At 35.3% G+C, this 72,089-nt stretch overlaps 1 long non-coding RNA gene across 1 annotated transcript; it reads right to left on the bottom strand.

Moving 5' to 3' along the window:
• Positions 1-11,894: 11,894 nt before the first annotated feature.
• LOC116421928 lies at positions 11,895-55,286 on the bottom strand. The gene is made up of 4 exons (XR_004232522.1): positions 55,146-55,286; positions 47,479-47,527; positions 31,127-31,162; positions 11,895-12,205 (listed from the first exon to the last, which is right to left on the bottom strand). It is a non-coding gene; the product is annotated as an uncharacterized LOC116421928 (long non-coding RNA).
• Between the last annotated feature and the right edge of the window lie 16,803 nt (positions 55,287-72,089).

Raw genomic sequence — 72,089 nt, 5'->3', positions numbered from 1 at the left:
CTTTTCAACAATGAGATGATTCAGGCCAGTACCAATGGGCTTGTGATGAAGAGAGCCATCTATCCCCAGAGAGAGGACTGTGAGAACTGTGTGTGGATCACAACATAGCATTTTGACTTTTTATTTTTGTTTGCTTGTATTTTATTCTCTTTCAAGGGTAGAGAGCAAGCTTCATCATCTGTCCTCTAAAATCATGCTTGGGCATTGTGTTGATTTTAGTTCTCAAGTCTTTCAAATATTTTAATGATGTGGCTATTGTATAAATTGTTCTTCTAATCATCATTTCACTACCCATCAATTCATAAAGATTTGCTCAGATTTTTCTGAAACTATTTTATCATTTTTATGGCACAATAATATTCCATGATGTTTATATAGCATAATTACTTTAGTCATTCCCTGATAGATGGGCACCACTTAGTGTTCAGTTCTTTGTTATCATTAAAAGAGCTTATTATTAGTATTTTTGTATATATAATGTCTATCTCCATTTTTTGATCTTTTTGGATGATAAGTATTATAGTTAACTATATGAAAGGATATATACATAGTTTAGTGACTTTTTTTGGACATAGTTCAAAGTTTTTTTTTTCCAGGATGGTTGTACCAATTCACAGTTTCACCATCAGTACATCAGTACATCACAATTTCTTAGCAATGTGAGCAGTTTGTGCATAGAGATGAAGACACCCACACAAGTGTTTATTCCTTGGCTTCAGTCTATTTGGCTCATCTTGCTTATGGATTTGAACCAATTCTTTGGGACAGGCACTTATATTTCACTTGTGAGCTGTGGTCACGTAGCCATGAATTAAAATAATTAAAAGTTACAAACTCAGCCAACATACAAGACCTGATTTACTATCTTCTTCTCTGAATGCTCTTACTGGGAAAATCTCCTGTTGACTGGAAGATGAACTTTGCTCATATAAATATACTTGGCTCTTAAGCAGTCTTTAGATTAAATATGGGATTGAAAGCAATTGTATAAGAATCACTATCAGTTTTGTATGTAATGGTGGTGGTTACTTAATAGTAGAATGAAGCAGACTCAATCTAAATCCAACTCCCGTGCTTTTCTGAAATTCAGAACAGAATGTCATTTTTTCTGGTTTGCTTTCCTCTTTCATGCTGGCATAAGTTGACTTTCTAGTTTAAAGTAGTTTAGTTTAGTTTTTTTTTTTTTAAAGTCATATTTGGACCAACTTGTTCTGGCAAAAATGGCTTTCTGATGAGTTTCAATGTCCATGAATCAAACATATGGACTACATTTCCTGGAAATAAAACATCAATTTTAAAGTGAAAGGGAAAATTAATTGGCAAAAAAAAATGTAATTTGGGTTTTGCCAAACTGCAAGTGTTGGAAAAGTAGCTTGAGATATTTTGGTGAGTTCAAGAAAGGGAAAATCCATCCATCTATCTCTCATCAGGAATTCTAGTAGTTGTTTTTCTTCACTATGTTCTCTGTTTTGAAGAAGCAAAGCACGGTTATACTTAGTTATACTTAATAACCAATGTGAATGTATTCTTTGGAGAATTAGGACCACCAAGTTTACAGATTATTTTTACTTTTTTTTCAATAATTTTTAGCACCATGTCAACCCAATCTAAATCAATCTGGCACTTTTTAATGAGTGGTATTCTTTCACTGATTCAGCAAGCTCATATTACAGGCCAGATATTATTAAACACTAAGATTACATAGACCAGAACAGAAAAGACCCTGCCCTCAAGGCATTTCCATTCTATTGAAGGAAAGTAGGATGTCCAAAATAAACGTGAAGTGTTTCAGAAGAAGCATTGGCCATTAGAGGAATAAAGAGAGTACTTATGAACAGCAAAGTGATATAGGGGATAGAGCTCCAGGCCTGGAGTCAAGAAGAGCTCAGTTCAAACTTGGCTATAGTCAATAACTGGTTGTATGTTTGCCTCATTTCCTCACCTGCAAAATGGAGATAATATCATATACCTGTCAGGATTGTTGTGATGATCAAATAAGATAATCATTGTGAACCCTTTAGTTTAGTGCCAGCACATATTATACATTATATAACATATTAGTTATTATTTTTCATTTGTAGGATTTTAATCCAACTTTTAAAAAAAAACAAGTTTTGTAAGAGATAGAAGTAAAGACCCCAGGTAACGGACACAGCTTGCATCTGAGATAAAGTCTAACTATCATGAAGGCTTAAGATTCACTAGGACTAGCTTAAGTGATGTCCATGCAAGATGAAATTACTTAATTTCCCTTTAGATTTATTTATTCCCTTAGATTAAAAACTTTTGTGTGTGAGCTTAAACATGTTACATCACTATAAGAAGTATAACTTTCATCTATAAAAAAGTAGAGGTTGGACTTAGTGATGACTGAGGTCCCTTTGGATTATAATGTCCCATAGTGATTTGATTTCAGGCCGGACAACTTTTCACACCTACCAAGAGTGGTGTGATCTCTCCTATCAAAATTTTCCTGGTGATTGTGACTAAACATTCAAAGTCTACTGCAAACCTTGGACCAAGTGGGGAAAAGAAATAAATAACCCCAAACAATCTTTTTTTTTAGAGGAGAGTAATTAATTAAGCCCTTATAAAAGTAGGAGTAAAAAAGTGAGGAACAGCCTAGAAAAATTGATAGAGACAAAAGTGTGGGTCAACAACATCTTAATTCAAGTTATTTCTCTGACATATACTGGCTGTCTGATCTAGGGCAATTAGATTAACCTTTCAGCATCCTAGGCAACTCTTTGAGACCATAAATTGTAAAACACCAACCTGCTTTGAAAGATGTAATTTCTTCACCAGGGCATCCCTACATAAGTAAAATCTCAGTCCCAGACCAACAAGTAGCAGTGTTTATGCCTTCAATTTAGCATGGCAAAAAGTGGTAGGTTTTGAGAAATGTCACTTCCAAGAGTCAAGAGCTGTGTCCAATTCTTCTCTATTGCCTACCCAAAGCAGGCGCTCAACAAGCACTTGTGGAAGGAAAGAATGAGTCACACTAACACCTTGTAGACACCCCCATCTTTGACCAAGAATGTTTTCCTATGATCACAGATTCAGAGCTGGAAGGGATCTCTTAAGCATCTAGTCTGACTTCCATGTTTTACAAATTGGGAAACTGAGGTGAAACAATTTGCTTAAAGTCATAAAGTAAGTGGTGGAACTGGGATTTGACTTCATTTTTCCTCCTGTTTCAAGGTCATTGATCTCTCCATTGTAGTAAATTGCTTTTACTTGAAAGAGAGCATATAGAAAATTCTGAGGAACTGGGAGGTGGTAGAAATTAAGCTGAATGTGTGCATGGAACTTGTCTTTGATTCCCACAAACTAAACAGCATCACATCCCCATGGCAAGAACAGCGGTCCTTTCAGTTGGCTCTCATTCCACAGTGCATGCTGTTCTGGAGTTGTATTACACTGTTGAATGTGATTCTCCTAGACCACATTTCACTTCTACTTTACATCACTGTCATACAATTCACTGAACAGCTGTATGGGTTGGGAGCTAATTGCTGAGTCAAAAGCAACTCATCTTCAGTACTTTCAAGCATGGATATATGGGCCCAGTGACATTTTCCCATACTCACTCTAAAATGACACAACAGGTTATATGACCCTAGAAACACTTTCATCCTACCTCTGGATCTGGGGGTTTAAAAGGACAGTTTTGAGTCTAGCTAAAACCCTATCTATGTTCAATGATAGTCAATCTGTGAACTGACATGGTGATTCTGTAACATATTTGGCCAATCAAATCTCTGGGTTTGGCACAAAACCAGATTTTGGCATAGATTTGTCTCATGTAATGGAACATTTTGCTGACGACAATGGATCGTTCCATTGTGATTACTGGGGAATAGGGGTCATTGGTTAAGGGAGAGTTACAGGAAACAGGTTCATTTGAGCTCAATTAGTGGATGAACCCTGCAAGTTCTGGGTTCCACAAATAGATTTAGCTATTTTTCAAATATTTCAGGTCTGGCAAATCTAAAATGTGTTTGGCCAAGCCCTTTACCCCCTTAATTTTTAAATTCTGGTCTATTTTAAGGGAAATGTAAGCCGTATGTTTCTGATTCATTTGTGCTTGATTTGTCAAAACACTGTTTTGTAAGAGGGATTTAATGTCCAAAACCCCCTGTGACCCGTTTTAGAAACATTTTTTTTAAAATACAGGAAATTGTCTATTGTTAACTCTCCCCAAATTCAATTGGCCACCACCCCCATTTCAATTTCAATTCAAAGTACACAACTCTGGGAAGATTCCAAGGTTCTAAATGTGGTCAATGTGGCTTTTTTCTTTAGGTACTAACTAGGGATCATGGAAGAAGGTCCATTCTGTTTTCTCAAAGGGATAGACCCCATGCCAGCTTGTTCTTAGAACCTCAACCCAAATTTAGAGTATTAGCTATGAACCTTGGACAAACTAAAAACTTGGCTTCAAAGAGAAGAGTACTCAAACTGATGATTAAAAGGTTGGCTGGGTGTGTTCTTCTAACTTAATATGTTTAAAAGTGTGTGGTTTACTTCTATCTGGACCTAGCCTTAATCATTGATTATGTGTTGCCTCAGTCAAATTGAGACATGTTAAAGACCTTGGCCTTAGCTTAGAAAGACTATGGTCTCCCACTGCATTCAGGGCCTTTTCCAGTCATCTTGCCAATATACCTAGATGGTTCTGGAGGGGAAAGTGAGACTGGTGACTTTGCACAGCCCTCAAGCTCTCAAATCCAATTCACTTGCATGTCATGGCATCACCAGCCTGATGTCATGCTTACCTTTGAGGTGGAAGGACAAACAACAACAACAAGAACTATGGCAAAAGGAAGCAAATCCATCCTTGGGAGTAGCTACTAGAGCGCTCATTTTTGCAATATGGGCTTAGATGTTCTGTTGCTGCATATCAATGTGTGCCTTCCAGTTTTCTTGCCAAGAATCACAGGAGTTTGTAAGAAGGAGGGTAAGGGATTTCTTGTCTTTGAAACCTGGATTTGGGATGTCTTGGCTTTAAAAGTGTATCTAAATCACTGCTATCATGAAAAAGCAAAGTAGAAAACTTTATAATCCTGTCCCAGTTCAGATCCTGGGAAATTTTACTATTTTATTATATTTTATAAGAAACATCCTAAGAATCGTTCTCCCCAGTGACAGATTTTTGTCTTTCTTCACATCTTAAGCCTTAGAACTTTGCCTACCATATAGTAGAAGTATAATAAATGTTTGTTGCCTTGACTGTGCTGAAATATCATCTGGTCCAGTCTATAGACTATGAAGAAATCCTTCCCAACATTAGGTCATTCAACCTTTGTCTAAACACTCTCAGCCAGGAGAAAACCACCATTTCTGAAGGCATTCCACTCCCTATTGTCATTAACAAAGTTGATAGGAAAGAGGCAATGGTGGGAGAAGAATTATAGATGGACTGATTCATTACAATTTTTCTTCATCTTAGTTGCATAAGAGCACAGTTGGCTGGCTTCGAAGTCAGGAAGAACAGGATTCAAGTCCAGATTATGGCACATATAGCCTGTGTGTGTTACCCCTCAGTCTTCTAGGAGCTTTCTAAGACTGTAAGTTGAAGACTAAGTTGTCAACTTGAATTGGTAGAGGAAATTTCCCTTCCTGAGAGTTCCCTGTACTAATAAAGTAACAGGTCTAGTCCCTATTCCATATAATTGTTAAGAAAATTTTCTTCACTATTTTCTAAAGTTAATGTTTATTCAATTCAATTAAACTTATATACAATCTAAACTTTTTCTTGCCAGCTCCATCTATTGGCCCTTGTGAACGATTCACAGGGAGTTAAGGCACATGTCTTTCAGCATGTGCTCTGGTGCATTTTTTAAAAGGACTCTTGAAGACTTGGGATCTTCCAAGATCCAAAGTATTAAATCTACAGCTTTAAATAGTTGACAGAAGTACCCCATAGAGTATGTGTGAGTCCGTTGGGGATGGGATTTTCCAGGTGTTAATGAAATGACTATATCTAAGTCACCCTCTTGAGGCAACTTAGAAAGGTGACCTTGGAGGCAGGAAGACCAGTGATCAAGTATTATCTCTGACACAAGCTCCTGAGTCTTTCTTTGCCCAAGTCATGGTTATCTCCCATTGCTTCAGACAACTCAAAGTGTGGAGTTCTTGGATTTCTTGGCAACCTAACTTTTATTTTCTTTTACTCTGTAGAATGTCTAGAGCAGAGCTTCTGAAATTTTTTTCCACTTGTGTTACTTTTTCACCTGAGACATGACCTCAAGTGTATAGGTTTATAAAATATGTATGCAAATCAAATATTTACTGACATTAAATCATAATCTCACAGCCCCCAAAATCAGTCACAAAACCCCTATGGGGGTGGCAACCCATAGTTTATGAAGTTTAGATCTAAAGGATATCTCTGTAAGAAAACTTTGAGCCACAAATTTTAGTAAAGTTTTAACCTTTAATACCTTAAAATAGCTTCTTTATGACTTTTGGGACACATTGTAGATTCTATCTTAGGGTATATGGGATATATATATATATATATATATAGTACACTATATATATATATATATATATATATATATATATATATATATAGTACACTTCAGAGGGTTTATGAATTTGGAAAGAAAAAAAATTACATCTTTATTTTTTGCTAATGTTTGATTTTCTTTGTAACCCTACATTTTATTTTTATGAATTTACATCATTTTGAGGAGGGGTCCATAGGCTTTACCAAACTGCCAAAAAGGTCTAAAGAATACAAAAAGGAGATTTGGTAATCTAAATTAATAAATTACAGAGATGATCATTTGCTAAATGGTGTTTTTTACATTACTGAAATCACAATTCTGGTCCTAAAACAAAACAAGCCAAAAATCTAGCTCCACTCCATCCAATTGAAAGCCAGTGTGGCTCAATAAACCCTGGAAGCCATGAGACTTCTATTCTAATTTCACATCTTCATCCTTGACCTTCCTAGGTCCTGCTTTCTTTATCTGTTAAACAAAGGGCTTAACTTAGCTGTCTTGAGATCTCTTCCAGTTTTGAGGTTCAGAAATTAATTTCTAAGCTATTTTAAGCCAAGTTGAACATTTACTTCCAGTTCTGAAATTCCATGATAATATATTCTCAAGGCTAGTACAATCAGACAGCAGCCACATCAAGTAGGTTTTAGACCCTGAACCTATCAAAATGGAGCACTGGGGGAGGGTTTACAAAACCTGCCAGGATGTGTGCTATGAGGCCATAGCTCCCCCTTTTCAGGTTAACCCTGACTTATGTCATACCACTTATATTTCCAAGTAAGGTTAGTCATCAATCTAAAATAATAGATTAGAGCAGAGCTTGGGATAACCCCAAATCATAAATAACACAAAATCATTTACATTTGGCTTTGAGGTATGATTTTGCAATTATAGTAGAAAATGGGTGTGTATGATATTCTGGGAATTCATGTCAAACCAAAGAATGAAGCCATGCTGTGAAGACCTGTCTGAAGATAAACAGGGGGAGGAGGAGATGAAGGTGGAGGAGAGGGAGGGAAGGGAAACTAGTCCAGTCCTGACCCTTGCTCACCCCTTTCCTGTAGTCAATTCAATTTCACAAACATTTGTCAAGCATTTATACATGGCAGTCCATCCTAGGAATAGGCAGCTCACTTTTTCAGACTGATGCAAAACACCTAAGTGGAGCTGGTCTTTCTCAAGTCTTCCCTGGAACAAGGGCTACAAAGTCTCCCAAAAGTTTTAGTGTAATTTGAAATTGTTAAAGATGAAAACTGTTCTAGAACTTTTGGGTCATCCTGTGCTTTATGATTCCAAGGTTTTCTTGCTGAGAGATGGAATAGGCTGAATAGAAAATAAAAGAAAAGGGTGGTGTGTGTCAAGAAAGAAAGGTACTTAATGCTAAGCTTTATATTAAAGCAAGATTCATTCAGAATGAACCTAAGCCATTTCTAAGGTGGGAAGGGGTGAAAAGAAAAGAATGGAAAAAAAGAAAGTTTCACGATTTGTTGTACATTTGAAAGGAATAGCAAGTCATGCATAGATTTGTAGTTCCATGCACAATCATCTTTTTTATTGTATTCTGTTACAGAAATATTTGTTTTATTCCATAAATCAAAAAGAAAGCAAATGTGACTCCAATATTTCTCCATGATAATTGAAAGTAAATGTCTAGTCAATCACAATTTGACTACTAACAAGTCATAGGTAGTCATCAGACAACTGAGTGATGCTGAATGGCAGGTTATATGAACTACAGAATATGAGAACTGGAAGGGGCAATAGGGGCTCAGGCTAATTTCCTTTTCAGACAGATTAAAAAAAACTGTCACAAAGTATGGGAATCTATCCAAGGTCATAGAGTAAGCCAATGACAAAGCCAGGATTGAAACCCATGTCTCAGTGACTTGTCTATCACACTATGCTGTTTCTTGTGCAACCAAGATGAAGGAGGACTGTAATGAACCAGATAATCAATTAGTCTTTATTATATGCTCTCCAGCTTTTAAGCCTTGCATGGGGCAATAGGGATAAAAGACAAACAATGAAGTAGTTCTTGGTCCCCATCTTTATGCATTCTATCGTAGAGGGAGAGTACCTTTTACACATGTGAGTACTTATTTTATATGTGTACTAAGTGGGCAGTTAGGTGGCCCAGTAGACAGAGTTCCATGCTTAGAGTGAGGAAGGCTCATCTTCATGAGTTCAAATACAATATCCGGTATTTACTAGCTATGTAACTCTAAGCTTAATCCTGTTTGCCTCAGTTTTCTCATTTGTAAAATGAGCTTGAGAAAGAAATGATAAACCATTCTGTTATCTCTACCAAGAAAACTGCAAATGGGATATGAAACATGAGACATGACCGAAAAAAAAATAGTAGGTGGTGCTTTAGCCAAAACTTGAAGGAAACCAGGGATTGTGAAAGATAGAGGTGAAGAAGAAGAGAATCCCAGGGATGGGACAGAGTCTGTCCTAAAGCAGAGAAATAGAATATGGACTATTATGTCTGAGAGATAGCTAGAAGATCAGTTGGACTGAACAGTTTATCCAGAGAGTTAATGCCTATTAAAGCAGGAAAAGCAGTGCATCAGTTCAGGTTGCAAAGAGTTTTAAATGAGTTGAATCAAAGTTAAATCTCTGATCATAATGGAAGACCATTTATTAGTGCAAAGGGCCCCCCAATTAGAACAAGCATATGGTAAGGGCAAAATACTGAGTGACTCCCTTCTTCAGCAGTATCAGGTCCCAGGAATCTCCCAGCATCCCTCATGGGGTATCATATGATCGGTCTAGAGACAGAAGGTCAACAATTTGATTTATATTAATTGATTGATTGATTGATTTATATCTCTTCCAAACCTGTGATCACATCTTAGCTAAGCCTTCACATGGCTCTTGCATGTTTGATTTTTTTTTCCTGTTGATCTCATCTTTATATATAGTTACTCATGAAGCATTCTCTATGTACCTTCCCACCTTAGGTATCACAAGGTCCACAAATAGCCTTTGGAACTCATCAAGTTTCCTATATACACTTTTCTACTAATAGGTCATTGTTTCTGTTCAGACATTTGCAGTCATAATCTGACTATGACCCCATTTGGGGTTTTCTTGTAAGAGATATTGTAGTAGCTTGCCTTTTCCTTCTCCAGCTCGTTTTACAGTTAAGGAAACTGAAGCAAACAAGGTTAAGTAAGTTGTCTAGTAAGTATCTGAGACTGAACTTGAACTCAGGAAGATGAACCTTCCCCAATTCCTGGCCAATTACACTATCTACTTTACCACCTAATTGAGAATATAATTCTGTAATCAAATGGCACCATTTCACTTTCTTTTAGCTTTATGGCCATAGACAAGTCATTTTATCTCTCTCAGCCTGAGTTTCTTTACCTGAGAAATTAAAATAAAAACAGAACTATTTGAAGGAAAATGCTAGTCAAACCTTAAAACAGTCTGTAAATGTGAATTACTTTTCCTGGGAACGGAAAAAAGCTGACCTATTCCTTTGGCAGTTATGACTCTTGTAAATGATTAAAGTACAAATTAGTCTCATATGAGTAAATGTGATCTGGAGTCATTTTAAGAGGAACATTGCTTCCAGGAATGAGGAAGTGATACTCTCAATATATTCTATACTGGTAAGAAATCCTGTGTCCAGTTTGAAACATGACATTTTAGGAAGTATATCAATAAGTAGGAGAATATAACAGGTTGGTAAAAGATCTCAAATTTTTGACATATGAGAAACAGTTGAAGGATCCTCTGAAGAGTTTGGGAAAGTCTGGCCAGTCAAAACAAATAGTTAGTAAGCACCTACAAGGGATACAAAAAGACAAAAAGAGGCAAAAATCTTCTCCCAACCCCAAAGAGTTTACAATCTAATGAGGGAATTTAATGATAATTGTATGTATATATTGGAAGTCTATCAGTTTGAAGATGAATAAGACTTGTTCTTCATTGTCCTATGGGAGAGCCAAACAAATCAATTTAGGCTCTTTTTTATTTTTTTGGAAAATTGTCCAAAGAAGTAGAGATACCCAACATTAAATGTGCTGCCATGGGCAATAGGAGATTTCCTCTTAGTGAACATCTTAAAGAAAAGGCTAAATGACCAATTGTTGGGAATATAGAGAGGATTCTTTTGGGGGATATGAATTGGAGCCCGACGGTCTGAATAGTTCAGTTGGAGGAAGTGATAAGGCGGCTGAGCTACAGCTTTCAAGCAGGGTGGACCAACAGCAATTACCCAAAGAGGTTGGCCTGCCCTGTCCAGATATCCAGTAAAGGAAAGTGAGCATAATTGGGAGAATATTATACACAATAACAGAAACATTATAACATTATAACAATGTTCAACTGAAAAAGACTGATGAAGACAGTGATCTGAAATAATTTTCAAGAACTTTTGATTAAAAAAAAAAGTCTAGCCACCTCTAGAGAGAGAACTGATAAACTGAATTAAAGTTGAAGTAAATTTTTTCACTTTATTTTTCTTGCTTTCTTTTGGCAACATGGGTAATAGGGAAATACGTTTTGCATGATTTCATATGTATAATTGATATCATATTGCTTGCTTTCTCAGAGAATGGAGGAGGGGCTAAAGGGAAGAAGTGATTTTGGAACAATTTTTTAAAAAAGAAGCGTTAAACTAAATAAATAATAAGTTCAAAAAACAAACAAAGTGATCTTCCTAAAGTATGTGACCTCCCTCCTCCTCCATTCAGTATTTTCGTGGTTTCTTTATCACTATAAAATTTGATTTAAAACTTTATGATTTGGCCCCTCCTACTCTCTTAGTTTTCTTACAATTTACTCCCCTGCGCATACTCTTGTTGTACTCCAGATGCAGTCTAGTGACACTGGCCTACTTGTTGGTCTTCTACATAATACTCCACATCTCAAATATGCATTTTAATTGACTTGGAATTTTCCTCCTTCTTCTCTCTGTCTCCTAGCTTTCCGATTCTTTTAAGTGTTAGCTAGTCTCCCCTTTTGCAAGAAACCTTCCATAGCTCTCTCTCAACTTAGTGCCTTTCTTTTGGGACTATCCCCAATTTATCTTCTCTATAGTTTGTTTATACCTAGTAGTTGGGGTGTCTCTCCCAATAGATTGTAAGATCCTTGAGAGTAAGGACTTTTTTTTGCTTTTTGTTATATTTCCAGGACAGTGTCTAGCACATAGTAGATCATTTATAAATGATAATTGAACGATTGGATCTTCTGGATTCTGAGCCCATTATGTCATAATGACTAGGGCTCATTACAATGACGTCCCTTGACAGGTTTATTGAATGCTTCATTAGATGGTGACATTTTGGTGCTTTAAAAAATTCCTTTGAGAATCATCCACACATCTGTCTGGTGTCACGTAGACACAGTAGAAACTTGACACATGAAGCAAGCAAAGCAAAGCATTTTATTTTGAATGTTTTCATGCCTGGTCTTCTGACTAGGGCTTCTATCTTTGCCTGAATTCAGTACAGTGCAGAGCACCCTGTCAGCACTCAATAAATTCTACTGCCAGCTCTGAGGAATATGGGTCAAGAGCTTTACATGAAAAGGGTCAGTTGTTCAGCTCCTTGGCTCTCTTCTATGCCTTTAGCCCCTATGGCCAAGCAAAGCTTATACTTCAGGGTACAAGATGATTGGCATCAGGTTTGGGAAGTCAGATTTTCCACTTGGTTCTTTGGCCTTGATGCAGACTGAAAAAGTTTCTGCAAAATAAAGATACAAGATATTGATATCTGCTCAGAGAGAGTCCCATACCTTGCTACCCATAAGTCGGTACTATGGAATCAGGCAGAGCAGAGGGAGGACACATTAAGTATATTTCCAATTAATTGTTCTTTGACCCACTTATTATTTAAAATTTATAGTTAAATGTATATTTGGGTCTGTGTCTTTTGTTTGTGTTCCCTGAATTTATTTCTATTTTATTATGTTTTATTCTGTAAAGGATTTATATTAATATTTCTGCCCTTTTACATTTATTTGCAATATTTTGGCATCATGATACATGGTCAACTATTCTACAAATCCATATAATGCTAATACCTATGTATAGTCTTGGATTAATAGTTGTAGTCCTTTTAACAGAATTTTATTTACATTTTAAAATTTTATATTCATTAATTATTTTGGTTTATAGTTCTCTCTCTTTAATTTATCCTCTCCTGGTTTAGAAATTATTACCATATTTTTCTCATAAAAGAAATGTGGCAAAATGCTTGCTTTCTTGATTTTTGAGAATAACTTAACACTTGTCCTAATATTTCTTTAAACATTTAATAGAATTCTCCTATAAATTCATCAAGATCAGAAGTTTCTTTCTCTCTCTCTCTCTCTCTCTCTCTCTCTCTCTCTCTGCTCTCTCTCTCCTTCTCTCTCTCTCTCTCCTCCTCCTCCTTCTCTTTCTGCACCATTCTTTTACAATTAGTTTTTAATTCCTTTTGCTAGGTTGAATTTTTAAGACCTTTATTCAGTCTTTTACTAGTGTAGGTATTCTATATTTTTGAAAGTTTTTCTTATTTAACTTTTCTTAACTTTGTAAATATTTAATTTTGCAAAAAGGGTTCAGCCTTGACTTCCTCTGTAGAATTTTAGCCCATGGAATCCTACTGTGTCTGTTCTTCCTCTAAACATTTTGGAATCTGTTCTATTGAAATATAAGGTGTGTATCGAATTATTTTTGACATTCCTTCTAAGATAGACTGATTCCCTTTCTCTTTTACCATCAGCAAGAGATTCTTGCTATTTCTACAAAGCAACCAGTTCCTCATGGTAAGTGAAAATTAGATCTAGAATGTAATTGCCTTTTGGTAGTTTATTCTTTTGAAGGATGAAATTTTCATAAGTTATCATTATTTTTTTTCTGCTTGTGTTACTTGCAGAGCTCCAGGAGATGGACAAGTGATTGATGTTTTTTGCCTTATCATATCATGCCCTCTCTTCCAGGTTGATAATAAGTTTCCTCTTATTTGCCATGTGCTCTTTAATACACCAGTGATAATATTACATCTTCCTTACATGTAATATTACATGTAATAGTACATATGACAATTCCTACCTTCATTGCTGTGGACCCAGGAACCATCAACTATGCTTTCTTTCTTAGATTCTTATTTTTTCTCATGTAATTATATTTTCTTGACATTCAATGCTACTCTGCACCACTGCTACTCTTTAAAAAAAATTTGTTTTAAACTTTTGAATAAAGTATGCTCCTCTAAGACTATGTCATGGCTCTTAACCCATTAAACAAAGACAGTTATAAAGAGTAAGGATCAATCAGGCTCTGTGCCCCTTGGGTGGAAATAGTTTTGCATAGTAATGCTTATTTCTTCCTAGAGGCTGACTAGTTATTGGACCCCTTATAGCCTAAATCAGGCCCACTATCAGGGACTCTTCTCTTGGGTCTGCCTTTCCTGTTATCTGCATGGATGAGGGCCAATCCTTCACCTATCCCAGAACAACTGTATTCATGGCTGAACTATTGTTTGTATCACTGATGTGGTGCATATCTTCTCCTCACAATGAGCTTCCCTTGTTACTGTTCTGGGATCTCTCGTTCATTTTTCTTATTATCCATATTTTGTACACTTTTTTGTAAACATTAGAAGCCATGGAATTGATTATAAGCTTTTTTGGATTTCCTTTTCTATGAATTGTCTCTGATTCATTGTATATACTCTTTTTGATATCTAACTTGACAAATTGCATAGGGAATTTCTTCCTCCTTATTTCTTTTCAGCTTGAAGTTGTTTTCATAACTTTTGCAATATCCCATGCAAATATATTCATAACAGCCCTTATTAGCTATGTTCACTAGGAGTCTGTCATTTCTGAATTTTAAGCAGTGGTCCTAAGATCCAAATCCTATTCTTAGTCACCATTTTCTTACTTAATATTTTATTTTAACCCAATTATATGTAAAACAATTTTTAACATTTGCTTTTGAAAAGTTTGAGCTCCAGATTCTTTCCCTTTCTCCCTCCTCATTTTTTCTACTGAGAAGGTACATGTGAAGTTATGCAAAACATTTCCATAAAAGTCATATTTCAAAAGAAAATATAAATCCCTCACCCCCAAAAAAGCTCAAGAAAAGTAAAGTAATAAAAATATGATTCAGTTTCTATTCAGACATAATCAGTTCTTTCTTTGGCTATGGACAGCATTTTGCATCATAAGTTCCTCAGAGTAGTCTTAGATCAATGTTTTTCTGAGAATAGCAGTCATTTATAGATCATCATCCAAACAATATTACTAGTACATGCGTGAGTTTATGCAAGTCTTTCTAGGTTTTTCTGAGTCCCTCCTGCTCCTTACAGGTACCATCTTCTAAATAAACTGTTAATTTTGTCTTCCTTTTCTGAAGTTTTTATGAGGTTGTTATCATGGCATGGATATATCTCCTTACAGTTCAATAAACATATGTGTTTGTGTGTGTATGTGTGTGTGTGTGTGTGTGTATGTTGCTATTAGATTGACAAATAACTGTCTCAGTCTTCTTCTAGGTACCAAATATCACTATTTGTTACTTTTGCCCCCCTCTAACCATTAGTGGATGAATGTGTTCAATGCAAATGTTTTGTCAGCAACTGAAACTTTTCAAATTTATGCCACTGCAATGATAAGTAAAATTGGCATGGGAAAAATAAAGTTGATACTTTTAGGTTTGCCAGTAAGCCTTTTTCACCATCAGTCATTACTTCCTTAACCCATCACAAGGAAATGAATGGAGACAAGTCATAATAAAGTCCCTCCATCATCCATTCTACCAGAGTACTCACTTTGTTCTTTAAAGGCATGGAAAGGTTGTTCTAGTGAGCCAATCTTATAATCCAAATATTTATAGCATTCTTTGGTGACTTGTTCTATAATAAGAATCTGTTTTGTCACAGATGTAGAGCTGGTAAGGAGCTTAGAAGTTACCTCTCCTCTCATTTTTACCAAGCTTGGGATTCTTGTCCATAAAGAAATGAAATGTGAGAGAGTGAATAGTTAGATGATTAAAATGGGAGTGTGGAGGTAGGGTGGGTGGAGATGTCTAGTTTAGTCCTTACAGGAAATACTTTTTGAGGGAAGAAAGAAATCAAGTCATAAGACGTACCAGAACTAACTCTGAAATAGATTGTATTGGAAACCAAAAGCATAAACTCTCAAACTCAAATGTTCCAGAGTTTTAGGGTGCTTACCCCAAAATTATTTCCGCCCAAATTCCTAAGAAAGGCACTCTAATCTATCTTGTTCTCTTGAATGGGACTAAAAACAAACTGAGCCATGTTGAAACATTGACAAACCTCAAGAACTGTGGACAGAGACATCCACCCTCCCCACTCTAGCCAGAGTCCAACTCTGAAAGCTTAGAGCCAAGGAAATTTTGCCTGTTCTCATATTTCATTACCAGAATGCCTGTGCACCTCAGTTTAATTGTGCTGGTAAATCAGCTTTGAAGATGATTTTTTTTTTTGAAAACGCCAATGCAATTACTCTTACTGAATCACTCCTTCAAAGAATCATGGGATCTTAAAAGAATGAACAGTTACTATTAGCAAAGTCTTAGTTCATGGAGCTTTGTGACCATTGAGGCCTGATTGGTTTGGGGCTTTGAACCATTCCCAAATGGTCAGGGCTCTGCCATTACTCAATCTATGCACAATGTGACTTCCTTTTCCTAAGAGAATAGACATGAAATGACTCTTGCAAAACAACTTCAGTGATTGAAGGGTAAATGAATCAGATTACATAAGGATTATGTTTCTTTGAAATGAAAAGGAATTTAAGAATTGTGGGGGGATTCATTGAGAAAAATGGACTTTTGATGAGTCTGGCTGGGTTTCTTTTGGAAGTCAGTGAACCCAAACATACCTGAATACAAACCCTTTAATTTAACATGTAGTAGATCAAACTTTTAAATTAATGTATATATCCTTCTCATATTTTCTATTTGAAGGACAAGGCAAGCTACAATCAAGTTTAAGAGAATTATTTTTAAAAGCTGGCAAAATCATCCTTTTCCTTTTCTTCTTATGAGGGCAAATGTTTTACTATACCTTGCTTCCATGGCACTGTTGGTTATTGTATGGGAGAATTTGACTGGAGAACCATACAAAAAAAAGACCACTTGGTTTCACTTTAAAACAAGAAAGGCAGAACAGGCTGTGAAGTTGTCTATCAATGATCACTGCCTTTTTTTTTTCATGCAAGAAAAAACAATTAACTCAGGTTTCAAATTCTATGGGGATTAAAAAGACATTGAAATGAGTGCTTGGTAACCAGTCACAAAGTAAAATGCTTTCTATCTTTATATGGCCATTGTAGAAATGGCCAAAATCTTTTAGTATATGAATGTTTTCATTGCTGGTTCTTGTCCAGCTTTGTGGTAGGTTTTAGCAGCCTGAAAGTAGATATGAAATCAGAAAATAGATATGTCATAGCTTGCTTTTCAGTGATCTCTACAATTTGATCCTGAATTTCATTTCCAATTTTATCTCACACAAGTCCCTTAAACACATCTGATGTGCTACTGAAATTGAACTATTTTCCATAACATAATGAAATAATATAAAACATTTTTTTCTTGAAACTCAAATATATTATGTACAACTTGTTATTTCTTTTAAATATTATGGAACTTCTTTTTTATTCCCTTCCTTCCCATCCTAGAGATGACTTTCATTATATATATTATTTACATATGCGTGTATATATGTATACATGTGTATATGTCAGTTTGTGTAAAATCATGTTATATAGCTTTCCATTGATCAATTCTTTCTCTGGATACAGATAACATTTTCCTTCATATGTCCTTTGTAGATGATTTGAGTATTTATAATCAAAATTACTTGGTCACTCAATTTTGTTTTTGTTTTTGTGAGGCAATTGGAGTTAAGTGACCTGTCCAGTGTCACACAACTAGGAAGTGTTAAGTGTCTGAGGTTGGATTTGAATTCTGGTCTTCATTCCACGGTCAGTTCTCTATCCACTGCTCCATCTAACTGTCTTCAGTGTTGTTATTGTTGCTGTTGTTTTGAAACAATATTGTTATTTCTGTATACAACATTCTCTTTGTTCTGCTTATTTCACTCTTCATTATTTTGTGCAAGTTTAGCCATGTTTTTCTAAAATCAATAAACTCATTATTTCTTACAGCATAGTGGTATTCCATCATATCCCACAACTTGTTCAGCCATTCCCCATTTTATGAGAAATGTGTGTATTCTTACAATGTCCACTTCTTTGCCACCAAAAAGAGAGCCATTCTAAAGAACATATGGGTTTTTTCTTTTTTACTAATCATCTTTGCAAAGAGACCTAATAGTGTTGGATAGTTGGATCAAAGAGTACAGGCAGTTTAATGATTTATTGGGTATAATTCCAGATTGCTCTCCAAAGTGGTTGGATTAATTCATAGTAACAAAAACTGTGAAGTAGAGTCCCATTTTTTCTGCATCTCCTCTAACAATTGTTATTTTCTCCTTCAATCATTTTATCCAATCTGATAAATGTAAAATAATCTCTTGGGGGCTTTTATTTGCATTTCTCTAATCAATAACATTTTAAAGTATTTCTTCATATAACTATAAATTGTTGATATATATGACCTAGATATAAAGAAAGAGATTACAAGAAAATTTGAAGAAAATTATAAGAAAAATTAGAACATATTGCCAGACTTATGGATAAGTGAACAATTTATGAATAAATAAAAGATAAAGAACAATGTGAAATATAAAATGAATAATTTTGATTACATTAAATTAAAAAGGTTTGTACAAATAAAACAAATATAGCCAAGATCAGAAGGAAAGCAGAAAATTTGGGAGGAAGGTAATTTATAGAAAATTTCTCAGAAAAAGATTTGATATCTCAAATATATAAAAAAATTTGTCCAATCTACAAGAATTCAAGAATGTTTTTATCCAAGCCAGTGATGGAGAAACAGTCCAGTGATTCAGATTGTTGGCTCCAGACCAGTATCTGTTAGTGAAACAACCAGTATGAGTATAAAGTTAGGGTTCACAGATCTCTATGGATAAGACCAAGAAGCAGACTTAGGAAATGAAAATCCCCTCCAATCCCATCCATGCAGATTTATAAGGAATATATATTCCTAAGACATATCTAAAGTCATCTGGATTAGTAGGAGCAGGCATAAAGCTAAATATACAAAGAAGTATGAAGAATGGTGTAGATTGGGAAAAAGGAAAGCATATGAAACAGAGAAATGGAATTAATTTAAAAAGTAAAAAGAAATTTAGAGGTGAGATCTCCCTGAAAAATTTTGTCCTTCAGATTCCCTTAATAGTAAGAAAGTGACTTAGGAAATAAGCCCAAGAAGGAAGAAAGAGATTGTCCTCCAAATTGTCAAGATTAATGGGTCCAGGAAAAACAGCCTGCTTATGTTCCAGTTATTGAGGGTTATAATCAGCTAACCACATAGTAAAGGAAGTTGCCAGTATGGTAGACTTGGGGCAAAGGACCAAGATAGAAGGAGTCATTGGATCTAAGAGAAATGGATTTAATCTTTCTCAAGGCTATTTTTCTCAAGTTGGTATGGCAGGAAATAGTATATCTACCATCAAAATGGCACCAAAATATTTTCAATGAACAGTGACTCTTGTCTCAGGGGGTAAACTAAAAAAGGAAATGGTAAAAGAAACCATGACTAGGAATGCTGACAAAGGGAAAGAACAGAGCACTTTATTTTGTCTTGAGGAATCATACTGTGATATGGAAGAGAAGCTTACTTTGGAGAACACAGAAGAGGTGCAAGAGTACCTTTAACCCATCAGCCAGGAACCATGGATTTGTAAAACTAACAGAAGGCCAAAATGGAGAGTTTATGGAAAGATGGATAAAGCTATAATTTGATTCAACTGTTCTAGAAAACAATTTGGAATTGTATTATGTTGTCACCACTCTGCATGTGCCATATATTCCAGAGAGGTTAAAGATGTAAGAGAAAGCCCTATATGTATCCAAAGTATAGTAGTATATTTTGTGGAAACAAACTGGATATCCATCTATTGTAGCAGAATTGAACAAAGTGAGAAAAATAAGTGTAATGGAAAATTTTCTTCAGTAGAGGAGTTTCCTTAAGAGGAATTGCCTATGTCAATGCTATAAAGTTACCCATACATATAACCTGTAAATAAAAGGCTATTAATAAAAGAGGAATTGCCTACATCAATGAAAACATATAGGTCAAGAGCAAAATAATCCAAAAAAAACTGAATATGAAGAATTCAAAGTGTTATGGGAAGTCTCGTAAGTTTAAAGGTAAATTAAGCAGAATCAAGAGAACAATTTATACAATTGTAGATGGAGAACAGACCTGTGATTTCATTAGTATAGAAATCCTAAGAGCTCCCAGATGAGGAAACTCCCTTCAACAGTCAGCACTTTCTGAACTGGATTGGGATCAGTTCTCTGCAACCCGGACCAAAATTAAAAACCATTTTACTAGTACTTGTCAGAGGAACCCAGAACTTCTTGTCTTTGCAAGTGGCTCTTTTATGCTAAACTCCTAATTTACCCAATAACCACATTAATAAGAAAACAACACCAAAAAACATTATAACTATCAATACAAATCTTTAAGCACTTTCCTTTTCCAACTTCCCTTCTACGAGAGGATCACACCCTCTTTCCAATCCCTCAGGCTCCCAACCTAGAAGTCATCCTGGATTCCTCACTATCTTTCACTGTCAATAAGGTCACAAAGTCAGAGGTGACTGAAAATGACTAAATAAGATCTCTTAAATATGCCCTCTCCTCTCCTTTGACATCACCACCTCTCATTCTCATCACCTCATGCCTTATCTATTGCAATAATTGCTTGGGTCTACTTACCTCAAGTCTCTCTTTACTCAATCCATTCTCCATTTAACCTCCAAAATGACTTTCCTAAACTGCAAGTCTCATTATGTTGTCTCTCTTTACCTACCAGTTGATAAGCTGTTCTGTTTGGCATTTAAAGTCCATTATAACCTAACCCCTTCCTACTTTTCCAGTCTTCTTATACCTTACTCCCCAAGAGATTGTAGTCTTTGATCCAGTGACGTTGACTTCCTAGCTATTCCACAACAAAAGCCTCTCTATTCTCTGCTCTGAGTATTTTCTAGCTGTTCATCATACCTGGAATACTCTTTCTCCATTCCAAATACTGACTTCTCTGACTTCTTTTACATCCTAACTAAAATCTCAACTACAGGAAGTCTTCCCAACTTAATTATGTCACATAGTTTTATATAATTTATTTTGTATCATTTGTTTATATATTGTATCTCCTCTTAGATTGTTTGTCTCTTTCCATGTCCCCAGCACTCAGCACAGTGCCCAACACATAGTAGACATTTAATAAATGTTGATAGATACATTGATTAAGTAGAAACACAGATATGGAATAATCTATGTTCAACTTTTCATTGTAATTCAATTACAATGAATTAATACATGTAAACTATTGTTAATGATTCCAATGACAGAGGGAATGGAAAGAAATGAGTGTACTTTTGCACAGGGTAGAAAATCTAGCTCTGGTTCTTTCTCAGGTGGGAGACTCAGAATGAAACCAGGAAAGCTTTATTTTCATTTCAGAAGTACCTCTGGCTGGCATTTATTTAGAAATCTAAGGTTTGCATATGTTATCTCATTTAAACTTCACAACAGTCCTTTGAGATATGTTACAGATGAAGTAGTTGAGGCTTGAAGATTCAAGGAAAAGAATTTGAAGATTCAAACTCAGGTTTTTCTAATGCCAAATTAGACTCTCTCGTCACTATACCACTTAGGTAGCTACCTGGGTCATACCTGAGGCACCTTAAGGAGCAGTTATATGTCTTTGAAGCACTAAACTGTCTCTAAATTGGTATTGTAGACACAGAGAAGACTTCAAGCAGCCTCTAGAGATGTTAGCCTTCCCCTTTCCCTCAACAAGCTTTTCTGCCTTGTTTAAGCAACAGCTAAATAGATTTGATTTCATTTTTAATTTAGCAAGGAAAACAAAACTTGGGTTAGATTTTCGTTTCCTTGTGGTATTAGCCTTATAATTATATAAAAAAGCAAACAGTCCAACCACAAATAAGACAACATAAAACAGGCCACATATCCTGAACAAAAGTGCTTTCAAATTACAGAGGCATGATTGAAAAGCTTACTGAAAATAACCACACTTCATAAAAAACAAAATCCCATGACTTAACCCAGTTCAGAGCTTCACTGGAGCCACTAACAAGGATGGGAGAGAAGATTGAGTCTTAAGTCAATCAGTTATTTAAATCTATTACCAAGAAAGAATCCCTGGAGCAAAGTTCAGGACAAAGAACATATTTGAGGGAGGGATCACTAGCAAGGGCTTCAGAATAATGGAAATCCAACATTGATGGAACAGGACTGCTGGTTTGCCACTTTCACTGGAGAGACTTGGAATGCTGTATGGAGCAAGCTGAATGAAACTTCGTGAAATTTGGCACATGATATGGGGCTAAGCAAATGTCCTGAAGAGTTGCTGGAGAATTGTGGTTAATGGAGGCATTTGGGGGCTAGAAAACTCCATGCATAATGCCAATTTGAAGAGAAAGAATTTATAAAACATGCTAAGACATCTGGCTTCTCAACTTGCCTTATGTTGGGAATAAAAAAAATAGCAATGCTCTGCTTAGGCAGATAAAGAACTCCCATCCCAAACCTGAGTCTTTAGAAGCTCATGATCTCACAACGACTAGATGATTCAGACCAATTCCAATGATCTTGTGATGAAGAGAATCATCTACATCCAGAAAGAGGATTATGGAAACTGAGTGTGGATCACAACATAACATTTTCACTCTTTTTGTTGTTGTTTGCTCGCATTTTGTTTTCTTTCTCATTTTTTCCTTTTTGATCTATTTTTTGTGCAGCAAGATAATTGTATAGAAATGTATGCATATATTGGATTTAACATATCTTTTTACCATGTTTAGCATATATTGGATTACTTGCCATTTAGGGAAGGGAGTAGGAGGGAAAGAGGGGAAAGTGGAACACAAGATTTTGCAAGGGTCAATGTTGAAAAATTATCCATACACATGTTTTGAAAATAAAAAGCTTGAATAAATTGTTTTTAAAAAAGAAGCTCATGACCTCCCTTCAAATGATTCTTTTGAAACCAAGTACTAGACTAAGGCTCAGATCAAGAAACATTTTAGTTGTCAAAATAAAAGTGCATTTATCTGATTCTGAGTCACGATGGATATTTACAAGTAGCAGTTTCAGTTCCATTTTAAGCTAACTTTTTTTATTTGTCCTAGTGGATTCATTGAAACTTTGCTTTAAAATTTCTGACATGCTACCTAGTTGTACATGGGTCTATTTAACTATAGTCTGTGACTACCATGTAAAAGTCTTAAATCCTGACTGACTCTAAATTTTCTCCTAACTTCTAGACTCTCCTCTTCCCATCACAACCTTGGATATATTTTGTGCATATTAGTTCATTTGGAGAAGGGAAATATAATGAAGGAGTAAATCAAGCCAACAAGTGAACAAACATTTATTAAGTAGTTCCTATGTGTTACTCACTGTGCCAAGTGTTTGGAATTCAAATACAGGAAAAGGAGGACATTCTATGTCTCCAGGTAGCAGACATTCCAAAGTGGAAGACAATACATAAAAGGAACTGAGAAATGAGGGGACAAAGAAGAACTAGTATACCAAGAACTAACATAAGCAAAGAGAAGAGTTGATGGAATACATCTTTGGAGAAGAAGAAGTGTAAGGAGGAGAAGGAGAAGGAGGCGAAGAAGAAGGGGCAGGAAAAGCAAAAGGGGGAAGGGGAAGGCAAGGTAAGTATGATGTGAAGGGGGAAAGAATAAGAGAGGGGAAAGAGATAAAATAAAAGAGAATGTGAGGAAAGTGAAAGGAGAGAAATGGGTGATGGGGTGAGGGAAACAGAGAGACAGAAAAACAGAGACAGAGATAAAGAGAAATAGGCAGAGATCTTTTTTTGGTAGTGGTGTTTATTTTCTGATGTGCTTGGAAAGCTAATTTTCTCACATCTTTTTCTTTTCTTGATAGGCATGTTTAAATTACTTTCTTTTATAGAATATTCATCTTTTTCATAATTAGAACTCAGGTTTGCAAATATATATCACTTTAGATTGCACCTTGAACTTTGCTCTTCAGAATACATTATTCCATGTCTTCCTGCTGTTCTTGTAGGTGCAATTTAATTTTGTGTGATTCAAATTTTTTTTCATCTATTATTTCTATATTTTATTTATATTTGAAGGTATTTCTCCTTGGCATTTGACTTATTTATCATTGAAATTATTCATCTGAACCACTGTGTTTCACACTTTTCAACATGGTGTTTTGTTTGTTTTTCTGGAAGCATTCTGTGGAATCTTGCATGTTGTTTTCTATTTTCAAAAGTTTTGGAGTTCTGGAAGTTTTATTATATTATATATTGCATCATGCTGAAAATGTTGTTTTGATTCTTCAGGAAACTTGTGCTTCTTAAGTTGTCTTTGTGAATCCTATCCTGAGATCAACATACTTTGTTTATATAAGAGAACATCTGTTCTTTTAATTTTATTGTTTTTTCTTCTTTTATTCCAGATTGTCTTTTTCTTCAGCATAGTTGTATTCCCAATCAGTTGTTCTTCTGTCTATTTGGATAGACTTACTATCACACATTATAGGTTTTTCTAGTCTGCTAATTATTTTTGCTGCATTAGTCATATAGTCTATCTTCACAATTCTTATTTCTCTTGAATTATTTGGGAATATTCTTAGTGATTCCATGATCCAAAAGATATTTACTTTCATCCAGAATTAATTTTTTTGTCTTATAATGTTTATTCATAGTTGTTTGGACCATTTAAATATCCCAGAGATGATTAGCCTTTTTCTTTTGATTCTCTATTAATTTATCTGTTTGGGCTCAATTTTTTTTAACTGAGTTTTCTTCCTTTCACAATCTTAGCTAATTTTAATCTTTTCTTGCTTATATTCTTCTACCACTCATTTTCTGCTTTTTCCCCCCTGGAAATTCCAGAGATAAACTTCAAAGCTGTTCAAGTCTCTACTATTTTGAAGAGTTTATTTTTCACTGGACTTAGTTCCTGTTCCAAGGTACTTCTGGAAGGGTGTGTGTGTGTGTGTGTGTGTGTGTGTGCATGCACACGCACAGAACTTGCCCCAAATAGATGCCATTCCTCTTTCTTTCAGGCCTATTGTTATTCTTTCCCCCTCCCTCTTTTATTTGGTTCTTTGACTGAGGGCTCATCATACTGTCATTCTAGGATAAACAAGTATTGAGTTGCTTCTACCTCTACATCCACAGAAGAAGTTAGGAATAGAGGGGGGAAGACATATTCCTCCGTCTGTTGTAAAAGAATGTTGAAATATAGCATTTAACAGAGTGACTGGTACATGGTAAGCACTTAATAATATCAACCAAAAGAGGCAAAGGCAAAGTATGTTGGGAGAGACTACAACAGTGGCAAATAAATTACTGAGTTGACACAAGAGTACAAGTACATGGTCCAAATTGTGTTGGCATGGCAGAGCATGGTGATTAGTGTGGGAAGGAGGAAGTGTGAAGGTGTCAGAAATTAAGGATTAGCATTGACTTGACTTCCTCAGACAGAGCCAAAATGATGAAAGAGAAGAAGCACTCAGCTGAGTATTCCCCTCCAAAAACTTAAAAATAACTTCTTAAATCAAATTCTAAAGTGGAAGAGCCAATAAAAGGTCAAAGTTAGACATGCTTCTAGCCCAAAACAACACAGGTCAGAAAGAGATCTGTGATATAAGAGTAAAGGCTGACACAGAACATTAAAAATACATTTAATTAAAAGGAATAAGCAGGGAAACTGCATATTGCTAAAATTCACCATAAACATGAAGTAATAACAACACTAAACATTTAAGCATTAAATACTATGGCATCCAAATTATTTTTTCCTTTCTTTTTTTGTTTTATTTATTTAATTTTTTTGCCTCAGTTATGTTCAAAACAAAATTTTCCATTTGTTTTTAAAATATTTGAGTTCTAGATTCTCTCCCTCATCCCCACCCACAACTGGGTGAGAAATCACTTGTGAAGTTGTGCAAAACATTTCCACAAAAATCAATCTATAAAAAAAACTATACATCTCTTACTCTAATGAAAATAAAATCCATCAAGAAAAATTAAATTTAAAAGAAAGAAAAAGAGAGAATTTTTCAATCTATGTTCAGACACAATCAGTTCTTTCTGTGGGTATGGATAGGATTTTCAATCATAAGTCCATTAGAGCAATTGTAGATGATTGTACTACTGAGAATACCAAAGTCATTTGCAGCTGGTCACCCCAGAACATTGGTGTTACTTTGTATACAGTACATTTCACTGTTTAAATTAATGGAGGACTTTCCAAGTATTTTTTTTCCCTGAGAGCATCCTGATCACAAATAATATTCCATCATAAACATATATCACAGTTTATTGATGGGCTTTCCATTGATTTCCAATTTGTTTGTCCTGAGAAGAAAGTTGCTATGAATATTTTTTGCACATATAGATCAATTTCCTTTTTTAAAAAAATCTATTCTGGTATTGATATAAAGTAGTGCTGTTGCTAGGTCAAAGGATATGCATGAATTTGTAGCCCTTTGGGCACAGATCATATCTTCTGATCATTTATCAATTGGGGCATGACTTTTACTTTTTATAATTTTGACTCAGTTCCCTCTGTTTGAGAAATGAGGCATTATCAGAGAAACTTATTTAGAGATTCTTTTTATAGAGGGCAGAGTCAAGATGGAAGAGAGGAGATATGTATTTTTCTGAGTTATCCCTATATCCCTCAAATTAAAAGAAAATCAAGCCTTTGAATTCATTTTGGAGTGGCAAACCCACAAAACTTGGAGTGTAACAAATTTTTAGCAGAAGATAATTTGAAAGATCCTCAGAAAATGTCTGTTTCATTTGGGCATGAAGGGAGGTGGTCCAAGCACAGGCAGCCAAGTGCAAACACCCAACCACAGGCAGTGCAGAGATCTAGGGCAGTGTGGCTTTCCATGCTGGGGAATCTGCCTGGAGGAATCTATAGCAGTGTTGGCTACTCTATCCTGGTTGCAAGCCACTGGAACAGCAGATTAATTGTAAGACATACAACACTAATACAAAAGGCAAATATTGAACTCCTAAACCCCAGCATATTGTGGGATCTGGCCATATCTACCCAGCATCAGAAATTAGTTACTACTGACACAGCTCAGAACTGTTTCCTATAAAGGAAGCTTGGACAATCTCCCCTCTGCTCTAAAAGCAGACCTCAACCTTTAAAAAAAAATAAGCAAAAAAGCAAAAAGAACTCTGGCCATAGATAGTTTTTATTGAGAAAAAGTACAGATTTCAAAACCTAAGGAGACTAAAAGAAAATTGTCTCCAGATGAAGCCCCAAAGGGTGATATGATTTGCTTTCCATCTCACAAGGCTCTCTTGCAAGAATTCAAAAAAGATCTTAAAAGAGAATTAGAAGAAAAATGGAGAAAGGAAATGAGAACTTTGCAAGAGGCTTTGGAAAAGGAAACACAAAAATTATCTGAAGAAAACTCCTTACAAAATAGACTTAGTGAAATGAAAAAAGTATATAACTCCTTAAAAAATAGATTTAAATGGAAAAATAAGCTAACTCCTTGAAAAACAGAATTTGTGAAATGGAAAAAGAAAACAACTTAAAAACAGAATTTATGAAATGGGGGAAAAATCCAAGAAACAAAACAACTCATTTAAAAATTCAATTGGCCAAATACAAAAGCAGCTAAAAGAAAAGGTAACTAAAGAAAATAATTCACTAAAAATTAGAACTGAACAAATGAAAATGAATGACTCAATGAGACCTCAAGAATCAGTCAAACAAAACCCCAAAAATGAAAAAATGGAAGAAAATGTAAAATGCCTCATTGTAAAATCAATTGACCTGGAAAACAGATTTAGGAGAGACAATCTACAGATTATTGGACTTATTGAAAATCAGAATAAAAAAAAGAGTCTAGACATTATCTTTCAGGAAATCATCAAGGAAAACTGCCCTGATGTCCTAGAATCAGAAGGCAAAATACTATTGAAAGAATTCACCAATCACATCCTGAAAGAGCCCCCAAAATGAAAACTCCAAGGAATATCATACTAAATTTCAGAATTATCAGACCAATGAAATTATTTTTATATTTACAATTGCTAACTGTATTTCCCCCACTTATTCTCTCTCTCCTTTCACTCTATCTCTCCTCCAAAGTATTTTGCTACTAATCTCTCCCTCCCCAAATATGTCCTCTCTTTTATCTTCCTTCCCCCCTTCCCATATCCCATTTCTCTCCTATTTTCATGTAGGGTAAGATAGATTTCTATTCCCCTATTTAGTATACATGTTATTTCCTCTTTGCACCAGTTTTATTAAAGTAAGGTTCACTCTCTTACTCCTTTCCCCCCCTCTTCACTTCTACTTTAAACATTTTCCTTGACTTTTTTATGGCAGATAATTTGCACTATTCCATGTCTTCTTTTCCCTTTCTCCCAATATATTTCTCTCTCATCCATTAATTTTATTATATTTTTTAAAAAGATATTATTCTCTTCATATTCACCTCATATTTGTTCCCTCTGTTTCTATATACTCCTAACTGCCATAATAATGAGAATGTTCTAATGAATTACAAGTATCATCCTCCTATGTAGGAATGTAAACAGATAAATCTTATTAACTCCCTTATGATATTTTTTTCCTGATTATCTCCTTATATTTCTCTAGAGTCCTATATTTGAAAATCAAATTTTCCACTCAGTGCTGGTCTTTTCATCACACATGTTTAAAAATCCTCCATTTCATTGAATGACTACATTTCCCCATATAGAATCCTGACTGTAGCTCCACTATAATTGTTTCTTTCTGGCTGCTCTCAATATTTTCTCCTTGACCTAGGAATTCCAGAATTTGGCTATAATATTCCTGGGAGTTTTTATTTTGGGATCTCTTTAAGGAAGTAATCAGTGGACTCTTTCAATTTCTATTTTATCCTCCAGTTCTAGAATATCAGAACAGTTTTCCTTGATAATTTATTGAAAGATGATGTCTATTTTTTTTATCAAGACTTTAAGACAGACCAATAATTTTTAAATTATCTCTCCTGGAGCTATTTTCCAGGTCAGTTGTTTTTCCAATGAGATATTTCACAATTTTTGGTTTTTCTTGATTGTATCTTGATTTTTCATAAAGTCATTAATTTTGATTTGCTCAAATGTATTTTTAAAGAATTATTTTCCTCCGTGAACTTTTCTATCTCCTTTCCCTATTGGCCAATTTTGCTTTTTAAGGCATTCTTTTCCTCATTAGATTTTGCATTTCCTTTTCTACCACTCTCAATTCTTTTCCTAATTTTTCCTCTACCTCTCTTATTTGATTTTCCAAATCCTTGAGCTCTTCCATGCTCTGACACCAATTCTCATTTTTCTCATAGACTTTGGATGTAGGAACTTTGACTTTGTTATTATCTTCTGAGTGTGTGTTTTGATCTTCCTTGTCACCATGGTAAGTTTCTATGATCAGAAACTTTTTTGTTGTCTGCTCACTTTCCTAGCCTACTACTTGGCTTTTAACTTTGTTAAAATAGAGCTCTTTTTCCAGGGTGGAAGGTGCACTATCTCAAACTTCAGAGTTTTGTACAACTGTTTTCAGAGATCTTTCTAAGAATCTGATCACAAGCCCTATTCTTCCCTGGAACTGTTAGGAGTGTCCAGGCCTCAATAAAACTGTAAGATCTAGTGTGCTAAATCAGCAGAATTCTGTTTTGCTGATGCTTGGCTCCAGAATTGAGGCCGGGGCTGCACCTACATGGCTTGTACTGGAGAGGCCTACACTGGGAATGTACATTCCACAACTGACTTCCACACTGTTGCCACAGACTCTCTCCATTGACCTTGCAAATCCTCCCAACTGTGCTCAGGGTGAGAAATCCAGAATCTTCTTGCACTACTTGTGATTATGAGGTCCTGCCTGGTTGATGCTGTGGTCTGGGCTAAGGCAGGGATGCTGGGATGGGGCCAGAGCCTGGCTGCCCTGGTACAACCTGCACTGGGATTACATATTAGATTCCCACACTAGATCCACAGACTTTTCTGCTGATATTGCAAGTCCTCTTTGGTGTCTCTGATATGAGAAGTCTGGAAGCCACCAGTACTACCATTGATTCAGAGATCTGGTTAAGGCTGCATCTGGGTCAGGGCTTGTGTTGAATCTGGGGCTGGAGTCAGGACTGTGCAGACGCAGCCCTACCCTACAGACCTTTTCTGCTGACCTAAGTTGTCTTTCAGCTGAAAAATGTTCTATTTCATCTTTTGGGGTGTTGTATTGCTTCAAAATGTGTTTAGAGTCATTATTTAAAGGAATTTGGAGTGGTCTGGGGGAGAGGTTGGGTGAGTTTCTGCCTTTATTCTGTCATCTTGGCTCTCCCTCAGCACCCAAATTCTTAAAGGAAAAATTAAATGAATTATGGGAGGAAATAGACAATAAAACTAGACTATTTATTTTCCCCTCTTAAAACTAGATAATCTAAGCACAAAATAAATAAGAAATTAGGAGGATTATTAGAATTTTAGAAAAGTTAAATATGATAGGTATCTGGAGAAAGCCAAATGGGAAAGAAAAGAATAGAGATTTTTATTAGCTGCACATAGAACTTACACAATAATTGATCATATATTAGGGTATAAAAAAATCACACCAAATGCAGAAAAGCAGAAATATAGAATGTATCCTTTTTAGCCTATAATATAATAAAAACTACACTGAATAAAGAGCTATAGATTAGAAATTAATTAGAAACTAAATAATCTAACCCAAAAGAATGTGTGCAAAAGAACAAATCATAGAAACAATAATTTCATTGAAAGTAATAACAATAATGAGAATGAGACAATTTTCCAAAATTTGTGGGTTGCAGCCAAAGCAATACTTAAGGAAAAATCTGCAACCCTAAATACATATCAATAAAAGAGATAAATAACAGATTAATTAGTTGTGCAAAGAACTAAAAAAAAATCTTAGAAAAATAACAGATTAAAATTTTGTAATTAAACACTAAAATGAATATCTCCAAATCAAAGAAAAGATTAATAAAATTGGAAATTTTAAAAAATGAACTAATAGATAAAATTAGGAGTTGGTTTTATATATTAAAAAAACAAAATAGATAAATCATTGATTAATTGGATAAAAAAGGAAGAAAACCAAATTACTACTATCAAAAATGAAGACAGTGAATTTACCACCAATGAATATGAAATTATAACAATTATTAGACATTATTTTGCCAGTTATATACCAGTTAAATTGATATCAATTAAATTGATAAACTAAGTGAAATGAATGAATATTTACAAAATATAAACTTCCCAGAATAACAAGGGAGGAAATAAGTATATGTAAATAACTCTATTTTAGAAAAAAAAAATTCAAAAATCCCAACAATGAACTCCCCCCTCAAAAAAAATCCTCAGGACTAGATGGATTTACAAGTAAATTCTATAAAACATTTAAGAAACAGTTAATCTCAGTTACTATATAAACTATTTGGAAAAATAGGCAAAGAAGGAGTCTTACCAAATTCCTTTTGAGACATAAATGTGGTGTTGATGTCTAAATCAGGGAAGACAAAAACAGAGAAAGAAACTATAGGTCAATTTCTTTAATGAATATCTAAAATAAAAATTTTAAATAAAATGCTAACAAGAAGATTAGAACAGTATATTACAAAGATTATATACTGTGACAACCTTGTGGAATTTAAATCAGGAATTCTAATCTTGTTCAATATTAGGAAAAAATATAAGTGTAACTAACCATATCAATAATACAATAAAAAAATGAACAAACTTAAGTGATTATCTCAGTAGATGCAAAAGAGAAGACTTTGACAAAATATAACACCCATTTCTATTCAAAACACTAGAAAGTACAAGAATAGATAGATTTTTTTAGTTCTATGCCCAACTAGTTGATTTGCTCTTTATCTTTTTCATTGATATATGTGTTTAGAAATACAAATTTTCCCTTAATAATAAGTAGTATCTTGTATTAGAAATGTTAGAAGCAGAAGAAAAAATAAGCAATAAGAAAATTGAAGGAATAAAAATACTCAAGAAATAAAAATACCATTCTTTGCAGATGATATAATAGTATATTTAAAGAATCTTAGAGAATCAACTTTTAAAAAGCTAGCTGAAACAATTTTAACAAAGTGTCAGGATAAAAAGTAAACTTTCAGAAATCACCAGCATTTCTGTGTCCTACCAACAAAATCCAGCAGCAAATGAAAGACAAGTTCCATTTAAGCTAACTGCAGACAGTAGTATTTGTATGTTTACATGCCAAGACAAATCCAGGCACCATGTGAATGTGATTACAAAACATTTTTTACACAAATAAAGACAAGTCTAAAAAGTCCAGAGAAATATTAATTACTCAAGTAGGCTGAGCCAATGTAATAAAAATGACAATTCCATTTAAGTTGATTTACTTATTCAGTGCCATACCAATAAAACTACCAAAGAATTATTTTATATTACTGGAAAAAAAATAGCAAAATTCAACTTGAAGAATATAAGGTCAAGAATATAAAGAGAATCAATGAAACAAAATATAAAAAGGTACCCTAGCATTAACAAATTTTGAATTATATTACTAAGTGGAAATCATCAAAACAATCTGGCACTAGTTAATACATAGCTTGGTGGATCAATTGAATATATTAAGTACATAATACACAGTTGACCATAGTAATATAATGTTTGGCAAACTCAACAATTTAAGCTTTGGGTGTAAAAACTTACCACTTGACAAAAAAAAAATTCTGGAAAAACTGGAAAGCAGTTTGCAAGAAACTAAGCATAAACCAATGTCTCACACCAAGATAAAATCAAAATGGATAAATAATTTAAACATAAAGAGTGATGTCATAAGGAAATTAGGAAAGAATGAAAAATATACCTATCAGATCTAAGAATAAGGGAAGAATTTATGATCAAACAGGAGATATGGAGGAGCATGGGAAGTTCCATGTATAATTTTGGTTACATGAAATTAAAAAAGCTTTTGTACAAACAAAACAATAGAAGGAAAATGGGAAACTGGGAAATAATTTTTTGCATCAAGTTTTTCTGATAAAGGTCTCGTATCTCAAATAAACAAAGCTAAATTCACAAAAAAATATTACCCAATTAATAAATTGTTAAAGGAAATCAACAGTTTTCAGCAGAAGAAATCAAGGCTACCATAGTCACATGAAAAAATGCTCTGACTGCTAACTAGAAAAATGGAAATTAAAAGTTTTCAGGTACCACTTCACACATAGCATATTGGCTAATATTATAAAAAAAAAGGAAAATGACAAATACTGGAGGGGGTATCAAATACACTAATGCTTAGTTGGTAGAGTTATGAAGTCGTTCCAATCATTGTAAAGAACAATTTAAAATTATGGTTTAAAGACTCCAAAACTATTTATACCCTTTGACCTGGAAATGCCACTACTATATCTGTATCCCAAAGAGAACAAAGAAAAAAGGGAAATGACTTGTTTGCACAAAAAATCTATAGTAGCTGTTTTGTGGTTGCAAACAGTTGGAAACAATTGGCATGCTTTTCAATTGGGATATTATGTCTAATATGATATATGACTGTGATGGAATATGATTGTATTATAAGAAATGACAAGTAGAATGGTTTCAGAAAAAGATGGAAAGATTTCTATGAATTCAAGCAAAGTGAAGTGAGCAGAACCAGGAGAACAGTAACAGCAGTATTGCAAGAATGAACAACTATGAAAGACTTAGCTACTCTGATCTTGGATATAATGGTCCAAGACAATTCTGAAGCATCCATGATGAAAAATGTTATCCACCTTTAGAGGAAGAACTAATGAACATTAAATGTGGAATGAAGAATATTTTTAAAACTTTCTTATTTTTCTTTAATTTTTTTGTGTTTTCTTTTTGAAATATGGAGAACAAGGAAATGTTTTTTTAATTACTTCACCTATATAATGGATATCAAATTATGTATCTTCTGAAGGAGGAAGGAGTGGCAAGATGGAGGTAGAGAATTTGAAACTGAAATTTTTTAAATTGATTATTAAAAATTTTACATGTAATTGGGAAATATCTAATAAAGCAAATAAAATTATTAAAAAAGAAAAAAAGAATTAATATTCATAGCTATTAATTCATTAGATTACTGCCTCAGACTTTTTGGAGTCTTGACCTTTAAAAATACCTTACAATTATTTTGCATTTTTTGCCTAACTCTTATTTTAGGGAATTTTGAGAGTTTGAGATCAGAAAGAATGTATAGACCACCATCTTTTTGGTCATGTGAACCAAAAGTTCCTTTTTTATTCATTTTTACAGAATCAGATAATCTTAGCATTTGAAAGGACCACAGATGTCATCTAGTCCAACTAGTACCTGAACTGAAATTGCTAGGAAGACAGACTTCTTAGTGGGCAAGGTCCTGTTAGGAAGATAGCAAAGGTTAACACTGAGAAGATGATAGCTTCACCAGTGGGCAAAAAGTCCTGGGAGGACAGCTTGCTAAGATAGCTTCCTTAGCAAGCATTATCCTGTTTAGGACTTCTGCAAATATTCAGGGTTCAGAATTGTCCTTCATTAACCATCTGAGGCTAGAGCTTCAATTCAAAATTGAATGAGATTCATTCAATATTGTCAGTGGCCTGGGCCTAGATCTCAATTGAAAAGAGATTACTTATCTTGGGAGTTTGAGGTGCTGGGAGTGGTTCTGGACTAATCTTCAACTCAATAGAGGGTGCAATCATATCCCTGGCCAAGATCTTCCACTGAATGAGACCACCCAACTGCCCTGAAGGGTGGACCCTTTAAAACGAGAGTTTGGATAATTTCAGGGTTCACCCCCATCAGAATGAATGATTTCATATCACTAAGAAGAGGAAGAAAATAGGAAGAGACCTAAAATCCTCTAAGGAGAGAGACACAATTATACAATCTATGGCAAAGATACTTAGATACCATAGGATATCTGTCAAGAGAAAAGGGGAAGTGGATACAGGCCAAGGTGATGATCATCTGTAGTAAGAGTACTGGAAAGAAGCACCCCATCTGGTATCTTCTTAGTTTAACGATTATTTCCTAGTAATTAGGTGCTCAGCTCAGTATTTTCTATGGTACTTGAAGGAATTCAAACACAATCATAGATATCTAAATTCTGACACCTATGGGGCTTATGGTTCTGATTAGAATGCAGGATTTCTGTCAGTCCAGTAATTTTTCTGCTCTGTCACATTGCCTCTCAGATGTAGACAGATGGAAAAGTTATCCGTCTAATTGTATGTACCTCACCCCTTCCTATATATGCATTAAAGCAAATACATTGAATTATGCCATTGAAATATAGCTGATTTACTGTGACTGCTCTAAAAGAAGGCACCCCTCAGCAGGGCCCCATGCTCTATGCCCTGGCCTTTGAGAACCAGAAAAGTAGTTCAGGATATTTCAGGTTGTCCAAATATTTCAGTCCTGATCAGTCTGATCTGCCCATGGTATATAAATCCAAACTTGGTTTCAGGGCTAATGGCTGTGCTATGAGAACCTGGCCCATCATCTTTCATTATTAAGGTATGTCTTGCCAACATGTAGTTCCTTTGGCAATGTAAACAACATTTTATTTCCTTAGCACTGTGTTATATAGAGACTTTTAAACATGAACTTGAGAAGAAATAAACTTAGAAATACAGACTGGGCACTTGTGGATTCATGAGCCTTAGAATCTGCTTCCAGCCCATAGACCAAAAAAAATTTTCTTCTTATACAGTGGCAATGAGATTTCATGGGACATGTTGTAAACATGAGAAATATCTCTTATGCCACTTCTTTCCCATTGCTAATCATTTTTATATACATAACTGATGAAAAATGCACCCAGATTAAGTACATAGTGAATGCCAATGGAGTGTTTGACCACCTGAGATGTCGCTGTCAAAATAAATGTTTGATGATAGATTAAGCTGCACCATAACATTGAATAAAGCTGAAATATCCTGAAAAAAAGCTGTCTTGGAAAAGTTTTTATGTTTGGACAGAGCCATTTTTTCCCATGACCCACTGTTTTTCCATCTCATTTTCCAGTGAGGTATAAAACACCTCATTGATGGTGACCAAGACAACACATTAGTGGAAGCTACTTTGCCCTTTTCCTGACATTTGTGTGGTTTGACCACCAGAAAAACCAATAACTGAGAGTCAGAGCTCTTTCCCTCATCTTTGTTACCTTCCATCTTTCTAGTCCAATTCAGCATCCAAATGGCAAATAAATGGGGACATGATTCCCGCTAATCAAGTGCTGGAGAAGATTAGTGACTAGTAGATTGACAGAAAATTACTAAGTAAGAAGGAGCTATTTGAATATAGATAAAAAGATTGCTTATTCACCTTGAATTTGCTCTATGCAGGACCATGTTAAATAAGGCAGGAGAAAATTCAGAAGCCATGAATAACTGTTTATTACTCTTCAATAAAGAAGTAGTTGAAAAAGACTACCTTCAACAACTTGACATCATTGTACATGGAATATGGCCTATTGATAATGCCTAATGACAATTCTAATCCGGGGCTCGCTGGCCTCTTAGGGAAGCTGATTGTTCAATTTCCACTGTGAGCATTTAACACTTTGAAATTCATAAAACTACAAATCAGGCCTCAATGTATTGTTTTGTTTATTGCTTAGATTTAAGAATGCATAAATTAAACTTAAAAGTGTGCCATAATTTTGAAAGTTGCTTAACATCTGCTAGCACATCTCTAGTCCCTATTGATTATGGGTTTTGTTGGAGTTATTTGTATAATATGGGCAATGTGAAAGTTTAGTAGCTTCCTTAAATTGCCCTTATGGACCGTGTGTGTGTGTGTGTGTGTATGTGTGTATGTGAGTATGTGTGTATAATATAATAAATTATAATAATATATATTAATAAAGTATATGCTTAATTAATATTAATTATAATTAAATTAAATTAATTGAATTAAATTTCTAACTTATAAAATATATTATATTATAAATTATAAAAATAATATATATATATATTGTTTTTTCCTATTATTTAACACATTTTAGGTAAAGAAATTGAAGCTCCTAGCAGTTGAGTGATTTGGGGGAGGGGTCATTCAGCAATTGTCTAAGGCAGGATTCAAATCAAATTTTTTCTGGCCTCAAGAGTGGTGCTTCCTTCATTAAGCCACAATCACTCTTTTTTTTTTTTTTCACTGTCAACATCACTTTATTTGCATATTTGTATACATATATTTATATATATATATTTGCATAATAAAACACTTTAAGATTTGCAACTTGATTGACACATAATACTTAAATTAATTAAGCCAATGGTCCTTTATATTCACTCTTCTGTGAGAGATCAGGTAAGTAATCCTGATTTTACTCTCAAAGATAGATACATGTGTCAAACATATAATTTTCTTTTATGGTCTTTATGATTTCCTCCTCAGTATTTGTAAATCTTAGGATTTTTACTTCATTAGTGATCTTTATTTCTTGGGGTAATTAGTCTGACATGTAATGTAGTAATTCCAGTTTGTGGGGTAGTTACCTTTCAAATATGAATGAGTATTCCCTTATTCAGGTATTCAGGGATGAGGTAAAAAACAAAAATAAAATTGAACTAAAATGTCTCTTTTTGTTCTGTCTTCTATGTATTTTTTTTTCCTTTTCAGATTAAAGATCCCCAGTCTTTGTGATATATGTCCATTCTCTTGTTCACTTTGGTTGCTTTTTTCTTGTTCCTCTATAATCTTCTTTTGTTCTTAAAGTACAATGACAACAAGTAATAATATTTTCCATCTAATTTTAATACTTTTTTTTTGCTGGGACCTAGTACTGTTTTAGGGAGAGTGTTCTAACAATGTGTCAGTCCAGTACCTTCAGGGAATTGTTCATGATGATTCATACACACATTTTTTAGGTAATAAATATCTCAGAATTCATCATACAGTAATAATTCTCAGGTACAAATCTGAACACAGTAGCCACTCTGCAACTCAAAGAAGAGACATTAATCTTGAGACAGTGACAGAAGAGTCTCAGTTTCTCAGGTGACACCTTCCTCTCAACCTTCCTGAGAGAACTCATTGTTCTGGAGCAGAAGTTATGTTAAAATAGAAATATATTCCCTAACTTTTTCTGATTCTCTTTTTCTATTCTCTATCTCTGTCTGACTTAGTTTCCTCATCTGTAAAATGGGGATAACAAAAATACCAATTTCCCAGGATTGGTGTGAGAATCAAATAAGTTCTAAATATATGCTAGCTATTATTGTTGTTAAAATTGTTATCTCTCTTCAATTCCATCCAAAACTCTGGAAAAAATCCCAAATCTAGCCTGAGCCCTGCTTTAGTGGTTCATAGATTCATTAGATGTTAAAGTGATAGCCAGTCTTACTCTGTCATTTTATTTTATTTTTTAAAAATTATTTGAATAGTATATTATTTTTCCAATTACATATAAAGATGATTTTCAATATTAATTTTTGTAAAATTTTGAGTTCCAAAATTTTTTCTTCCTCCCTCTCTTATGTCCCTCTTTCCCACACCAGCAGACAATCTATTATAGGTTTTACATGAACACTCATCAAAATTTTTTCTTCCTCCCTCTCTTATGTCCCTCTTTCCCACACCAGCAGACAATCTATTATAGGTTTTACATGAACACTCATTTTTAATGTATTTCCATAAGTAACTCCCTTATTTTAAAGATAAGGAACTGGAGCTGCTAAGGGAGCTTCCCCAAGTCATGCACCTAATTCTTTGCCTCCCCATATGTTTTCTACTCTAACTTAGGTGATACTTGGCTCTTAGTAATTTGGTTCCTGACCTTGTCATTCATCTCCCAATTGCACTTTTGAGTAATATTCTGATCCTGACTATCTTATATTGAAAATTTCGGTCCTAGTCAACTATTATCAGATCAACTTGATCCCCTCCAACAAATGTTTGGCCCTTTACCTCTTATTTGCCTGGATAACACCCAAATTTTGGACTTCTCACCTTAGCTTCTATAATTCTTTTTTACCTCTCCTTCCTTTTGTATTTGTCTCTTGGTTTCAGATCTACCTAGCTATCTAAGCTGTCTTACATGACCATTTATCAGTACCCAAACTGGAAGACTACTAGATGGTATTGCAGCTATCCTTAATTTCATCCCATTTTCCCTCAGCTCGTTTGGTGTAACTGGGTTTTTCTAGTTTGGCTGATCCATCTATTGCCTGAGAACTAGTCATCACACATGCTTGCAACAACCAGGAAAATCTTCTTTACTTCTGCACTGAACTGACATAGAGATTGATTTTTCAGATAAAAAAGTCACAAAAGTTTGCCATGCATTCAGCTATGTAGACAAAACTTCAGGCAAAGACAAGGATGAGAATGAACTTTCAGTTCTCCCACATGTCTGTGATGTTGTAATCTAGTAGTAAATCTGAGTAGACATATGTTATCTGCTGCACTGATGAAATCAGGCACATCTCCAATTTAGAACCCATATTCACTGACTTGGGGCTTTCAAGCTAATAGTTGGATGAGTTTCTCCAAATGCCAAAACTTTTCCCAATGCCACAAAGTAGCAGGAACCAATGAAAAGACTATAGTCTATACTCTGAGTCATCCATCAAAGTTCCAGGTGATCTCAATAGCTCAAACTCAGATTCAGATGTTCTGGACTCAGCCAAACATAAAACACATTTTGTGTCAGTCTTTTTCCTCTCAAATATTAAACTTGTGGCTTTCCAAGAAGAGTTCATACATATGTTTCTTATCCATTTCATATAATTTCCAAATGATGGGGGTGGTTTATAGCTATTTGATGTTTAGGAAAATAGGGATCCTTTCTAGTTAGCCTGATTAAACTTTCTTATTTAGCACAGAACAGGCTCTTTAGTCAAAAAAATTAAGGAAACTTGGGCAGAGTATGGCTATGAAACGATGATGAGAGGGTAGAAATATAAGCCAGTTAAACAGTGGCAAGATGGTCTAGCCATAAGAGAAAGAAAAGCTCCATAAAACTAGTGACTTAACTAGGTGGTATATTGGGGAAAAGAAAAAAAGGAAGATTATTCTTGAAGACTTAAAAAGATAATTCATTGTCCCTAATTCTGAGGCATTCTCATCTGATTCAGTTCAGTTTCACTGACTTTGTGTTTAGATTGTGGTTCACTAAATTCAGAATTTTGAATGGGGGTAGGGTCAAATGAGGAAATGCTTTTCCTCCTTCCTTCAACATATTTATCATTCAAGAGGCTGATTAGTATAATAGAAAGAGTGCTGGAGATGAAATCAGAAAGATCAGGAGTCAAATCCTTCCTTTGACACTTACTAGTTATGTGACCATGAACAAGTCACTTGAGTCCTCAGATTCCCTATATGTAAAATAGGCACAGTTTGTTAGTCTACTAAGTTTTCCTCTGGGATCAAATATAAAATGCTCTGACATTCAAAGCCTTTTTAAAGCTAGATCCCTTCTACCTTCCCAATCTTCTAACACTTTATCCTCCCCTTCCCCCCATATACGCTACCATACAATTACATTGGACTCCTTGCTTTTCCTAGCACAGTATACTCCATTTCCAGACACTGAGTATTTTCACTGACTGTCCCCAAAACTGGAATTCTCTTCCTGGCTCCTTTAGTTTTCCTCAAGTTCCTACCTTCTAGGAGAAGCCTATTAGCTCCCCTTAAAGCTATTGACTTCCACTTATTCCCTTCCTCCCTTTTTCCTTCCCTCCATCCCTCCTTCTTTCTCTCTCTTTCTCTTTCTCTCTCTCTCTCTCTCTCTCTCTCTCTCTCTCTCTCTCCTCTCTCTCTCTTTCCTTCTCTCTCTCTGTGTCTCTCTCTTTCCTTCTCTCTCTCTTTCCTTCTCTCTCTCTCTCTCTCTCTCTCTCTCCCTCTCCCTTCCTCCCTCCCTCCCTCCTGAAATACTGAGGTACTTTTCCATTTTCTTCCCCAGCTCATTTTACAGATGAGAAAATCGAGGAAAATAAGGTTAAATGACTTATCCAGGTTCACACAACTAGTAAGTGTCTGAGGTTGGATTTGATCTCAAGAAGATGAGGCTTCCTCATTCTAGACCTGACACTGTGTATTAATGGCACCACCTAGCTACTCATGTGTATGTATGTATGTGTGTGTATATATATACACACACGTACAATTTACCTTATTTGCACATAGCTGTTTACATATTATTTTCCCCATTAGGCTAGGAGCTCCTTGAAACCAAGAACTGATTTTTGCCTCCCATTGTATCTCTAGCACTTAGTTCAGTCCCTGGCACATAGCAAGTATTTAATAAATGCTTGTTGACTGACATTCTTCTCCTCCACCAACATCACTAATATCTTTTTAATGGGTCAGACTACTCTGGCAATCTACTCTGCTTTTTCAGGGTATAGTTTTTTTCAAACTGCCCACAAAACAAAAGATAATAAACTTTATCTAGCTCACCTGCTGGCTCTTCCTGAAGCACTGACTCCTTCTTATGAAGGAGAAACCTTAAAAGACATGTATTCTTTCTGTTCTGGGAAACTATTAAAATACATCAGTAACTCTCTTTGTACCAAATAGTTTTGATTACTGCTGCTTTTTAATATAGTTTTAGGCTTGGTACTGTTAACCCACCATCCTTTGTATTTTTTTTCATTCATTCCCTTGATATTCTTGATGTTTTGTTCTTCCAAGTGAATTTTGTTATTACTTTTTTTTTTAATTCTATACAATAATGCTTTGGCAGTTTGATTGGTATGGCACTAAACAAGCAGACCAATTTAGGCAGAATTGTTATTTTTATTATAATAATTTGGCCTCTCCATGAACAACTGATACTTTTCCAATTCTTTAAATCTGGTTTTATTTGTGCGAGAAGAGTTTTGTAAATTGTGTTCATATAATTCTTGGGTTTGTCTTGACAGGTAAACCCCCCAAGTATTTTATTTTTGTCTACAGTAATTTTAAATGGAATTTCTATTTCTATCTCTTACTGGTGGGTTTTATAAGTAATATATAAAAATGCTGATGATTTGCATGGATTTATTTCATATCCTGCAACTTTACTAAAGCTGTGAATTGTTTCCAGTAGATTTTTGGATGGCTTTTTTAGTATTCTCTAAGTGTACCATCATATCTTCTGCAAAGAGTTATAGTTTTATTTCCTCATTGCCTATTGTAATTCCTTTAATTTCTTTTTCTTTTCTTATTGCTAAAGTCAACATTTCTTATACAATATTGAATAATAGTGGTGAAAATGGGCATCGTTGTTTTGCCCCTGATCTTATTGGAAATGTGTACAACTTATCTCTATTACAAATAATGCTTGAGAGGCAGCTGGATGGTGCAGTGGATAGAGCACTGGCTCTGAAGTCAGGAGGACTTGAGTTCAAATATGAACTCAGACACTTAATACTTCTTAGCTGTGTGATATTATTTATTATTTTAAGGAAAGCTCCCTTTATCCCTATGCTCTCTAGTATTTTTAATAGAAGGTGCTGTATTTTGTCAGAAGCTTTTTCTGCATCTATTGAGCCTATCATATGATTTCTGCTCCTTTTGTTATTGATATGTTCAATTATGTAATAGTTTCCTGATATTGAGCCAACCCTGCATTTCTGGCATCCCTGACAAACCCCAATTGATCATAGTGTGTTATCCTATAAATAAGTTGCTGTAATCTCTTTGCTAATATTTTATTTACATTTTTTGCATCAATATTCATTAGGGAGATTGGTCTGTAATATTTTTTTTTCTGTTTTGGCCCTTCCTGTTTTGATATCAGTGCAATATTTGTGTCACAGAAGGAATTTGGCAGTACTCCTTCTTTATTATTGCAAATAGCTTACATAGTACTAGAATTAATTGTTCTTTAAATATTTGGTAGAATTCATTTGTGAATCCATCTGGCCATGGAAATGTTTTTCTTAGGGAGTTTGTTAATGGATTGCCCAATTTCTTTTTCTAAAATAGTACTATTTAAGTATTTTATTTCCACTTCTCTTAACCTGGGAAATTTGTATTTTTGTAAGCATATATCCATTTTGGTTAGATTTTCACACTTGCTGGCAATAGAGGTAGGCAAAATGGCTTCTTATTATTTTTTTTAATTTCTTTTTAATTGGTAGTAAATTCACCCCTTTCATTTTTGATGTTGGTGATTTGGGGTTTTTTCCTTTATTTTTTCTGATCAAATTAAACAAAGGTTTATCTATTTTGTGAGCTCTTTTCTTAAAACTCACTCTTACTTTTATTTATTAGATTAAGAGTTTTCTTGGTTTCTATTTTATTAATCTCTCCTTTGAGTTTCAAAATTTCTAATTTGTTATTTAATTGGGGGATTTAATTTATTCTTCATCTAGCCTTTTTAGTTGCATGACTAATTCATTGATCTCTTCTTTATCTATTTTATTTATATAGCTATTTATAGATATACAATTTCCCCTAAGAACTGCTTTGGCTGCATCCCATAGCTTTTGGTATGTTGGCTCATTATTGTCATTTTCTTGGCTGAAATTATGCATTGTTTCTCTGATTTGTTGTTTGACCCACTCATTCTTTAGACTTTTTTTACTTATTTAATTTCAAATTGGTTCAATTAAATTCAAATTGAATATAATTTTTTATTTCATTGCAGTCTGAAAAGGAAGCATTTACTATTTCTGCCTTTTTGCATTTGATTATGAGGGGTTTTTTGCCTTAATGCATGGTCCATTTTTGTGAAGGTGCCATGTACTACTGAGAATAAGATGTATTCCTTTCTGTTTCTACTCAGTTTCTCCAGAAGCCTATCATATCTAGGTTTTCTAGGATCCTATTAAGTTCCCTAGTTTCTTTTTTATTTATTTTGTGGTTACATTAGTCTGATTCTGAGAGGAGAAGATTAATGTCCTCCATTACAATAGTTTTGCTGTCTGTTTCTTCCTGTAACTGACTTAAAATCTTCTCAGGAATTTGCCTGCACTACCACTTGGTGCATACACATTTAGTACTGTTACTACTTCATTATTTATGGTACTCTTTATCAAGATGTACTTTCCTTTCTTATCTCTTTTAATAAGATCTGTTTTTATTTTTGCTTTATCTGAGATAATTTTTTTTACTTCAACTGAAGCATAATAATTTTTTTCAGCTTTTTACCTTTACTCTGTATGTATCTCTTTCTGTCAAATGTGTTTCTTGTAAACAACATCTTGTAGGATTATGTTTTTTTTTTATTTACAAGTTATATGCATGGGTAGTTTTACAGCATTGACAATTGATAAACCTTTTGTTCCAATTTTTCCCGTCCTTCCCCTTACCCCCTCTTCCAGATGGCAGGTTAACCAATACATGTTAAATATGTTAAAGTATAAATTAAATACAATATAAGTATATATGTCCAAACAGTTATTTTGCTGTACAAAAAGAATCGGACTCTGAAATAGTGCACAATTAGCCTGTGAAGGAAATCAAAAATGCAGGCAGACAAAAATATAGGGATTGGGAATTCTATGTAATGGTTCTTAGTCATCTCCCAGAGTTCTTTCTCTGGGTGTAGCTGGTTCAATTCATTACTGCTCCATTGGAACTGATTTGGTTCATCTCATTGATGAAGATGGCCAAGGATTCTGTTTTTTAATCCTCTCTGCCATTTGTTTATGTTTTATAGGAGAGTTCATCCCATTCACATTAACAGCTCTGTACTTCCCTCCATCCTATTTTTCCTCCTGTTTATACTTTTGATCTCTTTCTACCATATCTTTAGTTGTGTTTTTTTTTACTCATCTCTCCCACTACCTGATCTCTTATCATCCCCGCATTCTCTTAGAAGTCTTTTTAACCTACTCCACCCACTATTTTATCTTCTATCAACCCCTCCCCATTTTTCTTACCTTTTTTCTCTAGTGTTTCTGCCCTCCCTTCTTCCTGCCCCTCCCTTTTCTTTCCCCTTTACTCTCCTACATCTTTGTAGGGTTAGAGAAATTTCTATGCCCAACTGAATGATTAAATTATTCCCTCTTAAATCTAAAACTATTGAGAGCAAGCTTCAGACAATCATCATCCCTCTCCCTTCTTTCCCTCAAGTGTAATACATCTTTTGCACCTCTTCATGTGAACTAATTATCCCATTATATCTCCCCTTTCTTCTTTTTCCAGTGCAGACCTTTTCCCTTTCCTTAATGTCTTTTTCTTTGATGTGAACACATCAGGGACCATTCACCACCACACCCTTAGTCCATATGTTGTTTCTCTCTGTCTGTCCCAATGACAAATACAGTTTGCAAGAGTTACAGATATTGTTTTCCTATCTAGAGATGCAAACAGATTAACCTTTAAATATATATTTTCTCCCTTTTATTGTTCTCTTGTGTCCTGCGTTTGTAGCTTAAATTTTCTGTTTAGTTCTAGTTTTTTCAAGAGAAATGACAGAAAGTCTTTTACTTCATTGAAGCTCCATCTCCTCCTTTGAAAGATGATGCTGAATCTCCCTGGGTAGTTAATTCTTTTGTAATCCCAGGTCCTTTGACTTCTAGAATATGGTATTCGAGGCCCTCTGATCCTTTATTGTAGAAGCTGCCAGATCCTGAGTAATCCTGACTGTAATTCCTTGATGTTTGAATTGTTTTTGTCTGGCAGCTTATGATATTTTTTCCCCTTTGGGATTATACTTTAAAGTTTTGCAACTTAGTCCTTGGGGTTTTCATGGTGGGATCTCTTTCCAGAGGTGATGGATGGATTCTTTTAATGAGTATTTCCTGATCTGTTCCTAGAATATTGGGGCAGTCCTTGTAGAGCCTCTTTTTTTTGGTCATTGTCTTTAGGTAGGCCAATAATTTTTAAATTGTTTCTTCTGAATCTATTTTCCAGGTTAGCTGTTTTGGCAGTGAGTTATCTCACGTTTTCTTCAATCTTTTCATTGTTTTTACTTTACTTGACTGATTCTTGATGTCTTACAAAGTCATTAGCTTCCATTTGCCCTGTTCTAGTTTTTATTGTGTGATTTTTTTTCAATTATCTTTTGTCTATCCTTTTGCATTTAGTTTATTCTGTTTAAGTAGTTGTTTTCTTCAGTTTTTTCTTCCTTTTCCAAACTGTTATTCTTATGAATACCTCTCATTTCTCTTCTCATTTTTTTCTTCCAATTCTCTTATTTGCCTTTTGAAGATTTTTATGAGCATTTCCAAGAAGCTTCTTTGGTCTTGAGACCAATTTATCTCACTCTTTGAGATTTCCTCTGTGGACAATTTGTTCTCATATGAGTTTGTGTTTTGGTCTGCCTATCACCACAGTAGCTTTCTATGGTCAAGGTTTTTTTTTTTGTTTCTTGCTCATTTCTTTCCTTTTATTTTAGTATTTCCTCTTTTTAAAGTGGAACTCTGCTCCTAGGGTAAAGGTGGTGTTGTCCCAAGCTTCCTGTGCAGCTCTGAAACTTGGCTTTGAGGACAGGGGTCCCTTGTGTTTGTAGGGTATAGCTTGGCTCTTGGCTCTTACCAGAAACAACCTAGTTTTCCAGAGTTTGTCTTCTGAGCTGGTACTGGAAGCTGCCCCACTGATTTGTTCCTCTACTGATCCAGGATAGAGCGTCTTAATTGCTTATTTGCTGTGATCAAGACTCTCTCACTGGCTTTCCCAGAGTCTGTATGACCTGGGATGAACACCCCTTTCATCCCAGTGAGACTGACCTTTATTGACATTTCTTCAGTATATCTTGATCTAGGGAGTATTTCATTCTGTCAGAGTGTTCAGAGGTTTGGTTTTATGTTCAGGGTAAACACTCAAGTTGAAACAAATTGTGATAGATTTATCAACCCTACTCTGCCCCTACCTATATACCTATATTCCTACCCTATAGGAAAGAGCTAGAGGAAAAGTACCTGTATTCTGTCTGAACAGATTTCAGTAACCCAACTTCTGCATTGCCCAGACCACCCTGGTTCTAGATTCTCGAGGTCAGCGACCTCTTATACACTTTTTAAAGGAGTCATCTCTCCATCATCTTGTGTTACTTCTGCTACTTGCTCACACAGGTTCAAAGGTAGAAGAATAAATTTGGGAATTAACGTTGCCCAATTTCATCAGGGGCAAAAGGTGTTTTTCCTCAATCACTCTCTCCATAAAGTTCATTTCCATCTTTCTGGGTATCAGTCATTCTTGCAAACAAATCAAAAGATATTGTACTTTTATATGTTTAACAAAGGGGTTAAAAACCCCTTTGAAATTCTTATTTTGAAGACTTTCAAACACAATTTTACATTTTCTAAATGGGCAGAATGGAGGGGTTTATTGTTGTTTTGGTGACGGTTTGACATTGGGAATCCCTAATACCCCCTCCCTAATTTTCAGGGCTTACCATATTGACGTCAATGTTTGACTTAGCTTAGTGTGTAGTTTTAAACTCCTGAGCTCAAGTGATCTCTTGTTATTCCTGTCCCTGCTAGAATTGTAGGAATGAACTACTTTGTCCAGCAAAAGAGATTTTCATTGTTGTTGTTTTAATAGGTAAAGTACTCAAATTGTTTATTTTGACAAAAACTCAGTTTGAAAGTGTCTTGTTAATTGTGATGGCTTCCTACTTTCACTAGCTAATATTTCAAGATGCAATAAGCCCTTCATCATTAATAATAGTAGATGGAAATACATATTTCAAATATGTTTTCTGATAATTTCATTTTTTTAAACTAACTTCTTGTGAATCCCATTATTGTTTTTCTCTCAATGTGACTAAAAGCCAGTTCATGCCAAAAGTTGGAGAGGTGTCAGCTCTGTTATTTTCTTATTCTTCCCTTGTTCTCACATTATTAACATTGTCTTTGATCCACAATTTCATTTCAAACATTTTGTGAGACTTATTTTAGTTAAAACTAGAAAATGTTATATATAAATACACATTACCTGGATGAGCTCTTACAAGATGAAGCTTAGGTAGTTTGCTCTTTTTCACCTGTAAAACAAAGACAGCATCACCTGAAGAGCTGAGAAGTACACAGAAATCTGTCCCAGAATTCTTCATATTCATTCTTATGCTTGTTTTTCAAAATTTGATTTTGATCTCACTTGCCTACATTCTTCCTTTTGAAATACTTTGTTCATTGATTATTTTCTTCTTTATTATTGTCATCTTCTACCAACCCACAAGTTGTTGCTGTGTGTTGCTATTGTGGATTCTTAAAAGAAAACAAAACAACCCACAGGACTTGATTTTTATCTTACAGACTTCTAAGGTCCTCATTACTGCTCTGCCCTTGACTTTAACCACCTTGCCAAGTGATTCCACCACCCATTCCATGTTGTCTTTAGTTCCTTGATCAAATTGTACTTGGCTCTGCCAGAGTTCCTATAAGCCAGCTCTTGGAAGAACATGTAGAGGAAAACTAGAACCAGCCCCATTCCTCAATTGTTGCTGTCCAGGTAGAGCAGCTCCTGACAGAAACTAGCCTCTCTGGGAAGAGAAAGGTTCAAGAGTCCTTATGTTTTAAGGTAAAAATGAATATTAATGGATGTTATAATATTTTATTTTTATAACCCAATATTTTATATTTCCTGAAATTTGATGCATCCCATTTGGTAATTATTTATTTAGAAAACAGAATTTACCATTTGTTTCACTGAAGTGACTGATTAATTCCATCAGAATGATTCCCCCCCTCAAAAAAAAATTGCTTTCAGAGAAATTGTGAATATTGTTATTCTGGAGCAGGTGACATCTAGCCTTCATTTTTCCTGAGAGTTCATTGTGGTGTGGTTTGTACAAATGTCTTTCTAGGCATTAAATTGCTATGAATGTCAAAAGTCAGTCAAAGTAAGAAAAGCTGGGCTGTTCTCACCCATGCATCAATTGTTCTGGTGGGCTTGCCTTTGTCGTGGCAATATCCTTGGGCTAATCAGCTATATAGGGAACCTTGCCATTTTCATTTGCACTAGATGCCTAGTAGTGTCCAGATGGATTGAATTGTGCCTTAATTGTTTTGTATCTGTGCAATATCTCACAAGGCAGTCCACAAATTGTCTGCAATTCTTTTTGCCAGTTCTAATTTTGTTCCTTCTCTAACTTCTATCCTGTCCTAACAGCTGGTAATCTTTCTCACTATCCCACTTTTCATGGTACCATTCAATTAAAACAAGATTTCTGGGAAGTCTAGTGTAAAGAGAGGGTTATGGTTTGAATTTTGATTCAAGCCCCATCTCATTTGTAAACTTTTTGTTACAGCCTAGAAATCTTCTCTAAGGAAGAGCCTGCACAGTCTACTCCTGATCAGTTGACTTTGTTCAAGTCATTTAATCTCTCTCAGACTTAACCTTCCCTTCCCTCCTTATCCCGATATCTTTTCAATTTCTCTTTATGTGCTGTCTTCCTGCATTAAATTATAAATAAGCTCCTTTCTTTTTCATATTTATATCTCCTCTGCTTGGCACATAGTAAGTGCTTAATATATGTTTATATCTTCATCATAAAATAAATTAGCTAAATGACATTGGAAGTCCTTTTAAACTTTGAAGTTGTGGGTGAGCATGTGCAAGTACTTAAGTGTATTTTTGATAATCTATGTGGTGAAGCCTCTGGACACCTCAGAATAATGTTTTTTTAAAAAAAATTAATTAAAAATACAGGATTGCAAAAGAAACTGAATATATTTAAATATACTTTTCAACATAATTAATGTGGTTGGTTTGGTTGTGGTGGTTGTTTTTGTTTTTTTTTTGTTTTTTTTTTTCCCAGAAAGTACCAAAATGACATTATTTGTTGGAATCAAGGTATGGTGTATCTGGTTGTTACTGATCAGACAACATGAGCTCAGAATGCTCTACCACAGATTAGTCACAAATAGTCCACATGAACATCGGGGGTGTAGATGTCTCTAAATTTGCACATCTCACATTTCTTTTGAGCCACTTCAAGTCTTCTTTCTTCAAAGAATTCAGCACCTTCTTTGATGAGGGCACACCATACTGGACAATCTTGTACCAGTGTCTGCCATGTCTTGTACTCAGGTCCAATGTTCTTCAGAGAGACCTTAAGAGTATCTCAGTAAAACGGTCTTTTAGGCAAATGTATATATGGCAGTTGAACAATATGGCCAGCCCATCAGAGTTACTCTCTCTGCAGTAGAGTTTAATATTTGGCAATTCAGCTTGTGAAAGGTCATCCGTGTCTGGTACTTTATTTTGCCAGTTTATTTTTAAAATCTTCCTTTAAAATTTTTAAAATTTAAAATCCTCCTTTATTTTAAAATAAAATATTTTAAAAATCAATTCAAATTGAAGTGGTTCAGTTTCCTGACATGGTGCTGATATACTATTCAGGTTTCACAGGCATACAATAATGAAGTCAGCCTAACAACTTTGTTAGACCTTCAGTCTGATAGTTATTCTAATACCTCTTCTTTCCACATTTTTCTTTGAAGTCTCCCAAATTCCGATGTGTATATCAAGTTTATCATCTCTGTTTACATTCCTGGAAAGTATACTGATAAGGTAAGTGAACTTATCCACAGCATTCAAAACTTTCACAAGTTCATAGAACCCATAACCCACAGATAAAAAGATCTTGCTCTTGCTCTATGATCCTATACTTTTCAACAAATATTCAGCATCTATTAGGTAATGCAAAAGGTGTTGGATTTGAAGTCTGAAGCTCTCATGTTTGATTTTCTCTGATAAGGAATTCCACATAGGGAAATTCTCTTCACCTATTCAAATTAGCAACTCATATGCAACTTACTTATGGCTGGAAAAGAGAGAGTTTCAGGGATGTGAATATATTGTCATAAAATATATATCAAAGGCAGAATATGATCTCAATTTTTTCTTCCTCAAGACTGGGTTCACTGCATTTCCTCTGTTACTGATCATTAATTCTTTACTTGGGACTCTTTTAAAATATCCATATTTTACAGGGATCCAAGGATATAAATAGAGAAGAAAATGTTCTCCTGGCTAGAAGAGGGTGAGGAAAGAATTGGAAACACGGGAGTTTAGAGGAGGATGGAGTGAAGTATGACAGAACAAGACTGAACTGAGCTGTGCAGTAGAGCCCAGTACAGATGCCAGGCAATTAGAACATGGAAAATGGCATTGGACACCTGAGATTGGGCAAGGGAAAAGAATAGAGGAAAAATGAACACGGTGATGGAGGTACACTCAAACAAATATCACCTACTCCACAAACCTCCTTCTTGCCAATCCCATCACTTTCAGAATTTTTCTGCCAGCCCTGAAATGACCTTACTCCATCCCCAAAGGTTTGCCCAAGTACTATGGCCCTATCTTGAATCCACAGATGCTGGGAGCCACTCCTCTTGACAAATGATAGGAACTGGAGCTGAACCAAAACAATTTTGTGGTTGGCTTTCTAATTCGGTTCAACCAAATTCTGTTTTGAATTAGGATCCCTTCGTTTTCTTCTCAAGGGAACTGACTGTAAACAACCCGAAAGTTAAATGAAAGTCATAAGTTGAGTGATCAGGCTGATTAAGGGCAGGCAGCTGATTTCCCAGGGGGCAATGAGGTACAATGGGGGAAGAACACAATCATCGAGTCCTCTCAGGTCTGACTCCTCAAGGGTACCTTTCAGAAATGAGGAGTGGAAAGGAGAGAACACTATTCTCGGTTTTCTTCTAGACTCTGCCTCTATAAAACCATGTGGAGAATGGGGTCCCCAGGTGAGCATGTTTCCCAAGAGTCTTTTGGGTGGGATGCAAATGAAGAGAGGAGCCAGAACAAGAGTCAAGTGAAAAAGGGAAGGTGTCATATCCCTCCCCATACACACACACACACACACACACATACAACACACACACATGCACACACACACAATGTCCAAGTCCCCATCCCTATGTTTATTATACGTATTCAACAGCAACTAAACTCCCTTTCTACACATATATAAGGAAGATCATGATATTGAGGGCAGGAGGCTCTGAGAGGGAAGCAAATGATCTGAGTTCAAATTGGATCTGCCCCTCTTCCTAGGTGTGTGAACTTGTTCAAATTGATTCCTTTCTCCAAGTCCCAATTTCCTCCTATATGAAGTGAAAGGAGTAGAAATTTTTTCAGATCTCATGAAACTAGGAAAATTTAGTTCAACCAACATTTAATAAGCTTCTTTTGTGAGGGATGGCCCTGGGGAAAGTGGAAACATATAGGATAAGGCTATGGGAATGGCAGCAAAATCTGTTATTGAAACCCTGTCATTCTGAGATAGACCCATAAATCCACTAGTCCCTAAAGTCAGCAGACACCTCGAGGTACCTATTCTGGGGAAGGCAAAGGCTTGACTAGAAGACAATTGTGCACCATGATCTCTATCAAGACTGTCCAATTTCTGGCAGTCTTAGACCTGTATTGACCTATGGCAGCAGATCAGAACCAAGTCTCTGGGTTTGTGCTAACTTCCAGGAAGGCCTTTTTCCATAGTGCCTCCAACAGGATAAGTTAAATCCGCGGCATCTTGGATGAAGAAACTTTTAATGGATGGAATTAAATCAAGTTGAAACACATTCTCTACTGCCAGCTACTCATGTGGTAATCTCTACCTTAGTTCCCTGGGCTTCATGTAATCTAGTATTTTTTAATGATCCTGTGCACTTCTGTTACATACAAATTTAAAAAGTGTATCTTCAATTTAAATTGGTAGTAACAAAATTGCTTCATCCCTTTGCAAAATCCATTCTGCTCTCTTTGTCAGCCTGACATTTAAAGATCTGAATGAGTAAATACAACTCTTTAAGCACTGACAATAAGTGGTCAGGTCAAAATCTAGTTGAATGAATAAATATTTCTTAAGCACCTAGTGTGTTATGGGCACATTGGTAAATGCTAGGTATACAAAGACAAAACACAATCTCAAGAAGTTCACAGTCTCACAGTGAAGACAGCATGCAAGCAACTACATATAAACAAGATATAGACAGAATAAATCAGAATTAAAGTAAACGGCAATTTGTATAAATATTCAAGTTTTGACTTTATACCACCCACATTTCTTCTTTTAACTGAGGAAGCAAGAAGTAGTGGAGATGATAATCATCATAAAACATTTATGGTGCTTTAAGATTTGTAGATCATATTGCACAGTTCATCTCATTTATCTTCATTGTAACCTTGTGAGGTAGGCGTTATTTTATTCCTATGTTACTCAAGAAAAACTGAGATGGGGGTGATTATATGACTTATGCAGAGTCAGAATCACGTATCTGTTAATTATTTGAGGTAGGAATCAAATTTGGCACACTATATATTATACCAAAACTTCTTAAACTGTAGGTTGCAATCTCATATGGAGCTGAATAATTAAATGTGGGGGTTTCTGAAAATTTTGACAACAATAAAATGTATTAAATATTTCAAAATTTAAGGCTTTATGTATCATCAGTATGCAAATGTGTTTTCATCTTTAATAAATGGTAAAATTATAGATCTACCAAAGAATTATTTTAAAATAAATTTATGATTTATTAGCAGTGAACATTTGATTTGTATTACTATTTTATATCCCTATATACCTGAATCATATAAAAATTTGTTGGGCAAAGAGGCGTTGTGAGTGGAAAAAGTTTAAAAAGCTATGTTTAAAAAGCAATGTTGGAGGGGATGTGGGAAAACTGGGACACTGATGGATTGTTGGTGGAATTGTGAATGCATCCAACCATTCTGAGAGCAGTTTGGAACTATGCCCAAAAAGTTATCAAACTGTGCATACCCTTTGATCCAGCAGTGTTACTACTGGGCTTATACCCCAAAGAGATGCTAAAGAAGGGAAAGGGACCGCTATGTGCCAAAATGTTTGTGGCAGCCCTGTTTGTAGTGGCTAGAAACTGGAAAATTAATGGCTGCCCATCAATTGGAGAATGGCTGAATAAATTGTGGTATACGAATGTTATGGAATATTATTGTTCTTGTAAGAAACAATCAGCAGGATGAATACAGAGAGGCCTGGAGAGATTTACGTGAACTGATGCTAACTGAAAGGAGAAGAACCAGGAGATCATTATACACAGCAACAACAATTATACACAACAACAACAAAGTATGAGGATGTACTCTGATGGAAGCGGATTTCTTCAACAAAGAGAAGATCTAACTCAGTTTCAATTGATCAAGGATGGACAGAAGCAGCTACCTCCAAAGAAAGAACACTGGGAAATGAATGTAAAATGTTTGCATTTTTGTTTTTCTTCCCAGGTTATTTTTACCTTCTGAATCCAATTCTTCCTGTGCAACAAGAGAACTGTTCACTTCTGCACACACATATATTGTATCTAGGATATACTTTAACATGTTTAACATGTATGAGACTTCTTGCCATCTAGGGGAAGGGGTGGAGGGAAGGAGGGGAAAAGTTGGAACAGAAGTGAGTGCAAGGGACAATGTTACAAAAATTACCCATGCATATGTTCTGTCAATTAAAAACTATAATTAAAAAAAGATATGTGTGTTATACCATGCAGCTACCTAGAAGTCACCACAGTCCCCATTCCCATACTTATATGGCTTTAGGCAAATTGTCCAATGTTTCTGGGCCTCAGTTTATTTAACTGCAATATAAGAGAATTGAATTTCAAGTTTACTTGGTAGAGAATCATAAACTCTTAGAGCTAAAAACTGATCTATTCCAATCCTACATTTTACAGATGAGAAAAAAAATGAGGCTTGTAGTCATTTGCTAGTTGGAAGTTATGATAGCTGTATTTTGCTGATAATACTCTGCCTAAATGAAAAGGAATTTGACTCCATGACAGAAATAAAACCAAGAACACACAAGATTAAGCAATTGCCCCAGCTATTTGGTGAAAAATATTAAAATATGAATACACAGCATTGTTTATCCACGCATCTTCCAGCTTTCCCCCCCTCTCCCAGACATTTACTTGTTAAAGAAGGAGACTATCAATACTTGGGGCATATTGTCCTTGAGCTTCCTTCCCAAGGAAACCCACTCACTGGTATCCAAAATAAATGCTTTGACTTGGTCCAGTGTAGTTAATGAGAGGGCAGGAGTAAGGGGGAACGAAGGGACTCTGAGAACTGAAAATACAGGGAGAATTTTGTTTCATTTGGCCATCACCACAGCATGTCCTGCCCAAATCTCCATACCCAAAGGGTTTCTTTAATTAGGATAATCTTCTAAAATGCTGGAAACCAGATATGAAATTGGAGTCTTTCAAAGGATCCACCATTTAAATGGCAAACAAGGGCATGTGACTGATAATGGGCCAAATTTTCTTCTGAGGTAAATCTGTGGGAAAATTTAAGCAACCAGTGTCCATAAATTCCCTCAAATTCAAACTCACCTGCAATATTGTCTTATCCTTTGTTCCCTTTACCTCAATGGCCAATGGAAATGATTTGTTTTGGAAAAAAGCAAATTGCTCTTCTGAAATACTTTTTTTTCCAATGAGTTTTAAAAAAATACCCAACAATTTTTACTGAAACCAACAATATAGTATAGGACACAGTTTGCAGTCCTTGGACATGGGTCCACAATCTGACACTGCTATGCCCTGTGAAACCTTAAACAAATATGGCCACAGCATGAAACCAAAGGACAGTAAGCTCTGTACCTTAAGTCATGACTGGTAAGTCCTGCCCCCTTTCAACTTTAAGTGGTTCAGAGTGAGTTTATCTGTTTTCCAAACATGGCTGTTCAGGCCCTGGACAGGGCATCTGTTGTTGAAAAGAGCCAAGCCTATCACAATTGATCATCACATAATCTTGTTGCTATGTACAATGTTCTCTTCATTCCATTCACTTCATTCCACTCCACTTCAGTTCATGTCTCTCCTAGCCTTACTGAAATCAGCCTGCTTTTCATTTCTTATGGAACAGTAATTGCACATATATCATAATTTATTCAGCCATTCTACAAATGATGGGCATCCACTCCATTTCCAGTTTCTTGCCACTACAAAAAAAGGGCTGCTACAAACATTTTTGCACATGTGGATCATTTTATTATTTTCATAATCTCTTTTGAATACAGACCCAATAGAGATACTGCTGGATCAAAGGATATGCACATTTTGATAACCCTTTGGGCATAGTTTCAAATTGTTTTCCAGAAGGGTTGGATCTGTTCACGACTCCATCAACAATATATTAGTGTCCCAGTTTTCTCACAACCACTCCAACATTTATCATCTTTTCCTGTCATCTTGACCAATCTGAGAGGTGTCACTCTATTTCTAGTCATAACTCTCCAACCTCAACCTTATGTTTTATTCTTCACATTCCCTCAGTTCACCTCTCTTAGTCAAATGCCAAATACTGGCCTTTGTGTTTCCCTAATCACTTTCCTTGTCTCTACTCTTATCACTACTGGCTAACTTCAGGCTTTCCTCACCTCCTCCTAGATTATTGAAGTAACCTTCTAATTAGACTCCTTTCTTCAAGTGTCTCCTCTCTCCTGTAACTTTCACAGTGTGATTTTTCTAAAGGCCAAATCTGACCATCTTACACTCCTACTCAATAAACTCCAGTGGTTCTCTATTGACTCTGTAATCAAGTCAGCTCATCTTATTATTATTTTTAATCCCTTCACCCAGAATGGAAAATGAGTGAATAAAAAGACTAAGGAATCCCTCTCTTGTGGAACAATAAGGGGATCTAGCTTCAGACTTATACAGATTGGGTTTAGTCAGGTGTTTTTACCTATCCCAGATTAGAACTCCAGGACAATCTATAAGATGAAACATATTTTTTCCCTTAGATGTTCCCAAGTAGATTAACAGAACTCTTTTTTTAGAAAGGTACTTAGATTTTAAAAGATCTGGCATGGGACAGATATTTATTTCCTCCCCTAAAAAAGAAATGCTTAAAATACAGCAGACTTATAAACACTCATTAACAATCGACTCAAAACATGAAACAATCACATAACGCCTATTGTACATTCCATTGAGATTGATATATAAAATATGAAAACAAAACATTTTGTAGGACTACTGAGCATACTTTCAAATCTACACTTCAGCTTTGTACTTTCTGAGAAGTTTTCCCAAAGTCTTCTGTCAAACTGAAGAATGGTTTTTGTCTCATTCTTTGTTGGTGGTCATCTCTTCTGAGAATATTGTTATTGGAAACTAATATTGATATTAGTGAAATGACCCTGAATTGCATTTCTAAGGAAACTAGGGACTCTAAGAGAGGCAGAAGTGAATTTGGGGAATGAAAACAGTAGAATCCTAGGACTTTAGCTCTGAAACTGGAACTTAGGGATCATCTAGTCTGATCCTCCTTTCACTAATAAAGCTTAACAGGGTGAAGTCATTTGCCCAAGGTCACACCCTGACTAAGTAAATGAAAGTGCTTTTGGCTCTTGATTCACACCATCTAGGCTAAGTCCAGCCCAACCTTCTTTCCACTACCTCATCTTGTCTTCTTCAGCACCATTAGTCACTGACTAACAATTTAAATCTTAGAAACAAATTTAGAAACTTTACGAGAGTATCGTATTATTCCTATTGCACTATGTAACATCTCTCTCAATATAGTACTTTGGGGAAGGAAGGTTTCTTAGAGATGATGTCTTGTATAATCAACTTGTATTTCAGACATAAAAATTAAGTAATCACTAAAATGAGTGAACAAACCAAAGCAAAAATGTTGGTAATATAGGAACATGAGATCATTAAGTTATGGCTTTAAGGCTCTTTAGAGTGTTCTCCCTAACTTTACAGATGAAAAACTAAAGATAAAAGAAGCAACTTATTTTGGCCAAGACCATGGTTATGCTAAGTGATTGAGCTAGAATTAGAATTCAAATCAAGTCAATGAAGATTCATTAAAGCCTACTATGTGCTATGCATCGTACTAAGCTCTAGGGACACACAAAAAAGCCATCCTCCCATTAAAAATTCAACATTTCTTTCCACTATCCTTATATAGTATGAATGAAAAGAAAAAAAGGCAAAAATGTCAGAAGAAAAATATCCTAAGATAACATTAATAATTATATCAGAATCAAGTTTGAATTTTTTCAAAGCACAATAAATGGATCATTGACACTTTGCCTGATTTAAAGAAAGAAGAAAAATTAGCTAACAAAATCCCACAAGTTATAAGTATTAATTCCTTACTTTATGGAAGGAGAAACTAAAGCACAGAAAATGACAAAATGACTTGCCTGGAATGATGATAATTTATTATTGTTATTCAGTTTTTTTCAATTATGTCTGACTCTGTGACCTGATTTGGGGTTTTCTCACCAAAGATACTAGAGTGGTTTTCCATTTCCTTCTTCAGTTCATTTTATGATGAGAAAACTGAGAAAAACAGGGTTAAGTGACTTATCCAAGTTTATACAGACAAAGCTCTGCCTGGATTTGAATTCAAGTCTTGCTGACTCCAAACTACATGCTCTATTCACTGAGCTACCTACCTGCTACTCAGAAGAGTTCTGCTGTTCAGTTGTGACAAACTCTTCATGAACATTTAGGATTTTCTTAGCAGAGATACTGGAGTTCTTTGCTTTTTCCTCCTCCATGTCATTTTACCGAAATTCCTGGATGACGGTTTACCTCTGTGCAAACATTAGAGGTCTACAAAATACATTGCTTAGAAGACCCCCACAGAGTAAACAGAGCTATTGTTATTCCTCCTTTATAAATGAGGAAACTGAGGCACCGAGAGATGAAGTAGCTCATGGCCACATACTTAATAAGCTTTTGACATTGACTTTTAGATCCATACTAATCCATATCCATCATTCAATCCTCTATTCCATTATAGAATCTCACAATTTCAGTCAAGCAATGGAAGAGTCAGGTTCTGAACTGGGCAAATGATGAGTTCTCAAGAAACATTGGATTGATGATCCTTGACTAGTAACATGTGCTCTCTTTGTTCAGTGGTCCTGCCAAGTTTGGCATTGGGTCCCACACCAAACAATGCCAGAGAATCATTTGGCCCAACTCCAGAAGGGCATCCTTTTGGCCAGATTTTTTCCTTCCTCTCATCTAACTTCATTGTGAGCTCCATTTCAATTTGACTGCCATTTTGAAAATATATAGATCACTGTTTGGGTACTGAGCATAGATCAATAAAAAATAAGAGAAATATAAAGGCAACTAAATAGTGCAGTAGATAGAGTGAATAAGACTAGGTTAAAAAACAGCTTCAGACATTTGCTACCTCTGTGACTCCTGGCAAATCAATTCATTTTTTTGTTTCCCTTAGTTTCCTCAATTGCAAAGTAAGGACAATAATACTATCTACTTCCCATGATTAATGTAAGCATCAAATGGGATAATAATTGTAAGATTCTTAATACTACAGCTAGCACATTTAAGCATTATATAAATATTAGTTTATTGTAAAATATAATACCTGCCCTCATAAGGTTTACAATCTGGTATGCCTGCTGTAGGATTTTAGTCTCCTAAATTACTTGCAAACCAGTGTATGCTTGTTGTGAGGACTATTGTTTAGTCTCCTTGACACTACACTTTCCCTTCTGGCCCTTCTAATAGTCCTTCTCCAGCCATGCATGTCAGTGTCCAGGGCTCTGGTTACATCATTCCCCATTCTTGTTCCCAGGCTTCCCTTAGCTTAGATGTTTATTAAGGGCTGGCAGGTGGACAATATTTATAGAAAAGAGATTAAAAGTGTAAAATGTAGGCATTCCTAATTTATTGAGGAGGGGGTGGCTCTCTTTTTCCTGAGACAAACACTGTCTCAGGATGTCCAGATCTTTCAGGCCCCAACTCCCACATTGGTGGGCCTCTTGTTCTCCGTTTTTCTATTTCCTTAAATATGCTGGCTACTGTCTACTCTTCCTACACCCCCCATTTTTTAAACAATGATTATTCCCCCTCCCCAGTCATGTGCCTGGCCCCTAAAGGTCAATAAGACTTCACGGATAGAGCCATTCGGTTGAGGGACGAGCCAGCGGCTTGTGAATGAAGATGCCTTTGTGAACTCCCAGAGACCTGCTGAGCGTTCTTTCAAAACTACCAGTGGGACAAGAAGCTTGGGAAAGCAAAGGCCTCTTCGGGAAACTGAAAACTCAGGCGTCCTGCCAACAAACCTGGCCTTGCAATGGAGTTTGTCAGAATTGTGGCCAAGAAGCAACCCTCTAGGAAATAAATGGGCTGTATGTGTGTCAGGGGGGGAAGAGCAGGAGGAGGAGAAGGAGAAAGGAGTAGGAAGAGGAGGAGGAAGAAGAGGAAGAAGAGGAGAAGGAGGAGGAAAAGAAGGAGGAGGAGGAAAAGGAGGAGGCGGAGGGCTGGGAAAAGAGAGGAACCCTATGAATGGGGGTCTGCCCAACTCCTTGTGTGGGAGCCTGCTGCTGCCTGGGGTTAAGTCAACAGTCTAATATAAAGGTGCCGTAAAATAAATCATAGGGGAAAATGGTCTGAAGCTTCCAGCGGAGGAATTCAGCACCTAGGTCAGGAATGTACTCCTAGCTTTTCATAGACAAGTGTGTCGGTGCCAGTGAATGAAAAGGAACAGTTTGCTAGATAATACTTGGGGAAAGACATTGTAAGAAACATAAGATCCTTAGAAAACTCAAACTCCCATCCATGACATGTAGAATGTGGCCCACATAATGAAAGTAAGGTTGAATATGTGTCCATGCTGTTTATAATCCAATATTTCATCTAGTTATGAGTGATGTCTGAATTTCAGGAGGACCAGAAAGGTCTTCCTATTCCCTCTTCTGCCCCTCCAAATCTCTCCCATCTGCTAAATGATGACTAAATTCTGTTCTTGGATTTTGATTTCTTTGAAATTATATTTTCCCAGTTTTAATGTATAAAATAGAAATCCTAGTGTTAGCATTTAAAATAAAAATTCCTCTAGAATAGGGATTCTTAATCTTTTACCAAGTTATCAACCTCTTTGGAAATTAATGAAGCCGATGTACTTCTTTAAAGAATAGTTTTAAATGCATAAAAGTTAGTTATCTTGAAATACAGTTATAGAAATATTTATGTTTTTTTAAGTTCACTGAAGTCTTAGGAAATTAATTATGAAAGGTTTAACAAAATAAATTAAAATACAAAACAACATAGATAATGATAATTTGTGGTTTTCTAAGTCATTGTTAGCCTTTAGGAACCCATTTCTGTTTGTTTAATACCATTTCTCTAGAAAATATGACACATTAAGTCTTTTATCTTTTTATGAAAGATTAAACAGAATCTATGTTGAGAATGGTCATTGAGGTGAGAGAGTTATGAAGATGTTATATACCCAACGCTGGTGGGGTCTCCAACAGAAATAAGAAAATTGCTCAGGATACCTAGGGACTTAGGAAGATCCCATTCTATAGTATCCTATGGTGTGTCAAGTAAGCTCTGATTTTACAATATAAAGTCTATAGATTGTACTCTGTCTAGACCTAAAAACAAAAGGCCAGGTTTGGATATAAGCTCACTGAGCATTATATGATGTAAACATATGATAATTATGGTATTTTTATAACCTCTTATGCCTAAAAAGTTTCTTCCATATCATCTTTTAAAATTTTATTATTTAATTTTGAATTTAATGATCTACCCTTAAAAAAGAACAAAATAGAAGAGAAAAAAGAGGATTATACATAAAACTACAAATCCCTCTTATATATAGCTGGCTTTAAAAAATGTAAAAAATTCTACATGTAACTTTCAAGACTGCCCCGATTAGTACACATTTCTACATCCCTTCCCTCCCCTTCTCCCTCCCTCTTTCCTCTCCTGCCCTTCCCCTCCTCTCTCCTTTCCTCTCCTCCTCTCCCCTTCCTTCCTCTTTCCCTCTTCTCTTGTCTTCTCTCTTCTTTTCTGCTCTTCTGTCTCTCTGTCTCGTTGTGTGTGTCTCTCTTTCTGCCTGTGTCTATCTCTCTCTCTGTCTCTCTCTATGTCTCTGTCTCTGTCTCTCCCCTTTCTCTGTCTCTGTTTCCTCCCTCACTTACCCCACAAATCCAAATCCCTCACTCTCACTCTGACCAACACAGGAGATCTGAACTGACACCCATTTTCTATCTGAGCTGCTTTATGGAGTTTGGTGTTTCCCTCCTCCTGGAGATCCATCATATTGGTGGTGGACTTGGAGTCAAAGTTCCTTATTTCACTTTAGTTCAGAACTCCAGAGCTCAAGAAGATTCACCAGCCTCAGTTCTCCCAGTGGCTGGAATTATGAGCCTATGTCACTGCTCTCCACTCTATACTTTTTTTTTGAAAAATAGGGAGCATAGACGTTGCCATTGTCATATCACATATGAGGAAACAGATGCTCTAAGAAAAGAAATTACTTTCCTCTGTTTTACAAATTGTAGATGTCAGAGGCAGGATTCCATTTCAGATCTTTTGACCTTTATCTCTTGTTCTGTATAAACTGCTTCTGAGATTATTGCTTTTGGAGTCACTATATTCATTTTCTTATTTAATAGGCATAAGTTTTCTGGAGTGTATTTCTCTAATTTCCTCCCTCCCACCATATCCCCCAAAGAGGAAAAACTCACATCCTCTTAGTGACCATTGCCATGAAGCACAGGAAGTGCCTACCTAAGTCTAGTCCAACCCCCAAGGTATGGTCACAGACATGGTTAATTTTTTGGAAATTGTCTTTGCTGTTTGACATTCTTTCACTCAGCCTTTACTTTTCTGACATCCCATTTCATTTTAATATAAGTATCATGGCTTGTAACTTCATAGACTCACAGTTTCTTGGAGTCAAAAGGGGCTCCAGGGACCATTTTGTTTAATCCATACCTGAACTATGAACCCTTATAACAACAAGCAATTATTCAGATTTCACATGAATGCTCCCAGTGACAGGAAAGTCTGCTTTTCAGGGCAATCCATAACATCTTGAGGCAGCTCACTCATTGGGAAATGGATTCTTACATTGATCCAAAATATACTGCCATGCTCTTATACATAACTGTTCATCATCTCTGCTTAGATCTTTGTGCAAGCCATTGGCTTTCATGCCTATAATGCTTTCCCTTCCATATTTTATAAGCTTCCTGTCCAGGTTCTGTTTAGGTGCTGTCTCCTACAGGAAGACCTCCTTGATTGTGCCAGTTATTGCGTGGTCTTCCCATTTTCCCTAGATTGCTTCATATTTGCTTTTTGTAGACTTTGAATTTACTTTTCCTGATACCTTGTATTCCTTCAATCCTCCCCTCACACCTGGACATCTGTACCAAAGTATAAACTCCTTGAGGGCTAGAAATATTTGCTTTTTATCTTTCTATCCCTAGCACTTCATACTGAGCCTTACTCAGAGAAGATGCTTAAGAGGTGTTTATTGAATCAAATGGAATTGAATGTCTCCTTGATGGATTGTAAAAATGAAGGGTTCTGTGAGTTGGAAAATTCATTGACTATGGAGTTTTCTCAATCCAGAGATGAGTTAAAGTTTTTATATGGAGAGACAGAGAGGAAAAAAAGAAAGAGAGAGAAAGAGAGGAAAAGAAAAAAGAGTGAGGAGAGAGAGAGAGAGAGAGAGAGAGAGAGAGAGAGAGAGAGAGGAAAGACAGAGTGACAAAATAGAGACAGAAAGGCACAGAAAGACAGAGAGACAGAGAGAGACAAAAAGAGACAGAGACAGAGAGAGAATTTTTTTATTAATATAATTTCCCATGTCCTTTTAAATCAAAAATTAGGTCTTCCTGACATGAAGAGATTCTGAAAACATTACTGAAATGAGTTCTTTTTTGGGGCTGTTAGCCAAACATGGAAAGTTTCCTCCTCTGGGGATAATGTTTCAGTGTGTTATGAGTGACAGAAAGCAGAGGGTTGTAGCAGAAATTATATACATACTAAACTTGAATGTTGGTTACCCCAGGCATTGTATTCTGGAGCTCAGACAGCTTCTTAGATTTTATTCAATCTGTCTCCATATTTTTCACCTGGGAAAACTAAGACATAAAGAATACTGTGGATATTCAGCTCATCAAGGATGAAGGAAGAAAGAAAAGAAACAACCATTTATTAGAAAACCTATTATGTGCCAGGTATTGTACAAATATTATCTCATGCATATAGCAAGTCTAGTAGGTAAGTATTATTATTATCTCCATTTTAAAACTGAGGAAACAGAGGCAGAGAGAGCTTAATTGACTTGCTCAGTCACATAGTTAATAGATTTGGACTTAGATCTTGACTATAGCCCCAGTGCTCTATTCTTTGTGCTACTTACCTATTGCTTCTATGAGAGCTAAGAAGTCTCATGTTCAATTTGCATTTTTCTTTGAGGTTTTGCATGTAGCTTCATTGTCTTTTTCTGAATGTGTGTTTTGCGCTTCTCTATCACCATAATAACTTTCTATTGTCACATTATTTTGTTGTTGTTTGATCGTTTCCCCAACCTATTTCTTGGCTTTTAACTTTATTTTAAATTGGGCTTTGCCCCTGTGTGGAGGGACTGTTACCCCAAGTTTTAGGGTTAGCTCTGGAGCTCTGAAAGTTTTTGGTTCCTTCTAGGTGGTATGATCTAAGAAGAGGTATGGTTATTCATCTCCTTGCCTGTATTTTGGTTTGTGAGTGACCACAAACACTCTTTTCCACTCTGGAACTGTGAGCGGGATTCCCCCCCCCCCACCGCCTCCAGCTAAGCATTCCTCCTAACTCTGGGAGTATAATCTAGAACCATGTAAGGGCAATACAATAGAATTCTCCCTCCAGTGCTTTAATTCCTTTCTAAGCAGTTGTCTGCCTAGGTTGCCAGCTACCTCCCCTAATCATCAGTGGATTGAGATCTCTAGAAACCACTGCTACCAAAACCTACTGCTGGCTTGTTGGGGAGTAGCCTGTACTGGTGCAATCTACTCTAGACTGAGTTCCAGTCTTACCCCAGTGAGACAAAACTTTCCTACCAAACTTCTAAGTGATTTTAGGCTGGAAAAATGCTTCACCCCAATCTTTCGTTGGTTTTGCTGCTTCAGAATTTGTTTTGGGATATTACTTTAAAGTTGTTGGAGGGGAATTTTGAAGAGTTCGGAGGAGTGGCTGCCTTTATTCTCTTTGCTCTGCCCTTATATTAAAAAAAAGTAGAATCCTCTAAGTTTCCATAAAGTATGGATGGAGAAATATTACAAATTTGGCATGGATACATGAGGGACTTCAAAGATCTAGACATCTGCTAGAGCCTTCTCTCTGTTCAAAGCAGTGCAACTAATAATTTCTTGACTTATTATAATGCTGATTTCTTCTTCCATAGATAGAGAAACAAATGGAGGAGCTTCTAGTATAGATGTTTCAAAACAACAAAAAAAATTTCCAAGATATATAAATGAGAATTTTAGGGAGAAGTTAATACTCTGATTTAGAATTTGTGATAGATTTAACAGAACTCCCAGTGACAGTTGCTGTGAATATTAGCATTGTCAGATTAAATTCTAGAGTTTTATGATAAGATATATAGGAATCCTTGTATTTAAAAAAAATTCTACAGGTGTACAGAATAGGAGGGACGGGAAGCTCTTCTGAATAGCATTCTTATGACTCAAAAGAATCAGTTTCAAAGAGGAGAAAAAAGGGGACATAGCTAAAAAGAATACTATGATTAGTACATAGGGAAACTATCAGCCAAATAATATTTTTAAACAATGCACAAATAGGTAAAGGAATATATAAAGCTTTCCTATAAAAATGAGTTATGATAAATAAGTTACACTACCCTGAAGTGGGCAAAATAAGCTACAGACAAAAAAAAACCAAATATTGTCTTGCTTTTTTCAGCTCTATTGAAAGAAATCAGCACTCAAAAAGAGCAGGATTTCTGCTCAAGGGGAGCGTACGTTGATAGTAGATGACAAAGTGAAGGCACTGTCACACAGACCTTATTTTGCTTCCTTTTTCTTTGCCAAAAAAGAATGATCATTGTGTAACAAAAATTAATGAGGCTCTGATACTTAGGATAAATAAGGATTTAACAGAAAGTATCTTCTTGCCTTGATGATCAAGTTACCAGGTATTCAAATGATCAGTAGACAGCTTTCTCTGCTGAAAGAAAAGGATGCTATGATTGTTAATCCATTGTCAGTGAGTTCTGAGAAATCTCTGAGGCAAGTGGAGAATCAGAAAGTTATTCTAATTTCAGACAAAAGCAAATGTTATCCTAAGTTTCATAAGAAATAGAAAATAGAGTTATGTGAAATACAACTTCCCTCTGGCTTCTGGAAAACTTCTAGAATATTATGAAGGAGATTGTTATTGAACATCTTGAATATTATTTCATGGCTTCATCAAGGAACAGGTCATAAAGAGTAAACTTTACTTATTTTTACAAGATTACCAAGCTGATAAATCGAGAGGATATTGAAGATGTTTGGGGATAAAGAAGACATTTGGATTTATAGTAGAACCTGTTTGAATGCCCAGACCAGGGATATGCTAGTGAGTCCCAAAAGTAAATTTTTAGTATGAGAATTCATACCTCAGAATCACTAAATACTAAAGTTATGATTTCATTATTTTGTTGATTGTCTGGATTTAAGAAAGTGATGCAGAAAATGTTAGTAAGGCAGATTATACTTAAGAATGTGTCATGCTTGTATGGGTATGTAAATACACACATATTTTTATATTATATATAATGTATGTATATATGTATGTGAATGCATGTGTATGCATATGTGTGTATATATTTTTCAGAGAAATCATTTTAAAAATTTACCAAAAACCTTTTAGTCTAGACTCATAGTCCCCATATGCTGTTAAATATCAATTTATAAGGATATGTCTAGCACAGTGTCACATGACTCTGTGCTTATCCCTGTGTTATTGACTATTTTTATCAGGAGTTTAGATAAAAGTATAAGTGGACTTCTTATATAATTCATAGATGTCATGAAGCTTAGAAGAATGACTAACTTTGGGGATGACAAACCAGGATCTAGAACATTGAGCCAAATCTAATACAAAGAATTTAGAGATTAAAATCTTATACTTGGATTAAAAAAATCAAATTCAGAAGGAGAGTGAGGGAGTCATGACCAGGTAGCAATCTCTCCCAACTTCATCTATTCTGATATCAATTTTTTCCCCTATGGAAGTTAGAGGCATGGATGGGGTGTGAAATGTTGTCTCTGAACCTTCTCCTTCCCCTTGAGAGCTTTATAATGGTGTGTCAGTATACTCCATTTCCATGTTTTCTTCTCCAGGAGATATAGATTGCAGTTGTAGTTTACATCTTCAAATCTAAATCTAAGATCTTTCTCTCCATTGAGGAGATACAGGTTTTACTCAATTTTACAAAAATAATTTCACTAAGTCTTTTATATATTTTTCTTGTGCACAAGACAGAGAAATACTGACAAGACTCCACAGGGGAAGGGCCACTAGAAAGGGTCCCACAATCTGTGCATGTTAGTGAGGAAAAGGAGTGATCTGCTTTGACCCCCTTGATTTCAGGTATTATGAGAGCCTGCAGGTGTCTTGAAAACAGAGTTAATTCATTTTAGTGCTCTGCATTCAGGAATGATCAACAGCAACCTCAGAGAAACAGAGACGTGATTCCAAAAACTGTTTGTATTGAAACTAACTTCTGTGGCTCCTTCCCATGCCTTACTGTGTGGTTTGGGAATCTATAATTAAATATTTCAGTTAAACCAAGTCTGAAGTATGTAACCAGAGATGCTTATCCCACCCCTACATAATTAGAAGTGCTAAATGTGCCTTCTTGGGCTTTTGGAAAGGAGAGAAATTATTCATTATTTGCTTGGAGTTCAATTCACCCAATCTTCATTAAATTCTTACTGTGTGAGGTACCATAGTGGCCACTGAGAATTTAAAGAATTTGGGAAAAACACAGTCTCTGCTTTCATCTAGCACACCTTATTGGGAGATGTAGCTTGTGAGCAAACAATTTTTAAAACACAAAAATATAGAAATACATTAGAAAGAAATTAATAAGATGCCATGTGAGGTCTGAGGGAAAGTACATCACTTACCAGAAGGATCAGGGAAGGCTTCATTGAGGTGGTGGCAATAGATTTCTATTTGCTCAAGGGACAGAAATTAGATTATGATCTTGGTCTTATTATTTCAAAGACCCCTTTGAAACCCAAATCCCTTTTGTGCTCAATAAGCTCTATTGTCCTTATTTTCTTTTGTGGCTTAGAGAGGGTCAGGGTTAAAGATTGAGGGTCCTCTGGGGACTTTACATAACTCCTCTGGCAAGCTTCACCTCAATATTGAGGATCACTGGATCTCAATGTGAAAAGAAACCTCAAAAGCCATTTCATCATTCAAATTCAGTTCTGTACCATCCTTCCTCCTCCCAGAATGATCCCTTATTCCCAGTGCCTTCAGTCTGTTCTTACCCAGGCCCTCACCAACTTCCCATTGCTAAGCTATTGACTCCTTCCATATATTGTCTGGGATGCTTCATAAGTAACAAACTTGATTTCATCTTAAATCTTTTCTCCTTCTGTGCTCTGGCTCTCACTGACAGCTGGCTCTTTCCTAAGGACAGTTTCCCTGATGTACTTTTCCAGTACTGGATGCACTTTTACTCTTTTCTCCTCTTCCCCCTCCAAAATAGTTGAAATGGATTTTCCTTCTCTCAGCATCACTCTCCTTTCATGTTCACTCAATCCATATCTACAATTCAGTCAAAATCTGGTAGACATTATCTACCTAACTGTAGGGCACTCTTCTTCTTTTCTCAATGAATGCAGTGACTGGTCCCTCCTTCTTGTCCTCATGCTTCAATATACATTATTGCTCACAGTTTCTCAATTTACTTATTTTCTATGATTTAATCCTCAAATTATCTCAGTTACACAGAGATATTTATACCTTTCATCTTATCCTAACTCCCAAATAAGCCACTTCCATATTACTGAACTTTGAAATCCCCCTATCTGATCACAATATTTTCATCTCTTCTTCTGCCTTGAAACCCCAAACTTTGCTTTTTGTGCTTACTCAGTTCTTTCCCAGACTGTCATCCCTACACTAATTATACTTTTCCCTTCCCCATCTTGACAGCTTGGTGAACCAGTTCAACTCACATTGTGTTCTTCTCTTGAGTCAAAAACCCCCTTATTATATTACTAATCTTGCCCTGTCAAGTGTCAGTCTTGAATTACTCCTACTTGGGTTGTGCTATCTTTGTTCCTACTCACATGCTACTGAATGAAGCAGGAAAAAAATCATGAATATGTAGACTCGATCTACTACAAATTTATGTTATAGCATATAAATTAGGCTTTCATTGCAGGAAGACAATCATTTAATGCCTTCCTAATTAATTTACAATCACACCCAACAAAGTAGTTCTTTTGTCTATAGACTATATATATATAGACAACTATAGTTGTCTATGGACAACTATAGACAAAGTTGTCTATAACTAATGTTCAACCAATTTTTCCTTTCATAACATCTCTCATATTTTCACATATCTCTACATTAGAGATTCTTAATCTATTTTGTGTATCATAAACAATTTTGGCAATCTGATGAAGAAAGCTTTCATATCCCATAATACTTGCTCCCATCTAACTGCCTTCAACTGTTTATCACATGTAATTATCTCAAGGCCCTATATTATCCTAGTTGCTCAAGTTTGCCACTCTCCAAACAGATAAGAAATGATGTCATTTCCTCAATATCTGATGGCTTTGTCTTATTCATTTTTTTTTCCATTTAGCATGAAAGAATGCTAATTAGCAGTCATCAAGACCATTTGGTATTGGCTAAGAAATAGAGTAGTTGATTGTTGGTACAGGTTAGACATACAGGACAAAATAATTAATAATTATAGTAATCTAGTGTTTGACAAACCAAAATACCCCAGCTTTGGGGATAAAAACTCACTATTTGACAAAAACTGTTGGGAAAATTGGAAACTAGTATGGCAGAAACTATGCATTTACCCACACCATGCCAAGATAAGGTCAAAATGAATTCATGATTTAGACATAAAGAGTGATATTATAAGCAAATTGGAAGAACATAGGATGGTTGACCTCTCAGAACTAAGAATCCTTTGTTTCAAGTTCTGGCCCATAACATAGAACCAGGAGATCATTGTACATGGCAACAACAAGATTTTATGATAATCAATTCTAGTGGACTTGGCTCTTATCAACAATGAGGTGATTCAGAACAGTTTCAATGATCTTGTGATGAAGAGAGCCATCTAAACCAGAAAGAGAACTGTGGGAACTCGGTGTGGATCACAACATAACATTTTCATTCTTTTTGTTGTTGTTTGCATGCATTTATTTTATTTCTAATTTTTTCCTTTTTTATTTGATTTTTCTTGTGCAACAAAATAATTGTATAAATAGGTGTGCAAATATTAGGTTTAACATATATTTTTATCATGTTTAACATATATTGGATTGCTTGCCATCTAGGGGGGAGGTAAGGAGAAGGCAGGAAAAATTGAAACACAAGGTTTTGCAAAGGTTAATGTTGAAAAATTATCCATGCATATGTTTTGAAAATTAAAAAGCTGTAATAAAATAAAAATAAATAAATAATAATAATAAAGAATGCTAGTCTTGGAGTTGAAACCTAGATTCAGATTCCAAATTCGAAACATTCTAGCCATATGAATGTGGTCATATGACTTTGCCCTTCTCAGCTTTAGTTCACTAAACTGTAAAATGGATACAATAGTATTTACACTATCTATCCCACGGAATGGTCATGTGCAAAGTACTTCATATACCTTAAAGCACTTCACAAATGTGAGTTATCATATTGAATCTTCCTTATTTAACATAAGAACAAAGCATGTTCTTATCAGCTACATAATCTGTTTAATCCAGATTTCTGTTTTTGACCAAGATTACACTGTGTGATTTATTTTATCTCAGTCTGAATTACCAAATTTGTTTCTCAAAAATGCAAGTGCTTACAAATATTTTCAAAAAGCTCACCATATGACTTATACTTTCCTAGCTCATTCCCTTGATTCCTATCACTTTCTCTCAAGAGGACCAAAAAGGTCTGAGTCGTAAGTATTAATGGTAAGGAGCAGGTGACCTCACAGGCTAATTCTCCCTTCACTGCTATTTAGAATATTATGTTTTGCACTTACATTTAAGAAAGCTTCACATGCCCTTCAGGGTTTAAATTCATCTCCTCCTTCCTTGATCATGTTAGCCTTTCTATTCATTTGCTTTCTTAAATTTAAAAGCCAAATTAAACAAACTTTGAGATATACAATGAAACTTTAAAAAAAAAAAAACTGTACATAAACCTGTAAACCACTATTTACAATTTCTTTTCTTAATGCATGTTATATATTAAAAGACACACACACACACACACACACACATATATATAGCTTCTATATTCCTTTCTGATTTCTGTTTTGGTTTTGGTTTATTACTGTTATTATTTTATATCATTGGACTTGTTATGATTTTATTTTCTTCATTGTGCAGCAATTGGTATGTCTTCTTATATTTCTTTCTATTTGTCATTATGCTGTAGTAATATTCTATTAGATCCCTATATCACAGATGAGTCATTCTCTAATGGTTAAACACATGGGTTCTTTTCAGATTTTGCTGTTAAAATAATGTATTTTTTGTAGGGTTTTTTTTCCCCTTTCTAATAACATTCTCAGGATATAGTCCAAGAAGTAGGATTATCCAGTCAAAGTATACACAGTTTTAAAGTTATTATCTTAAATTTCCATAATTCTTTCCAATACATAGCTCCATAACAATGCTATAATGTGCCTATTTCCCCAAAGTCCTACCAACAATGAATTTTATTGTACTAAGCTATCTTCATTAATTTAAAGAGTATAAGGAAATAACTCAAATATTTTTTAAATGTTCATTTCTCTGTTTATTAGAAAGCCAGAATATTTTAAGCAATATGTTTATTGCTAATTTGCATTGCAAAAAATGTTTGTTCAAATCATTTAACCCTTAATCCATCTGAAAAATTGATTTTACTTTTATACATTTTGGATCTTGGTAAGTTTTTTGGAATTATTTATGACAATTTTTTTCCTTAAGATGTTTCTTTCCTTTTTATCCTAAATACATTAAGTTTGTGTGGAAAATTTTTATACACAATCAAATTCATTTATTTTGTTTATAATTTCTTCCATTTGCTTAATAAATATATTTTTTCTTCTTTTCCATAATTTTGGTAGACATATTATTTAATTTGATTCACTATTATTTCAATGTTATCCAAAGTATGAATTTAATTCCATTTTCACCTTACTACTATCTGATTTTTTTGATAACTCTCTTATGTTTTCTAAATATGCTATTGTATCTGTTGTATCTATCTTATGTTCTCTAAATATGCTATTAGGTCTATTAGAAACATTTTAACTTTGTTTTTGGCTGTACTGAGTACTGATTCTCTTAATTTCATTTTTATTTCAACAGGAATATTTCTATTTCTGTCCAACCTGTGGTAGAGCTTCCTAACCTCATATTGGTCAGATCAGCCACAGCCAAACACATTGTACTTTGACTCACACACAACGATGTCATTTTGGTCCTCTTTGAGAATTTCTAAAAGCATATCAAGTAGTAATGTACAGAGTGGACAGCTTTACTTTACATCCTGAAGTTCTTGGATATA

The sequence above is a fragment of the Sarcophilus harrisii genome, chromosome 2 (assembly GCF_902635505.1).
Source record: "Sarcophilus harrisii chromosome 2, mSarHar1.11, whole genome shotgun sequence".
Taxonomy (NCBI): domain Eukaryota; kingdom Metazoa; phylum Chordata; class Mammalia; order Dasyuromorphia; family Dasyuridae; genus Sarcophilus; species Sarcophilus harrisii.
This window is presented reverse-complemented; position numbering and strand designations above follow the sequence as displayed.